Genomic DNA, 72,089 nt, shown 5'->3' on the forward strand with positions numbered 1-72,089 from the left:
CCTCTTTCCCACGTCTCCGGTATCCCAAGAATCACTGTCGGAGCCTCGATTTAGCTCGGCAAGCTGCCTATTCCTCAATTCCAGTGACGACAACCACCGTGACTATCCCTGTCTTCCCTGTCGGTGCTCTCGCCTCACAGCCAGAACCTTCTCCTGCTTGCCAGACTGCCTGTAAACCCTTACCCGAGTACTCTGCTGACACCAAAGTTCTCGCCAAAAGTCTTTTCCTCTCTCTCACAGTTACTATTTTACTTGAGATAAAAACAGTGAAAATGGGGTTAATCCCCTTATATATGCGAAGCTTCACCAAGGTACCCCTCACAACTGAAGAGCAATCGGTGATGGGCCCGATCGGGTCGGGCTTATACTCGAGGTCCGAATAGAGGCTTACCGCTGACGGCACAATGCCGAGCACCAACCTTTAGATGGACTGGACCGGGTCAAACTCAGACCTGAGGCCAGGACAAAGGCTTACCGCCGCCAATGCAATGTCTAGCATCGACCTTCAAACGGGCCGGACCGGACCTGGCCCAAGCCCGAGGCCCAAACGCAGGCTAAATGACAGTTGTGTTTCGTATCGTCGAGCGTGACTAACGCCGTGTGCAATCAATGCTACACGTGTCAGTACCACTGCCACCCGTGACCACTCTCGTGCATGTCAGCGCCGCTTGTGTGAGCACTATGTTTGCCAATGACTATCCCTGCATATGTTGTTATTGTCCATGGCTAGCGCCGCGCATGTCTGAACTTGATCATCACTGTGAGTATTCTACCACTATCCCTAGTGGAATTACATCAAAGCCGTAACCTCTGTTATCCCCAGTGGAGTTGCATCCAGACCATGATTGGTCATCCTCAATGGAGTCAGGAGCAAGCCACTGTCCCTCATCCCCAGTAGGAGTTACACCCGTACTGCAGCCCATTGATCCCCAGCGGAGTTAAAGTCGTGCTTACCCCTATAGTCCCCTATGCGTTAGTAGCGTACCAAGCTATCCTATCCCCAAGAGTCAGGTTACCTTCCATAAACCTATTCCCCATGGAGTTCCATCCTTCACCTTAGGGAGTCATACTTGTCCCCTAATTCCCAGTGAAGTCTGTTTCTCCATCTAAACCCTAGTTGGCCTTAATCATTTTATCCCTAAGGAGTCAGATAGCTATCCACAAACCTATCCCCCATGGAGCTTCATCTACATGGCGACCCACACCAAGGGTTGTGCTGCATGACCTTAAACTGCACAACCTTGGTCTAGATGCACGATCCTAAACTCATGGTCCAAACTATATGACCTTAAACTATAGCGGAAGTCTAATTACACGACCATTAACTGCATGGTCTGTGCTGCATGATCTTAAACTGGATAGCCTTGGCCTACAAGCACGACCTTAAACTCCATGGTCCAAACTACATGACCTTAAACTTTAGCGGAGGTCTAGTTGCATGACCTTAAACTGTATGGTCCTAGCTGCATGACTTTAAATTGCATAGCCATGGTCCATGCTATATGACCATAAACCATAGTGCACGTCCTGACCATATGATGTTAAAAGGCTTAGTACCATGGTCCAAACTACATGACCTTAAGCTGTAGCGAAGGTCTAGTTGCACGACCTTAAACTGCATGGTCCTAGTTGCATGACTTTAAACTGTATAACCATGGTCCAAGCTATATGACCTTAAACCATAGTGCATGTCCTGGTCACATAACGTTAAATTGGTTTGAACAGGTGTAGGAGGTATGACCTTAAAATATGCCCCCACACACATACGCGCACACACCCTTTACATGCATATTCACATACGTCTTCCCTAACCGACTTGTTCGTGTGCACGTACCACCTTCATTACCTCCCTAGTGAGTGTTCATTTCATCACCCTCCATCATTCCTCATGAGTCTCACCCATGCTCACAAAATGATGAGGCATCCCATCATCCATACTCGTCGTAAGCTAGTGGGTCACCACTTTTCACCTTCCACACATACATCATCCATCTACCATATGTAGCCTCATGTCATCTTCCCAAATCGACTCAAAACCACCACCATACTCACTCTATGGCCTCCACAGACCGTCATCCATCACTACCACGGTCTAGCTGTATGACCTTAAACTGTAGTGCACGTCCTTGTCGGATGACGTTAAACTGATTTGCACAGGTCTTGAAGGCATGACCTTAATCGCACCTTCACAAAAAAATAAAAATAACGGGAATGGTGTATACTTGGACAAAGGAACTCCATGAGTAAAAATGACGGACAGGTATGGTCACGAAATCATGAGTAAAATAGTTTCATAAAATAAAGACCAAGGCATGGTAAAAACCCAGAAAGAGCACCATGAGAAAAAATGGAAGAAAAAGGGTGGACATGGTCGAAAGGTCATGGGTAAAAGAGCCCCAAAAGGAAGTTGGTGAAAACTATCTCTACAGCGCCGCTTCCCACGTCCAAGTGAAAATCCTCGAAGGACGCTTGGACCAATAAACAGGTTGATGTAACACTCGCCTAAACAGGCGGTGTCAGCCCACATTCTAAAAAGAAAAATCCCTGATGTCACAATACCAAGATCCAAAAATACGAGCATCAAGCAAGATTCTGATAGCCTGAGTCCATTTACAAAAAGGACTCGAAAGACAGAAGACTCGCTAAGAAGGCAAGACAAGTCTCATGAGAAAGAGCATCATTCCCACGAGGTCACAAACACACTCCAAAATGCTAAAGACACCCCAAGAAAGCCAAGTCGCTCAGAACATGGATAAACTAAGGTACCCTTCCCAACTGAGTACAATCTGGTGCACTTCGCAGACGGTCGCCAACCAAAGGCCCTTCAGCAGACCACCAACAACAAAACAAACAAACCCAGACCAAAATGGGAAAATGTCCTTCAGCATGGCACTCGACAGTCAGACGAGCCTGATTCTGACCAATGAGGTCTGTACAAAATCCTCAGCTATCATAATCACAATTAGTCCCTTGAGGCTGACGACTTCGACATGATCCCTCAAAAAAGTCTCTTCTCCCCTTAAAGTCTCTACGGATGGACTTATATATTACATCCAAACGTCTGAGCAGCCTAGCTAAAGCATTGCATGGATTTCCTTGACGTTCACATGGTCCTGTGCCCAGGAGGAAAAAAGTAATAAAGTAGAAGGAAATTTTTTGAATGTTGTCCTTCTCGCTTCTCTCGAAGCACAACAATCGGCAGGGCAATCTATTTGAAGAAATTTTCAGAACAAGTCAAAATGTTCTTAAGCACTTCAAAAGGACACCTACTAAGTTTCGTCACAATCCGACATGTCTAAGAATTGCAAACAAATAAACAATTTCGAAAAAATCAATCTCTAACACCCTAAAATGGATCCCGTAACTAGAACTATATTTTCGGTGTATCAAATTATTGTGGGACCACCGCCATTGGATCCGACACGGTCAAAAACCCCAATGGGTCAAGTTTTGACTTAATCGGGCACTCCTGGACAAAGTTATGGGTAAAATACCAAAAAAGAGTAGGCCGCACACTATTCCCATGTGGCCTCTCTGCACTAAATCGCCATTGAAGGTGCCTATTTTACAGTTTTGGGTAGTGACTTTTGAAGGCCATATCTCACTCATACCAAATCGGATCATGCTCAAATTTTGTGAGCATGTTCATCTCATCGAGACGAGCATTTCGATATGTGTCACGTCTCGTGACGACACCCGAGCAAGGAGAAAAGTTACAGACAAGTTGCTGATCCGTGAAAAAAGTTACAGGAAAATCAACAGCGACACGCCTCGCTTGAGCGCCGAACCATGGTGCTCGCGCATCGGATTAAGATGAGACCAATTATATCGCGTGCATAAGGTCCAGGTCTACCATTGGTCCAAACCCCGTGCATGATGAATGGTTGAATTTCGCACACGAATCTGATAAATTTGCTATAAATTTTGGTAGATTTCGGCCAAAACTCCAAAGTTGCAAAATCTTTGTCCGAGCACGAAATCGAGCTGTGTTTGTTGCCACACGATTGTGACGACATGCTCAGTGTGATCCAACGAAGAAATCACAGAAAAAATTCAAGAAAGGAGCACTATCGATCCAAAATTTTAAAGATTCATCCAAATTTCAAGTCACATGATCGTGGCATAAAAATATGATCCATTGCGCGAAGTTAGTATCAAATCGATTGCCATGCCGAGCCCTACAAGAAAATAATCATCTTTCATACACACAGGTACATCATCCATGGAAGATCACACACGTTCTAGGGCAGCAGTAGGGACTGTTTTGAAATTTCACGTATTGTTAGGCAGGAGCAAAACAGTCATTTTATGCCCATTTTTAGAATTTCTTTTAAATTAATTAAATTGTACTTATCGTCAATTGAGATAGTTTTTACACATCCACCCATGTTTGGGCCCAATTCTATAAATACATGTTAAACCTAATTGTAAAGGGTTCTTCCCTGATCCCCCTCAGACTTTCAATTGATTAATAAAGTTTGTGCCTTTACTTTGAGTTCGTGAGTGCGTCTTGGAGAGAGAGAGAGAGGAGAGAGAAGAAAAGGGATGGTACCTTTCAATAAGGTAATTCTCTCTCTCCTTCTCTCTTCTCTATCTTTTCTCTCTCCTCCTCTCATCTCTATCTCTTTCTCTCTCCTCTTCTCGTCTCTATCTCTTTATCTCTACTCCTCTACTCTCTTCCTTCCTCTCCCTTTTCTTTATTCTTCTTTTCTCGGCTTTTCACTCTTCTTCTCTGTGAACCCGCACGGCTGTGGTAGAGTCATGCATGCCATCTTCTTCCTTCTCTTTCTCTAACCCACATAGTGATGGCGGCACTGTGTGTGTCTCATTCTCTTCTTTCTTTTTCTTCTCTTTCTTCTTCTTCTCGATCTTTCTCTCTGTTTTTCTCTAACTGAATGTGCATGGCGATGGCAGTGCCATGCACAAACCTCTCTCTATTTTATTTCTCTATCTCACGCACACGACGATGGCATTGCCGTGTGCGTTTTTTTCTCTCTCTTCTTCTTCTTCCTCTTCTTCTTTCTTTATTCTCTCTATGCTCTATCTTTCTCTCTGTCTCTATGTCTGAGCATGCACGTCGATGGCAATGTCATGTACGAATCTCTACTTTCTTCTCTCTGTCTGAACATGCATAGCAATGGAAACATCGTGCATGAATCCCTTTCTTTTCCCTTCTTCTCTCTGCTCTTTCACTCTGTCTCTCTCTATCTGAGCATGTACAGCGATGGCAACACCATGCATGAATCTCTCTTTATGTTTTCTTCTCTCTTTAACACCATGATAGTGGCAACACCGTGCGTACCCCTTTCCTCTCCTCTTTCCTTAATCTTCTTCTCTCTTTCCTAATTTCTTTCTCTCTTTCCTTCGTTCTCCTCCGACTCTTTCTTAATTTCTCTCCTCATTTTCCTTTGCCCTCTCTTCTTTCCTTTCTTCTCTCTCTACTTTCCTTTCCTCTTCCTCTTTCCTAAAATCATCTTTCCTCCTCCCTGTCTTTCTTGCCTTCACTTTGATTTCTTTTCTCTCTCCCCTCCAGTCACGCACGGCAATGCTCATCGCCGGATATGACGTTTTCAACCTTCTTTTATCTTCTGAAAATATGCGCAGTGAGCCGAGCCTCCGTCCAAATTTTCCCTTTTCCCATGTGGTGCACGGCTATGCTCATCACCACGCATGGCATTCATTTCTCATTCATGTCTCCCTCTCTATCATGGATAGCGGAAGCCCATCGCCATCCATATTCTGTCCCTCTCCTCTTTCCTTTGTTATGGACGGCAGAAATCTATCGCCATCCATATTCTTTTTCGCTCATCTTCTATCTATCATGGACGGTAGAAGTCCATCACTGTCCATGTACTTTCTCTCTCCTCTTTCTCTTTCATGGATGGCAGAAGTCCATCGCCGTCCATGCTTTTCTCTACTTTTCTCTCTTCTTTCTCTCTCTCTTCTTTCTCTCTCTTCTTTTTCTCTCTTTTTTATCTCTCTTTTCTTCTCTCTCTTCTTTTCTCTCTCTCCTTTCTCTTTCTTTTCTTCTCTTAATTCTTTTCGCTCTCTTCTCTTCTCTTCTCTCATATTTCTTTCTTCTTCTATCTCTTTCTCTCTCTACTTTTCTTATCCCTTATCTCCCGCTTTCTTCTTCTTCTTCCTCTCTCATTTACCAAGGGACAAGTCTAGCACTGTCACAGTAGTCTCGTCGTCAAGAAGTATTGCCACCGTGCCTGTTTGAGTTATCGTAGTCGTTGTGCCATGCTGGTTGGCGTTGGTGTTCTGTCGTCGAGTACTACTGTCGTTGTGCCGGTTCGTGTTATCGTGCTCGCCTTACTACCACATCAAGTCAATCATCATGTCAATCTAGCACTGTGCTAGGCTTGTCACCAGGTCAAATGTCTCTTTCTTGTCTTTTTCTTCTCTCTTCTTCCTTCTCCCACCCGTCATCTCATCATTTCTTCTCTTTTCTCCTTTGAATATGCACGCCTTGTGTACATTCACCCAAAGACAAGGTGGGGTCCCAATTGTCTTGTAAAATTAACCATGTGTGTGTGATTACAGAAACATGATAATACAGGCCAAGGGAGTCGATTTCGAACTAGTTGTAGGACTGGGGGCTTTCTTCGTGATCTGAGAGGGAGCTTACACGAGCCAACCCGAGTAAGTCCCGAAGCCACCTTAAATTCCTCTCTGATCGGTTGGTATACATACCTTTGTTCCTGAGTAAGGATCCCAAGAGAGCGATCTCAAAGTCTCGGGTTCTTTCGAAACCCTTGACGTGTGTCGCCAGATCATTTAGATCCGGAGGGCGAGATCGAGACACCTAACCAGCATCATCTAGAATCTCATAGACAGTGGGAGATTGAACTAGCGGTTTGATTCCTCATGTGATCCAGTGTTGTACCACGGTCCGAGCTGCAAGACCCTAAACTGCATAGCCATGGTCCAAACTATATGACCTTAAACTGTAGCGGAGGTTTAGTTGCACGATAAAAAACTGCATTGTCCTAGTTGCATGACTTTAAACTGCATAACCAGGGTCCAAGCTATATGACCTTAAACCATATTGCAAGTCCTGGCCGCATGATGTTAAAAGGCTAAGTACCATGGTCCAAACTATATGACCTTAAACTATAACGGAGGTCAAGTGACACAACTTTAAACTGTGTGGCCTAGTTGTATGACTTTAAACTACATAACCACAATCCAAGGTATATGACCTTAAACTATAGTGTACGTCCTGGCCACATGATGTTAAACTGCTTTACACAGGTCCCAGGGGCATGACCTTAAACGTGCCCTCACACACACACACACACACACACCTTTTACGTGCATTTTCACGCACGTCTTTCCTAACCGACCCATCCGTGTGTGCACTTCACCTTCATTACCTCCTCAGTGAGTCTGTTCATTTCATCACCCTCCATCATTCCCCAGTGAGTCTCGCCCATGCTCACAAAACAGCGAACCATCCTGCCGTCCATACTCATTGTCAGCTCGTGGGTCACCACTTTTCACCCACCATACATACATCATCCATCTTTCATAGGTAACCTCATGTCATCTCCCCAAAGTGAGTCAAAACCACCACCATACTCACTCTATGGCCTCCAAAGACTGTCATTCATCACCACCATGGTCCATCTGTATGACTTTAAACCATAGTGCACGTCTTGGCCGCATGACGATAAAAGGCTTCGTACAGGTCCCGATGGCATGACCTTAAACACGCCTTCATAAAAAAAAAAGAAAATAACGAGCATGGTGTACACCTATAGAACGCCATGAGTAAAAATGACGGACGGGCATGGTCACGAAACCATGAGTAAAAGAGTTCCGTAAAAGTAAAAACCTAGGCATGGTGAAAACCCCGAAAATGGCACTGTGAGTAAAAATGGAAAAATAAGGGTGGACATGACAGAAAGGTCATGGGTAAAAGAGCCCCAAATAAAAAGAAGTTGGTAAAAACCGTCTCTACGGCACCGCTTCCCAAATCTTAGAGAAAATCCGCAAAGGACTCTTGGATTAATAAACAGGTTGACGTAGCACTCACCTCTATATGCGGCTTCAGCCCACATTCAAAGAGAAAAATCCCTGATGTCACAATATCAGGACCCAAAAAATACGAACATCAAGCAAGATTCCTACAGCATGAGTCCATTTACAAAAAGGACTTGAAAGACAAAAGACTCGCCAAGAAGGCAAGACAAGTCTCATGAGGAAGAGCACTATTTCCACGATGTCACTAAACACACTCCAAAATGCTAAATCGCCCCAAGAAGGTCAAGTCAACCAGAACTTGGACCTACTATGTAACGACACTGCTAGTAGGGGGCAGGGGTTATACCCACTGTGGTCACCTTGATAAACTGAGGTACCCTACCCACTGAGTACAATCCTGGTGCACCATGCAAACGTGTGCCAACCAAGGCCCTTCAACAGACCATCCAGAACAAATAACAAATAAACCTAGCCAAAATGGGAAAAATGCCCTTCAGCATGACACTCGACCGCTAGACAGGCCTGATTCTGACCAACGAGGTCCGTACAAAATTCTCAGCTGACAGAATCACAATTAGTCCCTTGAGGGTGAGGAATTCGATATGATCCCTCAAAAAAGTTTATTTTCCCCCTAAAGTCTCCACGGATGGACATGTACATTGCATCCAAATGTCTGAGCATCCTAGTTGCAGCATTGAGTGTATCTCCTCAGCGTTCACATGATCCTGTGGCTAGGAAGAAAAAAGTAATAAAGCCAAAGGTAATTTTCTTAATGTTGTCCTATTCGCTTCTCTTGAAGCACAACATTCGGCAGGGCAAGCTATTTGAAGACATTTTTCACCACCTTGGGTCCCCAATGCGGAATTAAAAGAAAAGCCGGTCAATAAAGCCTTGACATACAGTGGAATTCTCGATAGTCTCATAATTTCCCCAGAACGAGTCAGAATGTTCTTAAGCTCTTCAAAAGGCCACCTGTCATGTTTCGCCACAATCCGACGTGTCTAAGGCAATGCAGACAAAGAAAATTTTGGAAAAATCAACCTCTAGCACCCTAAAATGAACCCTGTAACTAAAACTATATTTTCAGTTCGTCAAATTGCGGTAGGACCACCGTTATTGGATCTGGCACGGTCGAAAACCCCTATGGATCAAGTTTCGACTTAATCAGGCACTCTAGGATAAAGTTATGGGTAAAATACCAAAAAGGGGTACGCCGCACACTAGTTTCGTGTGGCCTCTCTGCACCAAATCACCATTGAAGGTGCCCATTTTTACAAGTTTGGGCAGTGACTTTCGAAGGACATATCTCACTCGTACCAAGTCGGATTATGCTCAAATTTGTGAGCATGTTCATCTCATCAAGATGAGGATTTCGATATGTGACACGTCCCTTGACGACACCCGAGCAAGGAGAAACGTTAGAGACAAATTGCTGATCCGTGAAGAAAGTTGCAGGAAAATCAACTGCGACATGCCTCGCTCGAGCAGCTTAATCATGACGCTCGCGCATCAGATTGACATGAGACTAATTCTACCGCGTGAGTAAGGTCCAGGGCTACCATTGGTCTTAACCCCATACATGATGAACGATCGAATTTTGAATATGAAGCCAATAAAGTGACTATAAATTTCGACGTCAAAATTTCCAATTCCAGCCAAAACTCCAAAGTTGTGAAATCTTCGTCTGGGCACGAAAACGAGCTACGTTTATTGCAATGCGATCATGACGATATGCTCAGTGCAATACAGTAAAGAACTCATAGAAAAACATCAAGAAACAAGCACTCTATCGATTCAAAGTTTTTAACATTCATCCAAATTTCAAGTCGCATGATCGTGGCTTATAAACACGATCCATGGCTCGATGTTGGTATCGAATCAATTGCCATGCCAAGCACTACAAGAAAGCATTTATCTTCGGTCAAACGGACACTAGAGCAACCTTGGATTATCTACGGAAGATCACTTATGTTCTAAGGTGCAGCAGGAGCTGTTTTGAAATTCCATAAATTGTTAGGCAGGGGCAAAACAGTCATTTTATACCAATTTCTAGAATTTATTTTAATTTAATTAAATTGTAATTATCATCAATTGATATAGTTTTTGGGTAGCCACCCATGTTTGGGCCCAATTTTGTAAATACATGCTAAACCCAATTGTAAAGGGTCTTCTTCCCTGGTTTTTCCCTAATCCCCTCATTCTTCCAATTGATCAGTAAAGTTCGTGCTTTTGCTTTGAGTTCGTGGGTGCATCTTGAAGAGAGAGAGAGATGAGAGAGAAAAAAAGCCCGATATCATTTGGTAAGGTAATTCTCTCTCTCCTCCTCTCGTCTCTGTCTCTCTCCTTCTCTTGTCTCTATCTCTCTCTCCTCTCGTCTCTATCTCTTGCTCCCTCCTCTCCTCTCTTGCTTCCTCTCTTTTCTTTCTTCTTCTTTTCTCGATTTTTTTTTCTCTCTTCTTCTCTGTGAACACGCACGGCCATGGCATAGCCGTGCATGCCATCTTCTTCCTTCTCTTTCTCTAACCCGCATTGCGATGGCAGCGCTGTGTGTGTACCATTCTCTCTCTTTCTTCTTCTTCTCTATCTTTATCTCTGTCTCTCTCTGTCTAAACATGAACGACGATGAAAAAGCCGAGCACGAATCCCTTTCTTCTCCCTTCTTCTCTCTAAACTATCTTTCTCTCAGTCTCTCTCTGTTTGAACATGCACGACGATGGAAACATCGTGCACGAATCTCTCTTTCTGTTTTCTTCTCTCTCTGACACCCACAGTGGTGGCAACGCCATGCATACCTCTTTCCTCTCCTCTTTCCTTATTCTTCTTCTCTCTTTCCTAATCTCTTTCCTTCTTTCTCCTCCGGCTCCTTCCCAATTTCTCTCCTTACTTTCCTTTGCCATCTCTTCTTTCATTTCTTCTCTCTCTACTTTCCCTTCCTCTTCCTCTTTCTTAAAATCCTCTTTCCCCCTCCCTATCTTTCTTGCCTTCACCTGTAGTTTTTTCTCTCTCCTCACTAGTCATGCACGGCTATGCTCATCGTCGGGTATGACGTTCTCAACCTTCCTTTATCTTATGAAAATATGCGTAGTGAGTCAAGCCTTATCCCGAGTGGCAGGCAGGGCCTATGTCAAAATTTCCCATGCCGTGCACAACGATGCTCGTTGTCGCACCTGACATTCATGTCTCATTCCTCTCTCTCTGTCATGGATGGCGGTAGTCCATCGTCATCCATGTTCTTTCTCTCTCATCTTCTCTCCGTCATGGACGACGGAAGCCGATCGCCGTCCATATTCTTTCTCTCTCCTCTTTCCTCTATCATGGACTGTAGAAGTCCATCGCTGTCCATGTTCTTTCTCTCTCCTCTTTTCTCTATCATAAATGGTGGAAGTCCATCGCAGTCCATGTTCTTTCTCTCTCTTCTTTCTCTGTCATGGATGGCAGAAGCCTATGCCATCCATGTTCTTTCTCTCTCCTATTTCCTCTGTCATGGACAATGGAAGTCCATCTCTGTCAATGTTCCTTCTTTTTCATCTTCTCTCTATCATGGATGATGGAAGTCCATCACTGTCCATGTTCTTTATCTCTCCCTTCTCTCGCTTCCTTTCTCTCTCTTCTTCTCTCGTTCCTTTTCTCTTTTCTCTTCTCTCTCTTCTTTTCTATCTTCTCTTCTCTTTCCTTTTCCTCTTCGTCATCTTCTCTCACCTTTCTTCTCCTTTCCTCTTCTCTTTTATTTCTCTCTCTACTTTTCTCATCCCTTATCTTCCTCTTTCTTCTTCTTCTTCCTCTCTCATTTGACTGAGGGACAAGTCTAGTACTGTCACAATAGTCTCGTCGTCGAGCAGTACTGCCGTCGTGCCTATCTGAGTTACCGTGCACATCTTGCTGCCATGTTGAACTTGCCGTTGTGCCAGGATAGTTCGTGCTAGTGTTCTGTCGTTGAGTAGTATTGTAGTCGTGCCGGTCTCATTACCGTGCCCGTCTTGCTACCATGTCAAGTCAATCATCATGCCAATCTAACCATTGTGCTAGGTTAGTCACTCGATCAAATGTCTCTTTCGTTTCTTCTTCTTCTCTCTTCTTCCTTATCTCAACCTTCATCTCATCCTTTCTTTTCTTTTCTCCTTTGAATGTGCATGCCTTGTGTACATTCACCCAAAGACAATGTGGGGTCCTTCGACCCACTTGTCTTGAAAAATTAACCATGTTTGTGTGATTGCAGAAACAGAAGAATACAAGCCAAGGGAGGTGATTCCAAACCAGTTGTAGGACTGGGGGCTTTTTTCATGATCTAAGAGGGCGCTCATGCCAGCCAGCCTGAGTAAATCCCAAACCCACCTTAAATTCCTCTCTCATCGGTTGGTATACCTGCCTTTGATCTCGAGCAAGGCTCCCGAGGGAGCGATCTCAAAGTCTCGGGTTCCCTCAAAACTCGAGACACATGCTGCCAAATCATCCAGATCCAGAGGGTGAGATCGAGGCACCTAACCAGCCGTCAACTAGTGGGTCACCACCATCCACTTTCCATCTATACACCATACGTCATTCATTGGCAGCCTCGTGCCATCTCCTCAAAGTGAGTCAAACCACCACCATATTCACTCCATGGCCTCCACAGACTGTCATTCATCGCCACCACGGTATAATTGTATGACCTTAAATTATAGTACACGTCCTGGTCGCATGATGTTAAAAGGCTTCGCACAAGTCCCAAAGGCATGACCCTAATCATGCCTTCACATACAAAAGAAAGAATAACGGGCATGGTGTATACCTGAATAAGGGAACGCCATAAGTAAAAATGACGGACGGGCATGGTCACGAATCCATGAGTAAGAGAGTTTCGTAAAAATAAAAAGGGCACCATGAGTATAAACGGAAGAATAAGGGCAGACATGGTCGTAAGTTCATGGGTAAAAGAGCCCCAAATAAAAAGGAGGTTGGTGAAAACCCCCTCTATGGCACCACTTCCCAAGTCCAAGTGAAAACCCGCAAAGGATGCATGGACTGAGAGATCAAATTGATGCAGTGCTCACCTCTGTACTTCAGCCAGCTCCAAAAGAAAAATCCCCGATTCCAAAATCCCCTGACATTGGGTCCTTCGTCTCTTTCTCCCACTTCGATGCTGGGTGAACATGTAGCCTAGTCAACGTCCCTTCTTCAGTGCTGGGTGAACACGTAGCTCAGTTCACATCGATTCTTCAGTGCACGTAGCCTAGTCAACCTCCCTTCTTCAGTGCTGGGTGAACACGTAACCCAGTCCACATCCCTTCTTCAATGCTGGGTGAACACGTAGCCCAGTCATCATCGTTCTTCGATGCTGGGTGAACATGTAGCCCGGTCATTGTCACAAGGCCGTCACAAGTACTATCTGATAGGGTGAGGACTTAAAATACTAATCCCTCCAAATCACAAAACAATCCACACGGGGGTGAGGACTTCGACAAGATCCCTCAAACAAATGAAACAGTCCATGTGAGGGTGAGGACTTCGACAGGATCCCTCAAACAAACAAAATAGGCCACTCGAGGGTGAGGACTTTGACATCATCCCTCAAACAAACAAAACAGTCAACGCAAGGGTGAGGACTTCAACAGGATCCCTCAAAACTTTCTATCTCTTTTCCTTTCTATTTCTCTATCTCTTTTTCTACTTTTATTTCTATTCCTCTATCTCTTTCTCTATCTCCCTATTTCTTTTTTTCCCTTCCTCTCTCTATTCTTCTATCTCTTCCTTTATCTCTCTATTTCTCTTTTTCAATCACCCCTCTCTCTTTCTGTTTTTTTCTTCTCTTCTCTTAACATGCACGATAGTGGCAGCACCGTGCGTGCACACCTCTCTTCTTATTTTCTTCGCTTTCCTGACTTGCACGGCAGTGGCAGCACCGTGTGTGTTCCTCTTCCTCTCTCTTTCTTTCTCTCTTCTTCTCTCTCCCAACATGCACGATAGTGGCAGCGTTATGCATGCCTCTCTTTCACTCTCCTTTCTATCTCTCTTTTCTTCTCCTTCGTCTCTTTCCCCCCTCTTCAGTGCTAGGTGAATACGTAGCCCAGTCATTCTTTCTTCTCCTCCTCTCTCTCTTGACATGCATGGTAGTGGCAGCATCTTGCATGCCTCTCTTTCTCTCTCTTCATCTATCTCTCTTTTCTTCTCCTTCGTCTGGGTGAACAGTAGCCCAGTCGACATCCCTTCTTCGGTGCTGAGTGAACACGTAGCCCAGTTATCATCACAAGGTTGTCATAGGTACCGTCCGATAGGGTGAGGACATAAAATATTAACCCCTCCACATCATAAACATTCAACACGAGGGTGAGAACTTCAACAGGATCCCTTAAAAGTCTCTTCTCCCCCAAAGTCTCCACGAATGGACCTGCGAAAAATGCATCCAAATTTCTGACCATCCTACTTACAACATTACTTGAATATCTCCTCGGCGCTCACGTGGTCTTGTGGCTAGGAATAAAAAAGTAATAAAACTGAATGAAATTTTTATAATGTTGTCCTTTTCGCTTCTATCGAATACAACATTCAGCGGGGCAAGTTGTTTGAACACATTTTTCAGCGCCTTGAGTCCTTGATGCGGAATAAAAGAGAAGTCGGTCAATAAAGCCCTGATTTACAGTGAAATTCCTGATAATCTCATAATTGCCTCAAAACAAGTAAAAATGTTCTTAATCACTTCAAAATATCGCCTACCAAGTTTCGTTGCAATCCGACATGTCTAAGGCAATGCAGACAAAGAGACAATTTTAAAAAAATTAGCCTCTAGTACCCTGAAATGAACCCTGTAACTGGAACCCTATTTTTGAAGCATCAAATGGCGGTGGGACTATTACCATTGCATCCGGCATGGTAAAAAACGCATAAGCATCAAGTTTCAGCTTAAATAGATGTTCCAGGACAAAGTTATGGGCAAATGACTGAAAAAGACAGGTCGCATGCTATTCTTGTGCGCCCTCCCTGCACCAATCTCCATTAAAGGAGATTGATTTTCACAGTCACGAATAATAACTTTCGAGACTCATATCTCCCTCGTTATGAGTCAGGTCGCGTTCAAATTTTACGAGCGTGTTCGTCTCGTCAAGATGAGCGTTTTGATATGTGGCATGTCTTGTGACGATGTCCAAGCAGGGAGAAAAGCTAGAGAGAAAATGACGATTTGTGATCAAGGTTGCAGGAAAATCAGCAGTAGCACAGCCCACTCGAGCGGCCATTCATGGCCCTCACATACCCGATGAGAAACTAGTTTCATTGCATGCGTAAGGTCCAGGGTATGTCTGGTCCGAACCCCACGTGTGATGAATGGTTAGATTTGATGTACGAAGGTGTTAAATTTGTTGAAGAATTTTGGCCGCCAGATTCTAAGTTCCAGCCAAAAACTCAAGATGGTAAAATCTTCGTTCGGACACGAAATCAAACTGCGTTTGTTGCAACGCGATCGTAACGGCATGCTCAGTGTAATTCAGTAAAGAATTCAAGGAAATACATCAAGAAATGAGCGCACTACCGATCGAAAGTTTTCAAGATTCGTACAAATTTTAAGTCGCATGATTGTGGCCTAAAAACAATATCAGTGGCCTAAAACCAATATTAGTGGCTCGAAGTTAGTATCAAATTGATCGTCATGCCGAACCTAACGAGAAAGTAATCATCTTTTGGCCAAACGAGCGCTGGAGCAACCCAGAATCGGCCTAGGAAAATTGCGCACGTTACATGAGTGCAATAGGGACTGTTTTGGAATTTTATGTATTGTTGGACAGAGGCAAAACCGTAATTTTGCACGCATTTTTAGAATTTATTTTAATTCAAATGAAGTGTAATTATCATTAATTAGGTTAGATTTTGGGCATCCACCCATGTTTTGGGCCTAAGTTTATATATACCGCGTTATACCCCATTGTAATGGATCTTCGATTGAATTAATAAACTTCAGAGTTAAGCTTTGAGATTGAGGCCACGTTCAGGAGAGAGAGGAGAGAGAAGAAAAAGCTCGATACCCCTAAGTGAAGCTAATTCTCTCTCTCCTCCTCTCTTCTCTCTCCACTTCTTTTTTATCTCTCTCTTCTTTTTTCTTTCTCCTCTTCTTTCTTTCTCTCTCTCTTCTTCTCTCTGACTCTCTTATGTACCTCAAATATGCATGGTTGTAAGCATCGTCATGCACGTCTCTCTTTCTCTTTCTCTCTCTTCTGGTTTTGCCTCTCTTTTCTCTCTCAACATGCACGGTAGAAGGCACCACCATGCATGTCTCTCTTTCCCTTCTTTCCTCTTTTCTCTTTACTCTCTTTCCTCCCTCATCCCCTCTCTTTCCTAATCCTTTCTCTCTCTTTCTTAATCTTGTCTTTCTTTCTCTCTCCCTACTTTCCCTTCTTCCTCTTTCATGATCTCTTTTTACACTTTCCTCTCTTCCCTATATTTCTCTCTCTTCTCTGTCTTTTCTTTTCTCTCTCTATTCTTTCCTTTCTCTCTCCTCTTCAGTCATGCATGGCGGTGCCCATCACCGAGCATGACATCCTCATTCTTTTCTTATCACTTGGAACATGCTCAGTGAGCCGGGTCTTAACTCGAGTGGTGCGCTGGGCCTTTATCTGAGTTCCTCCTCCCTCATGTCGTGCACAACGATGTTCATCTTCGCGCGCAACATTTCTTCCTATATTCTCTGACAAGGACATCGAACTGAGCCATTTCCTAAGTGGCGGGCCTGGTCGTATATGTGTCCCTTTTGACACGCACGGCAATACCTATTACTACGTGTGTCTTTTCTTTTCTCTCTCTTATCTGTTTCCCTCTTGTCATGGATGGTGAAACGCATCGCTGTCCATGTTCTCTCTTATTCTCTCTCTCTTATCATGGACGATAAAACCCATCAACGTCCATGTTCTATCTTACTCTCTTTCCTATCATGGATGGTAGAACCTGTCGTCATCCATGTTCTCTCTTATTCTCTCTCCTATCATGGATAGCGAAACCCATCGGCGTCCATGTTCTCTCTTAATCTCTCTCTCCTGTCACGGATGGTGGAACTTATCGCCGTCCATTTTCTCTTACTCTCTCTCTCTCTCCTATCATGGATGGCGGAACCCATCGTTATCCATGTTCTCTCTATCTCTCTCTCTCCTATCATGAATAGCAGAACCCATCGTTGTCCATATTTTCTCTTAATCTCTCTCTCCTGTCATGGACGGTGGAACCCATCGTCGTCCATGTTCTCTCTTACTCTCTCTCTCCTGACATGGACGGTAAAACTCATCACCATCCATGTTCTCTCTTCCTCTCTCTCCTGTCATGGACAGCGAAACCCATCGTCGTCCATGTTCTCTCTTACTCTCTCTCTCCTGTCATGAACGGCAGAGCCTTTCGCTGTCCATGTTCCTTCTCCGCTTCTCTCTTACTTTCTCTTCTGTCATGAATGGCGAAGCCTATCACCGTCCTGTTCCTTCTCCCCTTCGTTGTTACTCTCTCCTCTGTCATGAACGGCGGGATCCGATCGCCGTCCATGCTTCTTTCCCCATTTTTCTCTCTTTTATCATGGACGGTGAAACTTCATCGTCATAGATGTTTCTTTTCTCTTATTCTCCGTCTCTCTTCTTTCTTCTCTCTTCTCTCCCTTCTTTCCTCTATCTTCTTTCCTCTCTTCTCTCTTATCTCTTCTTTCTTCTCTCTTCTATCTCTTCTTTCCTTTCTCTTCTTTCCTCTCTTCTCTCTTCTCTCTCTCTTCTCTCTTCTTTCTTCTCTCCTCTCCTTTCCTCTCCTCTCTCTCTTCTTTCTTCTCTTTTCTCTCTCTTATTTCTCCTCACTTTTCTCTCTCTTCTTCCTCTTATCTATTTCTCTGTTCTTCCTCTCGTCTGATTCTCTCTTTTCTTATTTTTCTCTGTCTCTCTCTCCTCCATTCATCTCTCTTCTTCTCTCCCTCTTTCTTCTATTCTCTTCTTCTTCTTCTCTTTTCTCCTCTCTTCATCTCTCTTCTTCTCTCCTTTCTATTATTCTCTTCTTCTCTTCTTCTTCTCTCTCTTTTGTCTTCTCTCTTATCTCCATTCTCATTTCTCTTCCCTTCTCTTCTCTCTTCTCTCCTCTCTCTCTTCTCTTCTCTTCTCCTCCCTTCTTCTACCTCTCTTCTCATCTCTCTCTTCTCTCTCTGATTTTCTTCCTTCTTCTCTCTCACTATTCTTCTCTTACTCCTTCCTCTCTTCTCTTTCCTCTCTCTCTTTCTTCTCACTCTTCTTTCTTCTTCATCTCTCGTTTGACCTAGGGAGAAGCTAAGTCTAGCAACGTCATGGTAGTCTCGTCGTTAAGCAGTATTGCGGTCATGCCAGTCTGAGTTATCGTGCCCATCTTGCTGCCACGTCAGACTCACCATCGTACTAGGCTGGTCGGTATTGGTTCTACCATCGAGCAGTATTACTGTCATGCTAGTCTGAGTTACCGTGCTCGTCTTACTACCACGTAAAATTAATCACTGTGCTGGTCTAGCTAATGTATCAGTCTAACCACCTGGTCAAATCTTTTTATTTCTTTCTTCTCCTTTCATCACCCCAATTTTAATCTCATTGTTATTCCCTTTCTTCTCTTGAATGTGCACGTCTGTGTGCATTCTCCTAAAGACAAGGTGGGGTCCCTTGACCCACTTGTCTTGTAAATTAACCATGTGTGTGTGATTGTTGAAACAGGAGAGTACAGGTCAAGGGAGTCAATTTCGAACTAGTTGTAGGACTGGGGGGCGTTCTGTCGTGATCTAAGAGGGTGCCCACGTGAGTCAGCATAAGTGAATCATGGACCCAGGTGAGGTGTGTCCTGCCTCACATCAAATTCCTCTCTCACCAGTTGGCGTACCTACCCTTGTTTCTTAACAAGATTCCTGAGAGAGTGGTCTCAAGTCCCGGGTTCTCCTTGAAACTCAAGACACGTGCCACCAGGTCATCCCGATCTGGGGACAAGATCGAGGCATCTAACCTGTTGTAATTGTTTATCTTGCTTGTTTAAGCAAGACTGCTTATTGAAAATTTTGAGTTGTATTCTCATTTCGGTTTTGCTATAAGAACACCTTAGATTCTATACCACATCAGTTTTTCTATCACAAAGCAAATATGCATGGGACCTTCTTGATAGTGCTCAGATGTGTGGTGCTAAACCTATTTCAACACCAATTGCAATGAAGAATAACATTCATAGGAATTCTAATATATTTCCTGATCCATCACTTTATTAGGGCATTAATGGTGCACCACAATACATTACAATAACACAGCTAGACCTTTCCTATAGTGTGAATACAATGTGTTAATTTATGCATGACCTATTATTGCATATTTTCAAGCAGTTAAGCGGATTCTTTGTTATGTCAATGGTACACAATCATGTGATATAAGAATCTTATCTGCTAGTTCCCTTAAGTTATATGCTTTCTCTGATGCAAATTGGGTTGGGTGTCCAACCACTCGTCGTTACACCATTGGTATCTGCACCTATCTTGGTTCCAACTGCATATCTTGGAGTGCTAAGAACAATCGATTGTAGCTCATTCCATTGTTGAAGTGGAATACCGATCTATGACATCCACTGCTGTAGAATTGACATGGCGTTCTTTTATTCATAGGGTGCATATTCCTTAGCTACCAATACTTTTTTGTGATAATATCATTTTTTTTTTGGGTAATTCAATGAGGAAAACATGCCTCTACCCATTTTTTCCAATGGATTAGGAAGTTACATTTTGAAGGTGTTAATTGGGAGTGTCAGTGGTAGGAATGGATACCACAATGTGGTAATTGGGTGTGGGGATGCTACAACCACGACTCCAGCCTCTTTCTTAAAAAGTGGTAAATTAGTGGGGATTTGGGCACAACCCTTTGATGAGAATGGTGAGAATGGAGTGTCATTCTCAAAGGGGTAAAGTCGGTGGGGCTTTGGGGTCTACCCTTTGGTGAGAATGGAGTCAAAGTCCTCATCATGATACTCAACAGTACTACAGCCCAGGCCCCAGGTCATTCGAGTCAAGGGATTTGTAGATTGGATCCCACATAATTTTTGTGATAATATTAGTACTCTACATGACAATTAATCATGGTCTTAATGCACGGACAAAGCATATTGAGTTAGCCTATCATTTTGTGCATGAAAAGATTGCTCTTGGATCACTTATCACTCGTTTTTGTTTCCTCTCACAATCAAGTAACCGATATCTTCACGAAGCCTTTGCCACGAGATTTTTTTGAGATCTTTGCTTAAAAACTAGGGCTTTAGATGCCTCCCTAGCCGAGTTTGAGGAGGAATAATAGAAAATTGTAGCAAGATAAGAAAGTGTATATTATTATTTCCTTTTGAGAGGAGAATGTAACAAGATATCAAAGTTTATATTACACCATTGTATTACCTTTTTTATATACAATGAAAGCATCACCACAATAGAAGTGTGGGGTACAATTATTTTTCAGATGTTTCTTTCTCTATCTAAAATTCTTCATATTTATCTTATAAACAAGGAGCTCACAGTTATTTATATATTAGATGTGAAATCTGATAGTTGGGGTGTGTTGCAAAGTTCAAGAAAATTTCCTTTGAAGTTTGAGCATAGTTAATGGAATAAATGCAACCATCCAACTTCACATCCAATGGTTAAGATTAATTGTGACCACCTTGTATCAAAAGTAAATGGTCTCATTGTATACTTCCGCTATAATATAAGATGCTACTAGGATCATGTGCGTTGCAAGTTAAACAATTGAAATTTTATCAAATAATAGAAAAAACGTACAAATTCACAAATAAAAAAAACTTGAATTGAACTGTTCCCTCCATTAAATTTTCTATGAAATTTAGAGTTCCATCTAAGAGTTGCATTGTTCTCTTTTACTACTGTTTCTGTCTCTCAAAAAATCCAAAAAAAAAAAAACACATCTCTCTCTTTCTAAAATCACCCACTGAACTCAACCCAAGCCACCTCTCTCTCTCTCTCTCTCAAAGACACCTACATACAAATTCCTTGCAGGAAAAAGTATACCTGTTTTAGAGCGTTGAGTACGATTGAGTTTTCAACAACTAACCATAAACAAAACAAAGGAAAATAATTAACAACAAAAAACCATTAAAAAAAAAAAAAGAAACCATAATGCACAAAACTATTAATTGTAGTGAATCAAGGAAAAAAAATTAAAAAAAGCAAAAAGAAACGAGAGAAAGAAATAAATTTGGAAGCAATGAAAATTTTATCATGTTAAAATATTCCTCTATTAAAAATAAAATAGTTGCTTTACTTTTTATGCATTAAACAATGAAAACGAAACCTCTCTCTCTCTCCAACACATAAAAACGTCACTCCCACTTGCTGCTTAGCCTTGCTTTGTCTTTCTCTCTCCCTCCCCCTCTCTGTAGTCCACGCAACATCTCTCTCTCTATGCAATAGTACTCTCATTCTCTCTCTTAAGCCCACAATATCTCTCTCTCTGCGCTGTATTTTGTTTCACAACTTTAAACAGATGTTTTATAGCCTTAACTTAAGAAAAGAAAAAAAAAACAATCCAGGAGTAAAAGATAATCAAGGGTAATGAACTTTTGTAATTTATTTATGTATATACTAATTAGAAATCACATCAAATATGCTCTATTAGAAATAAAATACTTGCTTTGTTTTTTATGCACTAAACAATGAAAACGAAACCCCATCCCTCTCCAATCCATAAAAATGTCTCTCCCACTTTCTGTACAACCCTACTCTCTTTCTCTCTCCCTACGCCTATCTCTAACCCACATAATTTATTTCTATATATACTAATTAAAGTCACTTCTCTACATATAAGCCATATGTAAAATCATTTAAATGCATTGACACTGTTGGTAACAGAATTACTTTTGTACTTAGAACTATGATGGAGCATTGCCTCACTTCTAAGGCTACAATACAAATTAAAAACCAACTTTCCCCAAAAATATGTAAGAAAGTCCTAAAAGAGGAATGGGAAGTAGGTTGTAACAGTCTAAAGAATTACAAAAACAAAAATTCAAAAAATCATTTCAAATGGAAAAAATTTAAAAAGAATAAACAATTCTTTTGGTGTGACAAAGACTCAGCAATTATTAAACAAATGAAAGCTGATTTATTAGACATTCCTACAGTTTATTTTCCAAAAGATGGAGAAAAACTTATACTTTGAAACTGATGCCAGTGATGAACATTGTGGAGTAGTTTTAAAAGCATGTGTAGATAACACATAATTAATCTGTGGTTACAATTCTAGAAAATTTAAACCAAGTGAGATTAACTATATTATCTACGAAAGGAGCTTCTTGCCATAAAAAATAGCTTAAAACGATTTCATATTTTTCTTGCTCCTGAAAAATTTCTTATTAGAACCGATAGTCACTCAGTAAAAGATCTTCTTAAAAATAAAAAAAGGAGAAAAAAATCTCAGGAGAATCAGATGGTACAATTTTATATGTCAATATACCTTTGAAATTGAACATATTAAAGGTATTAACAATGTAATTGGTAATTTTCTTAGCAAGGAAAGTCCCTAGACAAGGAACTATGGGAGATAAAAGTAAAGGTAAACAACCCTTACTACCTCTATAAAAAAAAAAAAAAGTTTATGAAGGGATCCCTAAACCAAGGAACATTCAGTTTAGAGAGCCTAGACAAGCCTCTCAGTCGCGTTAACATAATGTTCAAATCTCAGATACTCAACTGTTATCTTTTAAAGATTTTTTGAGATTACAAGAGCAATTATGCTTATCCCAAACTAAACAAGTTGCAGATTTTTACAAAAACCCAGATATCACTTCTGAGTTCTTTCATGAATTAAATGCTCTATGGAAATCCCATATTTCACAAAACAAGACACAATTTACAAAAAACATGGGAAAATTTTCGGAATTGTTAGCAAAACAATCAGTTAAAACAAGGGATTTGCAAAACCTGTCTTTTCAGATTATTAAACAAATGGACTGCGAAACAGAATTTTCTTATGAAAAGATAAACAATTTTCTAAAAATTTGAGAACACCTGGATAGCCAATCCAGATATCCTATTTTTGAAAGAATTAAAAGAATTTGTCTTAATGAAAAACTAAAACTAGAACTAGAACTCCCATATGACATTTTTCATGAGCATATTGAAAATAGGCTAAACAAGCCTGAGAGAAATATTACCAAAATACTAACCAAGTATGATGGTAATCATATTTATGAATCCAAAAATTGTATTTTTCCTTAATCATGACGATTGAGAAATTAAACCAATCGAATGGGGACTTGTGGATAAAATCATTTTTTACCATCAAGATCCGATAAAATTTAAAAAATTTCCAATGATGATCAAAACTATGATTTATGAAACTACCAAAACCTGGAAGTTTCATAATTATATTACTTTAAAAATTTACAGTTCAATAGGCTGGAATAGCCGAGAGGTTTTTTCAACCCTATGATATTTGGTTTTTGAGAAATGCCGCAGATTTTGATTTCTCTTTTTTCTTGACAAACTGGGATGAAGCCGATAAAATACTTTTTGATAAAAAAAACTATTGTTTAAAAAACCTTGAGATCATAAAAAATAAAGCTCAACATACCAAAATTTTACTTGAAAATGATAAAAGGTTGTTCAGTGTTGCAGATAGTAGAAGGTTGTTCATAACAAATTTTGAAGTATCATACAAAAGAACTAAACAACAATTGGTTGAAGTTCAAGAGTTCCTGGACAATTGTATAAAACACCAACTGGACGTCCCACAATATCTAATTACTTTTGATGAACTAGAAGGATCAAATAGTCCAGTGCCAAGCTTCTGCTTCGACAGTGTAGCCGAAGTCAATATACGAAATATGATGGAAGGCTAACACACGTAAGTAAGTTGGGACCAGAGATAAGACTATAACAGTACATTCTGGATAAAGAAGACAATATGCAAAGATTTTCTTTAATAAAAGATATGCATATGCATATAGTCAACCTTGCAATGATGCTAAACTACAAATACAAAAAGCTAAAAAGAAAAAAAGGACAACCTTGCAATGAATGCTAAAAAAGCAAAAATGGTCTACCTTGCAATGAATGCAAAAAGCCACGAGTTTTTACGTAAAACTATTAAAAATAATGAATCTTCTTTCATACACCCTCTTAAAGACCACTATACAAGTGAGACTTATCGAATGATCATAAGATGGACGATCGACTGCAAACACTATTTAACACACGAATCCATAAGAACAGTACCGAATAGTAAAAACACTATTCTTTTGTGATGATTCACCTGACCAATTACTGTAGCCAACAGTAAACATCTGAATAAGCATCGAAATATTTGCAAAGGCCAACACCTTGGTGGAGTTGAAACTTTTATTTGAAGTCCGGATGAAGCTCTTCGCTTATAAATAGAGGATACCCCTCTCAGTAAAAGACTGGAGTCTCATTCTAGCTCTCTCTCTCTCTCTCTCTCTCTCTCTCTCTCTCTCTCTCTCTGCATTATTGCTTTATGAGAACCACTTCTCAGTAGCTTCTCTCTCTCTCTTTTTGTAGTATTGCTTTATGAGAACCACTTCTCAGAAGTTCGTAAACCCATGTATTTAGTCTTTCTCTTTATGTAAGACCGATTGTAAGAATCCATCTTATTAGTAATTCAAGTACCAGTATTTGGTATTCTACAACGGATTCATATCAGAGCCAGGGGGAAGGTAATGATGTTTTACCTGTATATTTTAATTAAATTATTCATGTTATACTTTTATTTCTGTAATGTTTAAGTATGCTTTACGATTGCGTCTAACGACAAACTCTCGCATAAAAAATGATGCACTAAAATTTTTCTTTATGATAAATTTGCTCATTTAGTTTTATTTCCAAAAATTTTTATTTTTCTATTAGAGACTATCTGCTTTAGTCTTTGCTCTCCTGAAATCCCATACACTTGACTGATTAGTAGCTTTGGGGTTTGTCGTTTTGCCCTGAGTGGCGTGTTGGCATTGGACCCATTGAAAGTGAAATAATCATTGGTCAAGAGACTTTAGGACCCACAGTTGAGTCTTAGATGGCAGATATTCCCTACATAGGAGATGAAAAATTAGGAAAAAAATGTTATTTCAAATATATTTACCATATAGATAAAAAATTAGAAAATAATTTACCTAGTATTAGTCATGGCATAAATGCATCAATAGACTTAACAAATAGCTAGTTTAGCAAAACCCATGCTATAAAAAATGTAGATCAAAACATGAACTTACAAAAATTAGAAAATATAGATAGAAATATTTCAGAATTAAGAAAAATTACTGAGTTAGATCTAGATCCTGAAACAAAGGATTTATTAATCGAAGTAAAAAATCAAAAAAAATATACAGATAAAACAAGAACCTATTTCTTTTCCAAAACTCCCTTATGGCACAAAATACTAACACTGAAAAATTTGAAAGATTTTGAAAAATATAACTCTATCAAGGAAATTCTGGAATACTGGAAAACCTGGTATATTAAAGAATCATATATTTTAGAAAGAGAAAAATTACAAAAAAATGATGCAAGAACAATTTTTTGAGCAATGAACAAGTCTTGACAAATTTTAATTATGAACTTATCATTTCTTTAGAAGAAATTGATAAAGAAACTGTTGAAATTGCTTCAGGAAATTTTACAGAAACTGTTGACCCAAAACAAACAACTTCTGATTCAAATAGTGAATCTGATATACAAAATATCGATTCAAAAGGAAAAAAGAAGGTCCAAGATCCAGATCCATTGGAATTAGAAACAAAAATCATACACTAGCCATGAATTTTTAAGAAAATTGGATGAAGATCAATTCGCAACATTTGGTGATTCATCATCAATGGATCCTATAAAAGAAGAAATTTTAATAAAAAATATGAACAAAAATTCAGTTGGATGTTGGGGTACTTATCTAGATCTGACAAATATCCCATATAATGAATATGAGCGAGCAATTGATGATTGGGCTCAATCTATGGCTGTAATAATAATACATAAAAAGGTGAATGGAATAATGAAAAAATTTTAAATTATATTTGCACAACCCTGCAAGGTGATGCTTTAAGATTTATCAAGAAATAGCAACAAAATACATTAGGCCAACTAAAACAGGCTGAAATTATAAAAAATCCACTTTTTGAAAATGTACTATCCGATTTTACAAAACTCCTAAAACAAGAATTTATCGGATATCAAAGCATTGCTAGTCAACAAGTTGATGCAACTTATTCACTAACAACGATAAAACTTAGCAAAATTTGTGCATTTGAAACTTTTGCGAAATTATTTCAAAGATACTTTCATGAAGAGAAAGAATCCGATTCAGAATTTTGGAAGGGTCAGTTTTTTCATAAACTACCTCTACCTTGAGATGAATTATGTAATTCTACATATAAACCATATGTAGAATCATTTAAATGCACTGACACTCTGGGTAACATGATTGCTTTTGTACTTAGAACTATGATGGAACATTGCCTCACTTCTAAGGCTACAAAACAAATTAAAAACCAACTTTCCTCGAAAATATATAAGAAAGTCCTAAAAGAAGAATGGGAAGTAGGTTGTAACAGTCCAAAGAATTACAAAAAGAAAAAATTCAAAAATCATTTCAAATGGAAAAAATAGAAAAATAAGAATAAACCATTCGAAAAGAACAAATATGTTGTTAAGAAAAACAACAAAAGATTGACACCAAAAAAAGGTTGCAAATGTTATATTTGTAATGAAGAAACCAAAACACCAAAAAAATGGTTAAGTTTTTGGAAGAAAATAATTTTGAAATTTGTTTTGGAGAAGATCTCTCTGAAATAGAATCCATTCTCTATGAAATAGAAGAGGAAGAGGGGGAATCTTCTGAAGAAGAATATTTCATGCTTAACACATCATCTAATAAAGAAATTTTCGAAAATGTTCAAGAAGATCTTGAAACTATTAAATTAGGAGATGTCTTAAGGGAAGAAGTATCAATCGATGAAGATAAGCTAAAAATAATAAAAAATGAAGAGATATACACAATCTCTAAGTTCAAATTTTGGTTTGCCAGACATTTTGAGCAATTTAGTGGTAATACTATCGCTAAAGCATCAGAAGATGGAACTTGTGAAATTTCTATTTTTGACAAAACCAAAATTAAGAAACTAAAACAAAAATTTCCAAATATAAGATATATTCATATTGGGGTAATACAAGTTGAAATAAAATCATTATTTCGACAAGGTATAGATACACCAATGTTGGTCATAATGTTAGACAAACGTTTTAATGACCTAGTTAAAGCATTTAATAGGTGGAGTTCAATCTAACCTTGTTAATGGAGTAGTTTGGTTTAAGGTAAAACCAAATTATTTTATTTCCGTCAATGACCCTAATATTCAGGATACGGTCAAACTTAGAATTCAAACCAAACACATCGGGATGAAATCGATAGTTTTGACCATTCTATTGAATGGACAGCTATCCATGAGTTGACTAGTTTAAACCAAACATCAACCAAGGATTATGATAGAAAATTTGTTGAAGTGTTTGAACCACGAACCTTTGATAATGAAATTCAACCCAGACTTCTAAACTGGAAAGATCTGGAAATACTTAAAGATTGGCTTGTTCAAAATTTTACTGGACATAAAAAAAATTATGAACCAATAAATTTTCAAGCAAGTGGTAAAAATATTTATATCACTGATTCTAGATCTAAACCAAGAAAATTAGTAGATATTGGCCAATTATCTAGACTTGATGAAAGGTTAAAATTAATAGAAATTGAAGAACCTGAAATTCCTAAAACACAAGAAAATATTTTTGCATTTAAAGGTTTTGAAATACCAATTCTCCCAGCCTTACAAGAAGAACAAAAAGCTTTCGTAATTTCAAATATGAGTATTGGAAACGAAAACATAATCTTCTTTAATAATCAAAATAAAAGAAGATACACTTATGTCTTAGCATAATTTAATTTCAAAGGTTATAAACCTTATCAACTTGATGCATTAATTGATATTGGAGCTACTACTTGTGCTTGTCGACCTAATGCAATACCATTAGACGAATGGATTGCCATGACAAACCCTATTCTTGCTAAAGGAATAAATGGTGAAGACACCCAAATTGATTTAAAAGCCAGAAATGTTCCAATATGGCTTGGAAATCATAAGTTTATTATTCCTAAAATCTAATGTTTTTATATATGCATGGAGATATAATTCTAGGAAATAATATTTTGCATGAATATTTGCCTATGGAAGTTAGCCCTAAAACCATCACTCTAACAAATAATTCATCAAAAATTATGATCGACATACTTGTAGAACATAAGTATCGTTGTGTAAAAGATTTACGCCACTACAGCGTGGTGAAAGTATGACTGCATTTTTTAATTTAAATACTTCACATTTGATTTATAAGATTCTACAAAAGAATTTTAGTGAAGACCCCTTAAAATTATGGTCACGAAAATCTCGTTACTGTAATTTAAAGCTCAGTGATCCTAATAGGATTATTAGAGTAAAATCAATGGTCTATAGTAAATAAGATATAGATGAGTTTTCAAAGCAAATGAAAGATCTCTTAGAAAAATGATTAATTGAACCTACAACTAGTCCACATTCTAGTCATGTATTCATGATTAGAAACCATAATAAAATAAAAAGAAGAAAAGCTAGAATGGTCATTAACTACAAATGGCTAAACCAAAATTTAGAATTTGATGGTTACTTTATTTCTAGAAAAGATGTGTTAGTTAAACAAAATAAACATGCAAAATATTTCAGTAAGTTTGATTGTAAATTAGGTTTATGGTAAATCAAACTAACCGAAGAATCCAAACCATTAACAACATTTATTATCCCTCATGGACACTATCAATGGACTGTTATGCCCTTTGGACTATGCAATGAACCATAGATTTTCCGAAGATGGATTGACAACATTTTTCCTGACCTTAAAGATTTATGTGTTGTTTACATTGATGATATTTTGGTCTTCTCTAAAACAAAAGAAGACCACAGCAAACATTTAAAAATAATATGTGATAAATTCTAAGAAAATGGAATTATCCTTAGTCCAAAAAAAATGAAAATGGAAAAAACTTATTTTGATTTTTTAGGAATTGGTTTAGATCAAACTGGAAAAAACTTCAAGAACATATTATTTCCAAGATCAAAAATTTTCCTGAAGATTTAAACTACAAAAAACATCTTCAAAGTTTTCTTGGTTTACTTAATTATAGAAGAAACTTTATAAAAGATTTATCCAAAAAATAAAAACTTTTAGTGGAAAAATTTAAAAAGAATAAACGATTCTTTTGGTATGAAAAAGACTCAGCAATTATTAAACAAATAAAAACTGATTTATTAAGCATTCCTATAATTTATTTTCTAAGAGATGGATAAAAACCTACACTCGAAACTGATGCAAGTGAACATTGGGGGGAGTGGTTTTAAAGACGTGTGGATAATACAAAATTAATCCGTGGTTAAAATTTGAAAGTTTAAGATGTACTTCCATAGGATATTTTTTTACGATTCATTTCTAATTTTGTGGGCGCCTTTTAACAACAAATGGACGTCTGTGATTGAACGGGCTCTTGTACACGCTTATTCACGTCAAACTTTCCTTCGCATTACGGGCCTCTCTTGAAAGAAAATAAAAAAAAGAAAACATTAAATGAGACGCTTGTTGTGGGGCCGTGCTTCTTGAATTCATGTCACTAAAAGACATTCAATGAATATGATGGCCTTTAAAAATAACATTAAATGACAGAAAAAATACTGACGCACAAGTAAAGGAATAGAAGCCAAATGAAACTAAAGTAGTTTACAATAACTTTAGTTTCATGTTGAATTTACGTCAAATTACAGCTCATCTATTAAATTTACAATAACTTCAAATTATTATTCGTTGAATGTATAATAAATAAAGTAGTATTAACCTGTAATTAAACAATTTTGTCTTCTCATAAGCAATGGGATTCTTTAATTAGTTTGGCTTTTTCTTGAGTGCTACATCTTCTCAATGATAGAAATATAATAGTCCCAATTTTAACTAAAATTTCTATATTTTTATATCAATTTATTTAATTTAATAATTAATAGTTTTGGAACTAAATTTTAAAAGGAAGATAAACTCGACCATCATAATCCCGAATACAAAAAAAATGAAAATATTGAAAATACAAAAATTTGAATTTTACTTATAATTATTTTTGGACAATTCATTAAATTTTTTTTAAAACAGTTATTTATAAGATTTCAATTCTACTTTCTTCCGAACGCATGATCACAATAATACACATTACCAATCTCTGAAATTTTAGCTCCAACATAATATAACTTTTAAAGACACCACATTTGAAATTTTAGCTCCAACATAATATAACTTTTAAAGACACCACATTTGAATAGAAACTTAACCAAATTAGGGCTGCCAACAGGCCATCGGGCCCTGCCGTGGCCCAAGTCCCACCCAAGGGCCAACCCAAGCCTAGCCTAGTCTGCCTTGGCATTGATTGGGCTAAAGGGGCTTTGGTCCAAGTTTGGCTCTAGCCTTGTCAAGATTAAAGCGGTTGAAATACACTTCAATATAAAAAAAAAAAAAAAAAAAAAAAAAACCCACTGGAACCGGCTTGGCCTTGTTTAGCCATACCCTTAGGGCATGGTAAACTAGCCTTGGATCAACCCGTCCGGGCCATAGTTTTGTAGAGAGGAAAAGAGAAAAGGGCAAATTTATGGCCATAATATCACGTGAAGCCGAGAGAGAGAGGAAAAAGTAAGAGGAAGAAACGCGTTAATCAAAAGAAAAAGAATAGATAACAAAAAAATCAAAACGAAACCTAAGATCTTTAACAAAACTCCAAAATGTGAACTTAGGAAAAACCTGCTCTTCTGATCTTCTCGGACAAGTAACAGAGGACCCCTAGATTTGGACCTGCGCCCATTGGAATTTGGGGGCTCTTTGGTCATTGCACAAGAAATCTTCATGGGCCATTTAGTCCTCACACTTCCTTCTCTTATATGCTAGAACTTATTATCTCTCAGCTTCTCAAATGCCATTAATGGCTTCCTCTCTCCTCTTCTCTCTCTTTCTTGCCTTTTCTTTCTCTCTTACCCATTCAGCTATTGATCAATCTGGATTTCATGGAGAAAGGTACTCCTTTGCTTCTTTTTGCTTAAAATTATTTTTTGATTTTTCTGAATTTTTTGCATTGGAGAATTTGATACACCTTGGCAAAGAAAAAGAATTTTCATATCCAGAATTGCTTCATTTGTTGCTTAAATTTATGTTCATTTGGATTTTTCTTGTATGCTTTTTAGAGCTTTGATATAACTGTCCTGGTGAAGTATCTGAATTTTGCATGTTTATTTTCTTCTCAAACGGGACATGTTCCTGTTAAAGTTTAGGTTCTTTATATTTTTCTTTAATCTCAATTTGTTGAATGGTTTAGTGGGTTTCACTCAATCCAAAAAGTTGCTTTTTAGTGTCATTTATATATTTTAAATTATAAAATGAAATCCATCTGTTTATTGTTAAAATTTTTCTTCACTGGTTGCATGAGTAACTAGGTTCCTGATGTTGGAATTTTTTTTTTTTTTATGTCAAGAAAAATTAAGTAATATTCATAATTTTTTCTTTGCTTTTAGAGCTATGATTCAAATGTAATAGTGGAGTATCTGATTTGTTCATGCTTAATCTCATATCAAATGGACTGATCACGTTACAAGATCATTGATTTTACTGTTCTGTTTCATCCATCATTAACCTTTGTGTTGAGTTTCATCTCAATCCAATTTCGTTCTTAAATTTTTTTTTTATTATTTTTCAATTTATTCCGAGAAGCCCATCTCTTTCGTTATGAAATTTTTTGAGTAATTGGCTGATAAATTGAGAAGTTAATTATTTACTGGAATAAAGGGGATGCCGGTGGTCTTACAATGAATTATGAAACACTTGAAATGTTTATGCAGTTATAATATGAAACTGAGGACCACGAAAGATGCATCACATGAATCCATTTTACAGTTGGGCCGTTCATCTAATGGTTTTGACCCCACCCGTGTGAGTCATCTCACATGGCGTCCCAGGTCAGTTGGTGCAATCATTATTTTCTTTTAATTTTTTTGTCCATTATGAGCTTTTTCAGTGTCTGCTGTCATACCTTTTTTTTTTTTACTTATTCCATTATGAGCTTGTTCAGTATTTGCAATTATGTATGTATGTATATGTATCTGTGTATATGTCTATCTTTATTTTCTCTTCTATTTCCTGTTTGAATGATGTTTTAGGAGTCTGAGTAGTTGGAAATGGGAAATGGAAAATGCGTGTTTGGATCTCAGAAATTGTATCCTGATTCCTGGGAATTGTGTTGAAAACATACTGACCATCTTTTTATGATCATATAGTTTTTGCTTAAGAGCCATATTTGGGTAAGAGCTATCATTTGTTCCCAAGACATTCGTTATAAATCTAGAGGGGCTAAAATTAGTTGCATGTTCATGCCAGTTTTAGTCCCTATGACGCTTTATGGAGTCTGCAGTTCTACCCTACCTTTTGACGGAACAATTACCTTTCTTAAAATAGGGCCTTCCTGTACAAGGGTTTTCTAACTGATGAGGAGTGTGACCATCTCATTGTTCTGGTAAACTGTTATTTCCCATCAATATTTCAAGTTTCAGATGATGGATTTCGTGATTGCTTCTTTCTTCTAACATTTTAGCCGTTTTGTGCACAGGCACGTGATAAGCTTGAAAAGTCTATGGTGGCAGATAATGAGTCAGGGAAGAGTGTCATGAGTGAAATCCGCACAAGTTCTGGGATGTTCTTGAGCAAGGGCCAGGTATGTGATGCTTGCTTTTCTACCATATGAATATTTTGCATGTCTATTTCATATACTAAGGTATCAATCTTTCATGGGTCACGAATTAGCTAAACTTGTGTTACTTGTCATCATGAGCACCTAATTTATGTTGCTGTCATACATAAGAAAAGAGCAGTGGGGTGTGTTTTTTGTTTTTATATTTGAAGACTAACTCGTGCTTTGTAGGCACGTTTATTTGTGATGACAACCTAAGTTATGAAAAACCATGAAGTAGAATACTTGTAAGAAAAGCACAAAGTATTATTTCCTTCAGCATGCTGTAGTTTTTTTATGGTTACATCAGAGTGCACTGGGTATCTGTTTTCTTATAGTTTACTGAAGCTCATCTCTAGATGTGAATACAACATAATTATCAGAAGCATTTTGCTGAATTTCCTATATTGTAGTGTTTCCTTTTTTGTTGTTGTTCAATTGTATGTGTGATTGGTTCCACTATAGTGTAGTTTGAGTAGGCTTCCACAGCTCAGTGGTATGTTGTTTAACCTGTGACATTACCCTTTGGGGTATCAAGGTGCCGCATAGGCATCAAAGGGAGGTGCCTTTTAATACACTGGTCTCCTTCTTGTGAGGTACAAAATTCTGGGCACAGTCTTTTATGAATAAAAGGACTGTTGATTACCATACCCTGAATAACCATACATAGGTTGTTGCATAGGTGTAATTCTTACAACCTTCCTCCTCCCCCCACTTCAAACTGCTCTCTAAAGAGGGCAGGTGAGTAACTGACAATGCTGGCAATACACTTTATGTAACTAAGGATGTTGTTGAAGCATCAATATGTAGCAAACTTTATTTCACGGATGGATTGACTGTAAATATCAGTATGCTTCATGGCTCATTGAGAACTCAAGTTACAAGGTGTTAATGGTGTTGTCCTAGTGGTGAATTGTGGAAGTACGCAATTGAACACTATGATATAAGAGAACTATTTTTTTCTTGCTTGGATATGATAGCATGGTAGCTAGTTTCTACCTAGGTGTGAACATGTGCTCTTTCATTTTATTTTTCAACAATTGGAGATATGCATCAAGAAATGTGCTAATTCATTTTGTGGCTCTGGGTTTCAGCATTTAGCCCTTTCAGATTCTAAAAATGATGCTAATACTTGGATAGTAGAAACCTTATTTATTGTAATTTTGAAAAGTCAAGGATGATTTTGATGTGTCGCCTGCATAATCATCATCATTAGAGCCTTATCCCAACTACTTGAGGTTGGCAACATGAATCTTGTCTTGCCATTATGCTCTATCAAGGGCCATGCCTTCAGTGAGACCATAAGTCCCCATATTTTTCTCACTACTCCCATGCATGTCCTTTTTGGCCTTTCCCTTGCCCTTTTAGAGCCTTCCACTTGAACCAAATTGCACCTCCTAACCGGGTGCTATATTAGGTTTGTATTATACAAGCCCACTTAAGTCTACTTTCCTTCATCTTGTTGCGTATTGGAGCCACTCCTAAGTTCCCTCGTATGTGTTTCTTCTATATTCTATCCTTTCTTGTCTTGCCACTCATCCATCTCAACATTCTCTTCTCAACTACACATCCCGTCCCATAAAGCAATGCTGGTCTCATAGCTGTCCTATAGAACTTCCCCTTCAACTTCATTGGTAGGCGGCAGTCACATAAAACTCTGGTTGTTAATCTCCATTTCACTCACCCAACTCTAATTGGTAGGCGGCAGTCACATAAAATCTCTTTTTATAGATTTTTGACCCAATATATCGAAAGTACTATCTTTTAGGTATTTCTTGGCCATCAATCTTAGCTACTTTCCATGAATCCTGAAGCTATGTGTTGCCTTAAGATTTCTTAATTCATCCTAAACCATATATAGCTCACAATAATGAACTATAGGCTAAAGATAGGACTGAGGATGTAAAATGCAAGTAGAAAAGCAATTAAAGAGGCACGCTGCTAGAATTTCAATTCAATGACTACAACCCTCTGCCTTGCACATAGTTAGCTGAAACGATTCCAAATCCAAATCGATTTGGAATAGGAATTGTGGAATCGCCGCCAGCAGGAAGATTCATGCTTTCAGAATTGATGTCCTTTCAACAGTAATGTGGGGGATTCCTATTTTTAGGAATCTACATAGATCGAGAATCCTACATAGATGCAATCGAGATTCTTAGCTCCTTGGAATCAAGTTTCCGACCTAGTTGGAACTTACGAATATGGAATCAAAATTCCTTTATTTATGGAATCGAGATTCTTACTTCTTTGGAATTAGGATTTCAATGCATTTGGAATCTTTATACATACCAGTTTGAAAACAAGATTACAATCTGTTTGGATTTGATTTTCACCCCGATTGGAATCGAGATTCATGGCAATTTGGTTGAAAAGCAGTTTGGATCTAGTTTTGATCCATCTGGCAATCGAGATCTGTAACCCCCTTATAATCAATCATCAAACAGACACATGGATAGATAGCCACAGAATTAGGAGTTACATATTGCATGAATTAAAAAATAACACACATGGATAGAGAGTGAAAGAGATTTCGACATTAAACGGCAGTTGAACATTACATATTGTGTGCAATAAAATAATAGATGATACAATGCCTCAATACACAACTTTCTTTCCACACTAATGGGAACATTGCCCCATAGAAAGAAGGGGAGGGGGTGGGGTGTGGCTTCAATTTCTTCCTTTTTACGCCCCTTTGGGCTGCAGGGAGGAGATTCAGTGTGACATAAGAACTTTTATGTGTGACATAAGAACTTGATGGAGACACTCTTGGGGTGGCTATAGGTGAAGGCTGGAGACATTTTAGGGGCAGGTCTAGGGGAAGGTTGGCTTGTTCCACTCTCGGAGGTGGTTTCAATTGCCAGATCATTGATGTCTCTTGGAGTACTGAGCGCCTCTCTCGAAGTACCTAGGGGAGTGAAAGATTCAGAAGGTGGTAAGACATTGGGTATACTTTTGTTATCATCAACATCGAGGCACATGTCCAATGCTGCCAAAGCCTCTATGTCGTCCTCGAGGTGATCATCTTCAAGATGAGAATCGCAATCCTTGTATTTGGCTTCATAATCTGCTTGTAATATGCTCAATAACCTGTTATTACTAATGACTCTAAACGTTCCGCATTAAACCGATTTTGTTTCACGCTATGTATTTAGTTGTATGTGCTCCAATATCTCTCCGCACAAGAAGAATTGACACTTTGTGACAACACCTTTACTGCAAGTGCCCTTATTCAGGAGTACCATCACCATACATGTCTCACCACAATACAATTTCCATAGTACCCCGATCGGCGATAGATGTTGGAAGTGAGAAAACCCCTCTAGTGAGAAAACCCCTCTATTGCCTTCAAAATCACCAATTTGCTACCGCACCCTACCCCTTTTTGCATCATTTGGAATAATACCTCAATAGTGCAAGGTAATTGGCAGAAACTTCTGGATCCTAAAGGGGCTTCATCCTCCTTCCCCCCTAAGAGTTTGGCGTAGCTAACCACTCTCGAGAATAGTGACTAGGATTGAGAAGGAGCACCAAACAATGCAATAGAATATTTGACTTGTCCTAATGAGCCACAATTAAAATCTTCACTCTTTGGAATAACACAGGATCGTTATATAGGGCAACTGCAATTTCGCTAAGCATAATATCCATATGCTCGTGTGCATCTCCAACGTCGGCCTTGTCGCTATTGACAAACTTTATCGTCTTCCATATTGGTCTCGTAAAACACAATATCAACTTATTTGTCTTTTAGAACTTGTCATCCATAATATCATAGACCAAGCGACATATAGTATCTACAACACCCCTTTTATGACCCTCCCACTCATTCCCCAACACCAGGAACGTCAAGGCAACTTCACTTCCATGAACCTCCTTGACATAATGTAGTGATACCGAAACCTAAGTTTTCTTAGCCTTAAGAAATTCAAGGTTAATACGTGCGAAAAATGTAAAGGCACCTAGTATGGTTATGGATGTACTTCACCACCGGTTTCGCATACTTGCAATGCTTCTTAATGAAAGCGAAAGATGGATTTTCTTATTTTATCAATTATATCTTTCATGAGAAGACTCAGTGTATGAGCCAAGCAACCTGACCAAAAAATATGGGATGACGTCGTACTTGCACCGTTACAGTTGGCGGCATTTCGGTGACAACTTGGACTACCTTATACGGTCCAACAGACTCTATAGCTTTGAAAAGGCCTTTGCAATAAATTGGCTCGACTTCTCAACTGAGGAGTAGTTGAGACTGTATAGCAACCTTGCCACTTGATACAACAATTACATTAATCAGTGACTTGTTCTTAATATTACTTCAACCATCGGACACAACTGAAACTCTGTACGTTCCCCACTCATTTCGAAATGCACTCAAAGCCTGATCGATCCTATTGCTCTCCTTGTCAACCAAGGTTGTCCTAAGCTTTTCAAATTTGGGTGCCACAGCCTTTTGGACTGTTATTAATAGTGTAAACCATTTCATGAAATCGGGGCCTTCTTGCGACATTTAATGGAATGCCTTGGGTATAAAAATATAGTGCATCTAGAATGTCCCTCCCTTGAACATTAAACTATTCGATTCTCGCTTGGGATTTGTCCTTCGCTTTTCCATCAGTTCTCTCCGACTATGTTAAGGGAACAACACGGTATCCATTGAACACTCTTACGTCATTTCGAATGTGTACTTTACTCCGAAACAATCTTTGTGCTTCATCTTCCTCACGTTTAAACATCTCTTTCATCTTTGGATATATTGGGGCTACATGAGATTCCCTTAGATCCCTCCCCAGGAGATATCCCTAAGAGGTGAGCTTGCACATAGACATATGACCCTGCAAAAGGTGCCTCTCTACAATTGAAATTACACGTCCACTTCTTTGTTCCCTTGGATCCCTTTTGAAAACTACCAACAACGGATACATATTGCCATAGTGGAGTACTTCTAGCCTCCTCTACTGGATCATCTAAAATCTTGGTTGCGTTATCATAAAAAAAAACATCAACATGTACACCATTGTCCTCCGTGCCAATCATAGCGTAAGAATGTAAAAATAACCCTGGACAAGAGTTTAAGAAAAAAAATATGAGTGTCGAGAAATACACCTTTTTCCATCTCTCTCTCTCACTTCATTTGACTCTCTCTCATCCCGACCTCTCTCTCTTCCTCTCTTTGTCTATTGCTTACTCCCTCTTTGCATTAGGTTTCTCTATAATTCTTCTCGCACGCGCTCTCTTTCTCATCCCGCCCTCTCTCACCCTCACCCAACCCACCCTCACTCCCCCTCTCGATTAGGGCTCTCTCTCTCTCCCCCTCTCTTCCGCCCTCTCTCGATTGTCCCACCTGCCTATCCTCTCTCTCGCCCTCACCCCCTCTCTCCATTATGGCTCTCTCTCTCCCTCTCTTCCTCTCACCCTCTCTCACATGTTCCACCCTCCCACCCTTTCTTCAGCTCTCTGTCCCCACCCACCCCTCTCCATTAAGGTTCCACATCTCTATCTCTCTCTCACTCTCTCTCTATAATAAGGGTCAATATCTCATAAGGTTCAATCTCTCACTCTTTCTCTTTCTCACATGCTCTCGTCCCACCCACTCACACTTCCTCTCCATTATGTGATTCCCTCACTCTCTTCCTCGGCCCACCCGCATATTATCTCTCCTACCAAACCCCACCGTCTCTATCTCTCTATTCAGGTTCATTCAATCTCACTCCCTCTCTTCGTCCCACACTCTCCTCATCCCCCTCTCTCTCTCTCGTGTCCCATCCATCCACACTCCCTCTCTTTTTCTTCCCACCCAAATGCTTGCATCCCACACCTTCTCTCTCTCACATCCCAAACCCCGCCCTCTCTTTCCACTAAATCAATCTCTCTTTCTCTCTCTCACTGTCATCCCATCCACCCATATTCCCTCCCTCTCTCTCGCCCCAAACCCACCCTCACTTTATGCATTAAGGTTCAATCAATCTCTCTCTCTCTATATATCGTCCCATCTACCCATACCATCTCTCTCTCTCGTCCCAACCACCCTCTATCTCTCCATTAAGGTTCAATCAATTTTTCTCTCTTTTTATCTATCTCCCATCCACCCACACTCCCTCTTTCTCATCCCACTCAAATGTGCACGTCCCAAAATCTCTCTCTGTTACACACTCTTGTCCCTCCATGCTCCCTCTTACTCACCCACCTCTCTCTTGCTTTCATCCTACCCACCCACTTCCACTCTCCATCAAGTCTCTCTAACTTTAATGGCTCTCTTTCTCGTTCCACCTCCCACTCTCACTCTCTCACCATTAAGTCTTCATTGCTTTCGTCCCTCTCCCTCTCTGCATACAATTAATAAACGCTCCTCAAATATATGATAGGGGTGGGGGAGGATAAAGCATGAAAGAAAGTACATGGGCAAAAAATATACAAAAGATCCGCAAAATGTCGAGATTATATGTGTAAAGAGATGCAAAAAAAAAAAAGATTCTGACAAGACAAGTGAAGTCTTATGTAAGAAACATGACCACTATGGCAGTTCAAGAGAGGTGAGAGAGGGAGAGAGAGAGCCCATTTGAGAGTAAGAGTGAGAGGGAGCCTCCCATCTGAGAGTGAATGAAAGAGGGGAGGGGTTGGGGGGGATAGACGGAGAGAGAGAAAAAGAGGGGGTGGTGGTGGTTCCAAATAGATTCAGAAAGTAGTCTAGTGGGATAGAGCTTCCATCACCATCATAGGAGCCCTCCACCATGGGAAGGCTAAAGTGAGAGAAATTGTCCTTGAGAGAGTGAGGGAAAAAGTTAAAGTCCAACCAACAGCACAAAACAAAACAAGCACAAAAAAAATCCCTAAATTAAACATCAGGCTCCCTGTTCCCAACCATGGTGCAACACCCCCCCCAAAAAAGCTCTAGCCACGAGAAAATCTGAGCAGCCTCATGGAAAAGCAACAATGGACATGGGGTCCATGCAAAAATCATAGAACCAAGGCCCGTGGTCCCTACTAGGCCATGTCATCCTCCATACATCTGTGGTAGGGTGAGGTTGCACTGGTCTCCCCATGTTCACTAGGGGACTGTTGGGGATGAACCGGGGCGGCACTAGTTTGTCCGAGATGGCAGCAGGAAGAGAAATCATAGTAAGTTGGTCAAGCAACCCAATGTATAAACATGAGTTGCTCTAGCTGAGAGGTTAGGCTAACTATCTTATCTTTCAATAGATGCTCCTCGTTATATTTTATATTACTTGAAATATCATTTTTTAGATTCAAATGCAAATCGCTATACTTGGACACTAGGGACTGGTTTAGTTTGTTGCTCTCATGCAGCCTCTCCTCAAGTGATGGATCCAGACCTACTTTCTTACATCTTACTATATATATATATATATATATATATATATATATACACACACACACACAGTGACTGCGAATAGGATAATTTATATGACACACTCGGGATGAATAGGATAAGACTCTTCTTAATTACACAGTTGGCATTTACGGCACACCACAGAGTTACTGTTCGTGGATGATCTTTAGCGGGGGCATGTGCTACATGAAGGAAGCTGAACTGTGCTACATGAAGGAAGCTGAACAGTATATATATATGTGTGTGTGTGTGTATATATATATATATATATATATATATATATATATATTGTAAGATGTAAGAAAGTAGGTCTGGATCCATCACTTGAGGAGAGGCTGCATGAGAGCAACAAACTAAACGAGTCCCTAGTGTCCAAGTATAGCGATTTGCATTTGAATCTAAAAAATGATATTTCAAGTAATATAAAATATAACGAGGAGCATCTATTGAACGAGAAGATATTTAGCCTAACCTCTCAGCTAGAGCAACTCATGTCTATACATTGGGTTGCTTGACCAACTTACTATGATTTCTCTTCCTGCTGCCATCTCGGACAAACTAGTGCCACCCCGGTTCATCCCCAGCAGTCCCCTAGTGGACATGGGGAGACCAGTGCAACCTCACCCTACCACAGATGTATGGAGGATGACATGGCCTAGTAGGGACCACGGGCCTTGGTTCTATGATTTTTGCATGGACCCCATGTCCATTGTTGCTTTTCCATGAGGCTTCTCAGATTTTCTCGTGGCTACAGCTTTTTTGGGGGGGTTGTTGCACCATGGTTGGGAACAGGGAGCCTGATGTTTAATTTAGGGATTTTTTTTGTGCTGTTGGTTGGACTTTAACTTTTTCCCTCACTCTCTCAAGGACAATTTCCCTCACTATAGCCTTTCCATGGTGGAGGGCTCCTATGATGGTGATGGAAGCTCTATCCCACTAGACTACTTTCTGAATCTATTTGGAACCACCACCACCCCCTCTTTAGTTTGTATTGCTAGTATTGCAAGTATCTCAGGCCGGACTGCGACAGACCAATGTAAAGATATATATTTTGATGTGCGTCCATCAATACTTATAAAAGGCCAATAGCCAATGGACAATAGGGGCTTCCAGACACGAATATATACAAATTTGAAAATGAGTCCTGTGCTATATGCATGGCAAGAGAATAGATTAGGAGCAGAGCCTGAGATACTTGCAATACTAGCAATACCTAAAACATTGTTCATTGTGGGATGATATATAGTGGAAACAAACGAGTATACAATGAGGCATAAATGAAGAAGTGAGGAAAAGAGGTCATATTTCGATATTTTCCATAGTTCCATTGAAGTATAAAACAATAGAAGACAAAATAAGACAACAAAAACAAAGAAAAACAAAAAAAGTGGTGGATAGAGGGAGAGAGAGAAAAGAGGGGGTGGTGGTGGTTCCAAATAGATTCATAAAGTAGTCTAGTGGGATAGAGCTTCCATCACCATCATAGGAGCCCTTCACCATGGGAAAGCTAAAGTGAGAGAAATTGTCCTTGAGAGAGTGAGGGAAAAAGTTAAAGTCCAACCAAGACTACCCAACCAAACAAGCACAAAAAAGATCCGTAAATTAACCATCGGGCTACCTGTTCCCAACCATGGTGCAACACCACCCCCAAAAAGCTATAGCCACGAGAAAATCTGAGGAGCCTCATGGAAAAGCAACAATGGACATGGGGTCCATGCAAAAATCATAGAACCAGGGCCCGTGGTCCCTACTTGGCCATGTCATCCTCCATACATCTGTGGTAGGGTGAGGTTGCACTGGTCTCCCCATGTCCACTAGGGGACTACCGAGGATGAACCGGGGTGGCACTAGTTTGTCCGAGATAGCAGCAAGAAGAGAAATCATAGTAAGTTGGTGAAGCAACCCAATGTATAGACATGAGTTGCTCCAGCTGAGAGGTTAGGCTAAATACCTTCTCTTTCAATAGATGCTCCTCGTTATATTTTGTATTATTTGTTGCTCTCATGCAGCCTCTCCTCAAGTAATGGATTCAAACCTACTTTCTTAAATCTTAATATATATATATATATATATATATATATATATATATATATATATATATATATATATATATATATATATATATATATATATATATATATATAGGCCTCCTTGGCAGCCAACTGTTCAGCTTCCTTCTTCATGTAGCACATGCCCTCGCTAAAAGATCATCCACGGTTACTGTGGTGTGCCATATATGCCAACTGTGTAATTAAGAAGAGTCTTATCCTATTCATCCCGAGTGAAAGAAACATTCTCTAATTCTAGTGGGCGAGTCGTGCTGGGGGTGGGAGGAATGACGGGCCGGACTGCGACAAACCAATGTAAAGATATATATTTTTATGTGCGTCCATCAATACCTATAAAAGCCCAATAGCCAATGGACAATAGGAGCTTCCAGACACGAATATATACAAATTTGAAAATGAGTCCTGTGCTATATGCATGGCAAGAGAATAGATCAGGAGCAGATCTTGAGATACTTGCAATACTAGCAATACCTAGCATATTGTTCATGGTGGGATGATATATAGTGGAAACAAACGAGTATGCAATGAGGCATAAATGAAGAAGTGAGGAAAAGAGGTCATATTTCGATATTTTCCATAGTTCCATTGAAGTATAAAACAATAGAAAATAAAATAAGATAACAAAAACAAAGAACAAAAAAAAAAAAAAAAAAAACCATATCCACCATGTAGGCAAGTACCTACAATATTAATGCCAAAGTGCAAGGAGCCCACTACATCATCATCCAAGACTTATCCCAATGCTTTGGGGTCGTCTACATGAATCATAATCCTGCATTCTTTTTTTATCAAGGGTCTTACCTTCAGTAAGACCAAAAGTCATCATATCTTTCTCACTACTTCTATCCATGTCCTTTCGAGCCTTCCCCTAGCCTTTTAGAGCCTTCCACTTGAACCAAATTGCACCTTCTAACCAGTGTTGTATTCCGCTGCACTCGGCTTAGCCCTCCTAAGTCTACTTCCCTTATCTTATCACTTATTGAAGCCACACTTAAGTTTTCTCGTTTCTTGTCTTGCTACTCGTCCATCTTAACTTCCTCATCTCAACTACACTCATCTTATGGTTATATTGTTTCTTGACCACCTAACATTCCTTCCCATAAAGCATGGTTGGGCTTACCGTTATAGAACTTCCCCTTCAGTCTCAATGGTATGCGGCAATCACATAAAACTCGAGATGCACATCTCCACTTAGCCCATCCAGCTTTAATTCTATGTGCGACATCTTCCTCAATCTTTCAATTCTCCTTGATTATTGACCCTAGATCTTGGAAACAATCTCTTTTAGGTATTTCTTGACCATCAATCTTAACTGTATCCTCATTTCTATTCTTATTATTATTAAACTTGCATTTCATATATTTTGTCATAGTTCGGCTAATTTTAAAACTTTTAAATTCTATAGCATCCCTCCAACATTCTAACTTTGTGCATCTTTGGTCTCTTCGATCAAAATTGTCATTTGCGAACAACATACACCATGGGACCTCATCTTATAAAGTGCTTGGTCAACATGTCTATAACCAAAACAAAGAGATATGTGTTCAATATTGACCCCTGATGAAGGCCCCTTGTCTCTGAGAACTCACTTCTCTCCACTAGTTGTCCACACGCTAGTTATTACTCCCTCGTATATATCTCTCTATGTCAATATAGTCTCTGGTGACTCCTTTCTTTTCCAACAACTACCAAATTAAATCTCGTGGTACCCTATTGTATGCTTTCTCTAAATCAATAAAGACCATGTGGAGGTCTTTTCCCTTTGCCCTAAACTTCTGAATCATTTGCCTAAGTAGAAAATGGCTTTGATAGTTGAGCTCCTTGACATAAAATCAAATTGATTTTCTGATACACTCGTGTCACGCCTTAGTTATTGCTCAACCGCTCTCTCCTACTATTTCATAATGTGGCTCATAAGATTAATCTCTCTATAACTCATATAATTTTGTATGTCCTTTTTGTTCTGATAAATAGGTATCACAATACTTTTTCTCTATTTGTTTGGTTTTCTTTTTTGTTCTCAACACCTTGTTGAACAACTTGGTAAGCTAGCATATGCCAATCTCCCCTACACTTGCAAACCTCTATTGAGATACCATTTGGTCTTAAAGCCTTTCCTATCTTTATCTTTCTCAAAGCTTCTTTCACATCAGATATCCTAATCCTACGAATGTAACTATAACCTCCGCTCTCATTTATGCCAAAGATTCCTCCTAATGTTGTGTTTACATAGTGTTCGTTATTTAATAATTTTTGAAAATAAATTCTCCCCCTTACGTCGATCTCGTCATCTTTCTCCAGGATCCACTCTTAATGCATCTAATGTGATCTAGATCCCTACACTTCCTCTTACTCTTTTTTGTTAGTCTGAAGATATCTTTTTCACTTGCTATTGTCCCCAATTCATTGTATAGACTATCATATGCTTTAAGTTTAGCCTTACTATTTTCTTAGTGTTTTCTTAGCATTTTTGTATTCTTCTAAGTTTTGATCATTTCTGTTACATGGCCATGCTTTATAAGATGATTATTTTTTGCTAATAGTCTTCTGAACCTCCTCACTCCACCACTAAGTTTCTTCATTAAAATTTCTTTTTCTTCTAGTTTCTCCCAAAACCTCTTTTTCCACTTTCTTAATACAGTCAACCATCTCATTCCACATAACATTAACTTTGTGCTCAGAATTCTATTTTCCTTCTTTTACTAAATTATTTCTAAATAAGTTTGTGTTCTCTCTTTTTTTTTAAAAAAAAATTCCACCACCTAGTTCTTAGATACCTATTAGTTCAACTCTCTCTTCTATCGCTTTAGGTAGACATCCATAACCACGAGCCTATGTTGCATGGTTAAACTCACTCCTGGGATAACCTTGCGGTCTTTACATAATGGTCGATCTACCTTCTTGACTAGAAAGAAGTCTATCTGGCTTTTATACAATCTACTTTTATAAGTTATTGAATATTCATCTCACTTTTTAAAGTAGGTGTTTGCTATTGCTAGGTCATAGGCCATAGAAAAGTTCAAGATAGCCTCACCCATCTCATTTCTTTCCCCAAAACCCCTATCATATCCTCTATTATCTTTTCCTCCATGGCTATTTAAGTCCCCTTCTGAAAAGATCTTCTCTCCACTTGGTATTTTTTGGATTGCTACATCCATGTCCTCGCAAAATTGTCTTTTAATTCTATCCTCTAGTCCTACTTGTGAGACATAGTATTATTTATATAAATTATCTCCTCTCCTAACACGAGTTTGATTAATAGGATCTTGTCACCTACTCTCTCTTTTTTTTTTTAGGTGAGTTAGTGGGGAGAAGACCCATATCCTTAGTAGGAATTGAGCCTAGGACATAGCTTTGCAAATCACTTACTCTCTTGACATTAACTACTTTATCTTTTAAATCTTTCTCTACTATTATACTTGCGCAATTTCTATTATTAACATTTCCTATATACTAAAGTTTATATCTATCAATTTCTTTAGCTATTCCCCCTTTCCACTTAGTTTCCTGTAGATAAGCTATGTTAACTCTTTTGCATCTCATTGTATTCACTAACTCCACGCTCTTATCGATTAGCGTACCTACATTCCATATGGCTAGACGGATCCTACTCTCTTAGACTAGCTTCTTTATTTGCTCTCGTCCATAATGATGCGGGAACCCTTGCCTATTTATCACTGTAGCCAGGCGTTGTTGCGGCGCAACGCTTCGGGGGAACGCCCTAACTAACCCTTGCTCATTTTTTATTGCACTCGGGTATTGATGCAACACGTTGGTTCAGGGGAACACCCGAGCTAACCCTTGTTTATTTCTCACTGCACCAGGTGGTGCAACGCGTCGCTTTAGGGGAATGCCCTAGCATGAGCATATATCTTTTGAACCTTATCGTTCCACCACCAAGTTTATTTAACTCGCTCTAGATTCTCTTTAATCTTCTTTTGCCACTTTCTTTGTACAATCAACCATCTAATTTTACATAACATTAACTTTGTTATCAGAATTTCATTTTCCTTCTTTCATCAATTTATTCCTAAATAAGTCTATTTTAACCCTTTTTTAAGTTCCACCACTCAACTCTTGAACACCCATTAATGTTGCTCCTCTTCCATCTCTTAATGCAAAAATCCATAACCAGGAGCTTGTCTTGCATGGTCAAAGTCTTCCCTAGGATAACCTTATAGTTTTTACATTATGGTTGTCCCATCTTCTTAACTAGAAAAAAGTGTATTTGGCTTTTATATGATCCACTTTAGAAGTTACTAAATGTTCATCTCGCTTTTTAAAAATAAAAAACTATTTTTTTTTATTCCCTAATAACTTCCATAACTCTAGAATTAGTTGTGAAAACTTTTTGAAATCAATTTTAAATTCTACACCCTCTTGTTTTCTCTAGGTTATGGACTAATTTTAAATTGGATTGGGATCAGCTAATAATCAGAGATTTAGTTTAAGGATAGATATCAATTCATTATGAATTTGAAATCTCATCAACTAGATATTAAATAAATTTCTAAAATTGTGTGTTGATTTTGTGATGTAGGAGAACTTGATGTAGGAGAGTTTGAAGAAACCTAGAAAAATCAGCAAGAAGCACACAATTTGGAGAAACCCTAGGGTTGGGTTTACTCCCACCTAGGGGTCAATCCTTAGGGTTCTGTTACAAGACAAAATCTTTCTTTCCTTAAAGAGGAATACATCAATCATTCTCTAGCCCATCCATGCCCTTATTTATATTGAAAAATAATTGTTTTGGACAATATTTGTCCATACAATTAACTTTTGACCAAAAGGTCCTAACTTAAGTATAACTTGAAACTAAACTTCCTAATTTTAATTAAAATATCTAAAAAGTCTCTAAAATTCGTAGAAACTAAAAAACCCTAAAACTAAAATAAAAACATACAACCTTTAAAATTGAATAAAAATTAACACTAAGTATAATTTCTCCCTCCATCATTAAAAAATGGAGGGGAGGAAAAAATTATACTTATTTTTAATTTTTATTCTTTTTTAAAGGATGTATATTTTGATTTTAGTTTTAGGGTTTAGTTCTAGGGTTTTTTAGTTTCTAGGAATTCTAGGGACTTTTTAGATATTTTAATTAAATTTAGGCAGTTTAGTTTCAAGTTATATTTAAGTTAGGACTTTTAAGTTAGGACTTTTTGGTCAATAGTTAATTGTATGGAGAAATATTGTCCAAAACAATTATTTTTCAATACAAATAAGGGCATGGGTGGGTTGAAGAATGATTGTTTTGGACAATATTTGTCCATGCAATTAACTTTGACCAAAATGTCCTAACTTACGTAGAACTTGAAACTAAACTCCCTAATTTTAATTAAAATATCTAAGAAGTCCCTAAAATTCTTAGAAACTAAAAAACCCTAGAATTAAACCCTAAAACTAAAATCAAAATATGCATCGTTTAAAATTGAATAAAAATTAAAAATAAGTATAATGTTTCCCTCCATCATTTTGCAAGTTTTTTACCCAATTTTGTCGATGAAAGCTTGCCGAATTTGTAGATAATTGACCCTTAGTTTAATTTAAAGTGTTCTCTAAATGTATTTTAGAGTATTATAATCGAAGATTAGTGAGTGGTGATCTTACGTTACATCTATTCATTGACAAGTGTATCATAGCCTTCTAGTGGACTAATTTAATTCAATTATTTGATTAAGGGTTTATTTTTTTATATTTTATAGTGAAAACGAGCATTATTTTGACTTCTAAGTATTTTAGTTATATTGGGGGTATTTATGTGTTTTGGGTGTTGTAGATAATTTAGGGGCAGTTTGATCATTTAACTATTTTCTTTTACCTAGGGGTATTTTAAGTTATCTTTCTTAAGATAGAAGGATGTCCAGCCCACAGATTGCTTATTTTAGAGAATTTTGTGAAGATAGAAAGCCTTAGAAAGGGCTCCTTGAAATCTTGATTGAAGGAGACAGAGAAGGCTTGAGTAGCACCTCCCAAATTCCCTCCCCTCCATTGTACTCATCAATTCCTCCTCTTTTTTTCTTTTTAATTCTTTTCTTTTTTTTCTTGGTTTCCTTCTACTTTTCTTCTTTCCCTTTTTCTTCTTCCTTTATTCTCCCTTTTACTGACCTTTTCTTTCCTTATTTCGTTCCTTTCTTCTTTCCTTTCCCTTCTTTCCTCTTTCTTTCCCTAATTTCACATATAGGAATCATAAACTTAATTTCTTCATACCCCACTAACTTCCAAAACCCCGGAATTACTTGTGAAAACCTTTCGAAATCAATTTAAATTATTCGACACCCACTTCTTCTCTTTGGGCTGTGAACTAGTTTTAAGCTTGATTAGGATTAGCTCTTATTTAGCTTATTTTGTTTAATGATAGATTTCATTCCATTAAGGATTCAAAATCTCATCCACTAGATATTCAAAACATTGATTTTGCAAGTTTGTTTACTCAATTTTGTGAATGAAAACCTGATGAATTTGTATATAATATACCTTTGGTGTTCTCTAAATTGATTTTAGAGTACTGTGATCGAATCAATGTTAAAAAAATTGCAGGCAGGCGCCTAGGCTTTTTGGGGGCCTGGCCGCCTGCCAAACAGGGACGGGTAGGGACTATTAATTAAGATAAAAGCTATAATATAATTATTATTTATTAATTAATACCCGTAAGATTTGGTTTTGGATATCAAATATTCACAAAATATCAATTTCATCCAAGTTTATAACTAACCATAAAATATAAGTCCAAATCAGAAAACTCCATCTACAAATATGTCAAACTATCAAAAAAGTAAAACAAAACTAATAGGATATCTAAACATCACATATTGTAAAAAAATAGAACCAATTATTCATAAAAGGATTCGATAGTGGACCAATTTCATCGTCCAAATGAGTTAATAATCAATTAATCCCAAAAAAAGTCAATCTTTCAACTACAAGCATGTAAATATATCATAAAAGGCAAAAACGTTAAAAAAAGGAAAAATAAAATGATTCAAAGCATAATATGTTATAAAAAAAAAACGCAAAACCCTTATTCGAATATCATAATGGCATAATGCTCTAAAACTATGAAAATGGAAACGATGTCAGGCCAAACCTTGTTCATTAGATCGCCAAAAGTCCTTACTATTGACTACTAGAAGCTCCGAAAACTACCACAAAGCATTGCCTTTGAATACGAAAGAAATCGAAAAAATAGAAAATTTATCAATCTTTAGATAAATCACAAGATAGAGGTTTTTGGGGAGTTTTGTCTATCTAGATGTCACGGATTTGGTTTTGTGGGTTACTATTTTGACCGTAGCCAAGGGCATACCCTCAGCATCCTGTGTAGAGGTAGCACCTAGGCGGCCTCCATAACTGTAACGCCTAGGCGGGCGCCTAGACGCAAGCTGCCTAGGTTATGCTTAGGCGTTTTAGGCGACCGGCTGCCTAGGTGGCTGGGTAGCTGAATTTTGAACACTGGATCGAATATTAGCAAGTTCTTAGCTTACATGTGTGTGTGTGTGTGTGTGAGAGAGAGAGAGAGAGAGAGAGAGAGAGAGCAAAAACCAAACTTGCTCTCTAAAAAGTAAAAACTTACTTTTTATACCCTAAAACTCACCTAAGTGTAATTATTGAAAATGCCCATATATATGCTGGAAAAGACAGAAAAACCACCCCCAAAAATGGCTGAAATTGATGGAAAAATAAGAAGGGTACCGAAGTTCTCAGTAGGGCTAGGACTAGTAGGTTCCAATCTAGATGTGTTAAACCAGCCAGTCATGCACTGAACCAATCCTTGTCATGTTTGTTGGACCACAGGTATGGGACCTGCTGCTCAACTAGTGGGCCCACCGATTATCAGTCTGGACTTCATTTCATTGATTTCTTTCTGACAATCCGATCCCCCCTTTCCACGGCATCTCCTCTCGTATGGACGTTGAAGTAAAGGAGCACCAATTTTCCAAAATATCATAGGCTGCTTGTAACTCAAATCAGGATATCACTAATTATAGTTGGGAGGAATTTTATTTTAATGAAATGAGAAATGAGGCAAGAGAAATAAGATTGGGTGCAATTTATATACTAGTATGATCTCCAAAGAGGCACGATTGTAGGGATACAAAGCTTGAAATCACTTATTAGTCCCAAATGATCTCGCTACAGGTAGAAGGTCAAGCCCAATAATTGACCTCAAAGTTCCGTTTAGCTGCTGTATTTTATATTCCAAGCAATTAAAGTCTTCCTGAGAATAATTGTCAGCCTCTTGATATTTAGGCAGCCAGCTTAGTTGGCAATGTCACTTGTCATACATCCTAGTGAGGACCCTTTTTTAAGACTTGGGATTTGGGATGAGTGACACACTTTCTTGCCAAGTCCTATGTGTTTGAGTTATGGCCTTTTAAGGCGTTTACCCCACCATCCTGTGATAGTTCTTGCTCATAGAACGACATGACTCGTCAAAACTTTGTGAACTGGTATGAAATATACAATATGTATGGAGTGCTTTTAAACCAAGAGGTTTGAAGGTCTCTTCTAGTCAGGGTAGGTGCGAGTACTCTCATGATTGTCAGCCAGTGCATGAGTATCATTTATGTATGGATCTGGGAATGTCTGTTGCTCGAGAAACTAGTGTGAGAATAAACCTTGTGTGAGAAGACTAGGCTTTAAGAGGACATGAGACAAAATCCCTGACCTCGACCTTCTCATACAATGTGGATATACAGATGCGACATGGTCCACTTGAAAGAGCTATGCACATGTGTTAAGAGGATGAACCCCTGCATCTGCAAGAGTGCACATCCTTAGAGGTGCACTTGCAATCCACTACAAATTCAAAGTCCGGCCGTCCATTGGGTTAACTTTGATAAGCCAAACATGTGCCCCTGCCACAAAGTTGGTGGGACATGGGCCTTGTTGGGTTAATTTGGGAAAATGATGTAGGATTCCAGATCTTGCCAAGTGGAATGCCTTAGAGTTTGATTTCATTTTATAAAGAATCATAATATACCTCAATATATTTTTTCTAGGCACCAAACTGATTTTATTTGATGGAGTATGATTAAATATGACTTTTTAGAGATTTTTGAGAATTTTTCTAAGAGAAAAATTGAGGTTTTTCAAACTGCTTGATCAAAATAGGGTTCAGGACCGTGTGGCTGCCACATCACCACGCACTGCTTATGTGTGGATGACGTTGGCAGTGTTGGGTGGTGTGTGCTTTAGTCCTTGTTTGGTTTTAGACATATCAAGTTGTGTGATATTGTTATATGCATTTGCATGTGTGAAGGTCTTGCACATGCGAGTGACCTGCAGGACTTGCCCTTTTTCACAATTTATGGAGCTTGATCCAATGAGAAGCAAAGTTTTCTAACCATCTTTTATGTGGGAAAATTTGATTGGTTACATGTCTGAACACTTGTGTTATGATAACACATCATTGTCTTATGACAACATGTGTGTGTTATGATGACCCAACAAGTTTGAAGCCTTGCTGAATAAGAGTGAGAAACGTAAGTTTTCGAATTTGAATTTTATAAAGTTAGAGAGAGAAGAAATGAGGAGGTGGGACGCCCACCTAATTTATCTCACTTTGATTAACTTTGGTTTTCAAAGTTCAAATTGAAATGCATATTAAATGAGGGAAATTTGGGGATGGAACTAGGTTTGGAGGAGATAAATGTGTGGCAAACCTCATCAACACACATGATAGCCGTTATATGAGATGAAGGGCTAGGACTCTCACCCTTGGATGCTCGTAATTAATAGTTCATAATCAATCACATGGAGCTTCCACACACCTTCCTATTAGTACAAGGTTTCAAACCCTGATTTTCTCATAACCTAAGTGAGAGAATAGAAACTTAGAACAGAGGCATGTCCCCCTCCTTGGAAACATTAGTGTCCCCTAAGAAAGAAAAGAGAGAGATTGAGAAGAGGTAAGCGCCCTTTAGACATGGAGCACCTTGGAGCCCAACTTGAAGAGCCTTTCAACATCATATTTTCTTCACCATTACATCAACCTTCTAGCTGTAATTTGATCAACAACAGCAAGGTATACCAATACTATCCCATATGCTCTCCTAAGTTGTTGTTGTTCAATCCTTGCACACTTGTATGGTTTGCCTACATGCATAGTTTACTATGCTCTTATCTTGGCATAGTTTTAAACCTTGGTTTTCCTTGAGTATACTTGACTGAAATTTTCTGAGATTTACCTTAGTACAACAGTAAGGGAAAACGCTTCCTAGCATCTGTACAACCTTGACTTTGCTAGCCCTCACTGTTCCAAAATTGCTCCACCCATATATGCTTGACATTTCCCATGCCATAGCTCCATGTTTCTTTCACCATATCCATGTTCTCTCTCTCATTCTCACATGTGATATTCAATAGCCATCCTTAATTGAGGATACTCGTTACCCCTTGTATGGATTTAAGCTTCTTGTTGCATGCTTCCCTTGATTTTGATTCATGATTTTGCGCTATCAGTGATTCAGTAGTGGGTATAACAAGGGGTGCACATATATCTTTAGTGGTAAACTGGGTGAATTGAGCATCATAATCGGCTTCCCACATTAATATTAAATGAGACCCGCTAAGTCCGATCTCCATAATCAACTTAATCTCGGAACTATATTAAAGTGTGTGTGCTTGGTCAATGGTCCCTAACATAGAGAATGGTGTGATGAATTACTATCTTAGAAATTGAGGAGCCAAGACAAACTGATTTACAATATTCACTTTAAAAAGATTAGCGAATATGTTATCATTAAGTAAACCACTTGAAATAACTCGCACCTTCGACGTCCTAACAGGTGCTGTACTTGGTCGGCGCCACACATGGCCAGCCCACCTAAGTCTACTCTCTCTCATCCAGTGATTCAAAAAGCGGACCGCTTAGCGCCTAGGCGGTCCAGAAGGCCTGGGCGCATCGCCCAAGCCTAGGCAACCAATTTGGGCGGTAGTCCCTGGGAGGCCGCCTAGGTGGTACGGAACTCGCCGCCCAGCCCAGGGCCGCACCTTGCCTAGGTGTTACGGAACCCGCCTAGGCGGTCGGCCGCCCAAGGCTTGCGCCCTGCCTAAGCGGTACGGAACCCGCCTAGGCTGGCGCCTCGCCCAGAGGTGGAAATTTTATTTTTTTTCAAAGTTGACAAAAATTGATCAAAACATCCCCCTATTGATATTAGATTTAATTTTTGATGGTTTATAAATCTATTGGGGGGTATTTTATAAGATTTTGATTCCTTAGAAGCATCTTTGACTGGGCATCCTTTTTGGATTCGACTGGGCCGCCCAGGTTTTGGACGCTTGCCTAGGCGCCTGCCTAGGCGCTGGGCGGTTTGGACCCCCCAAGCCGCCTTAGACCCACCAGGGCGCCCGCCTAGGCGCTGGGCGGCCTGGACCCCCCAAGCCACCTTGGACCCGTCTAGCCTTTCTTAAACACTGCTTTCATCTTATCGCCTATTGGTGCCACACCTAAATGGCAAGGGGTAGGCCCAAAAGGATGTGGTTAGAAGTAATCCGAACTTGAAATCCCTTTTTTTTATCCATAACTATATATCTCGATGTTGAGATGCTCAATTAGATGTTTTTCCAACATCAAAACAACCTTTTTCGATGGATTCTAGAAGTGCACCTTAATTCTGCATTTGAAGATGTCAAACTTATATAAACTTTTTGTATATATATAAATATATATAGGGTTCAGTTTGTATAGAGTTGAGGCTCTAAACAATCAAAGTAAAGTGCACCTTGTCGAGAAGTGTGGTTTCAATACTGGAAATCTTTGTGATAGCTTTAAAATATGTTTTCATCTTTAATTATAAAATTTAAAGCTTCAAAAATAGTGTAGATTGAGCAGATCTTGAAAACTTGAAAATCTTGAAAATTGATAGTCCAAAAATGCATCGTAAGATGCACTATTTCCAAAACTTGAAATCCATTTTTTTCTCATGTCCATGCATCTTGATGTTGAGATGATCAATCTGAGGATATTTGGGCATCAAAACCACCTTTCTAGTGAAATTTTTGAGGTGGGCTCTGATTTGATTGTTTAGAGTGTCGGCCCTATATAAAATTTTTCTATATATATATATATATATATATATATATATATATATATATATATATATATATATGGGAGTGGATTGTGTACGCCCACTCGCTGACCGCTACAGTAAACGCCAATGGCCCAGATTGAATCTGAGCCGATTTGATGATCACAATCTCATTTTGTGTTTGAATTTTAATTTTTTTTTACAAATCCAAGTCACTTGAAATTTTAGGCGTGTGTTCTTCTCATCAAGGAGCACTTAATAAAAATATAAAAAAATAATTCGCAAAAACAAATTGACCAAAATACCCCCAAAACTTTTTGGGGGTATTTTGGTCTATTTATTTCATGTAATATATTTTTTTGATATTTTTTCGTAGATTCACCTATTTTTGAAGAATACATGTCTAAAATTTCAAGTGATTTGGATTTGTAAAAAAAAAAAATTAAAATTCAAACACTACTGGACTTCCATGATCGTCAGATCGGCCCAGATTCAATTTGGGTCGTGGGCGTTCACTGTAGCAGTACACGCATGGGCGTACAAAATCTTTCTCGTATATATATATAAGCCCGCATTGTTGCGAAACTGTAAAGATTCGGAAATATTTTTTTGTTTCTTTGTAAGAATGTACTATATTATTTTGATATTTTTCACTAAAAAGGTGAAAACAAACAAAATCTAAAACCAATACTCAAAATATCTTTTATTTGTGGGATCTTTAGAAAGGGTCTTATTCCCTTCATTTGGAATGCTTCCGAGCTCCACTATCTGCCTCTCAAATGAGTATTAATGGTACAGTGACTGCAGAAATTGCAGAAGTTCCATGTGATATCTGATGACCTAATTTTATTAGTGTACTAACTTAAATTTTTAGAACTTCGAATTCTTAGGTACTATTAAATTTTGTTATTTTCAATTCACCAATTGCTACACTATCAAAGATTCTCTGCTTTATCTAGGAGCTATCATAAAAATATGGGGCTCATTCAAGTTCAGTTGTTCATTGCATTGATAACAAATTTACTTTTTGCTGGGATTGATTTTATTCCCTTCTAATTACTTGCTTTTTACCATTTTATTATGGAGCTCATTCAAGTTTCATTGATTGCTAGTGTTCTTAAAATAACAGAAACTAGAGAACTGGATAGCACTGTTCTAATTTATTGTCTTTGTCTTGTAAGGATGAAATTGTTGCCAGGATCGAGGATAGAATTGCAGCCTGGACCTTTCTTCCAAAGGGTAACTATGTAGTTTCTTTTCTGAAGCCATCATTTTGCAGTTTTGATCATGAAGATTAACCTAAGTTTGTGTTGCTGATAGATTCTGAAGATATGGTTCATCATACTATTGCTTTCAGTAACATTTTATAGTTTTTTTTGTTTCGTTATGTATTTATTATATTTTTAAGAATATCACCATCATAGTAATGGTAATTAGCACCATTGATATACGGAATGTAATAACTCCCCTTTGAAATGCAATATATTTCTTTGAATTGTCTTTATTTGGTCTCTCTTTTCCAGAAAATGGTGAGTCCATACAAATACTGCATTATGAACATGGCCAGAAATACGAGCCACATTATGATTACTTCCATGACAAAGCGAATCAAGAGCTTGGGGGACACCGCATAGCGACTGTTCTCATGTATTTGTCACAGGTCACAAAGGGTGGTGAGACTGTATTCCCCAATTCAGAGGTGAAGAACTCTTACCCTCCATTTTTCTCATTTGCTGTTGTTTTAGTGAGAAATTGCATTGTAGATAATTTGTCAACGAGGCAATTTTAGTGGATTTTTTTTTTTAATTTTTAGTTTTAAAGAAACACTTGGGAAAAATAAAAAACGGAAATTTGGCAGAACTTTAAAGAATAGAACGAAAGCATGAAAGATTAAAAAACAATTTCCCTTGCATTTATTAAACAAAAAAATTCACTAAAGGGTGGTCTTAAATTCATTTCTTTAAGTGTATGAACACAACTCTCTGTTTCCTTGAGTCAAAAAATATTTTTGATTATGGATAACCCTGAGGTGACCATAGGATATTTATAGTCATTAGGGACGTACACCATTTGGAGCCATAAAGTGTTCTCATGGGCCCCTATCTCTTACCATCCAACAATTGATCGATCGGATGGTGCTGACTCTCATGACCAAATATTCTATACCCTCATGAGGTTCACATTATACTTGTCCTTTTGAAAAGATTTGCAATATTTGGTGCCATACTTTTGGGTACTGAGTTGCTCGGTTCTCCCACATGATCATAAATTCTTTACGCTTGTGAGGTTCACAGTATACAGTCCCCTTTGTAGAAATTAGCAATGTTTGGTGCCATGCTTGTTTGTACTGAGCTGCCATTTCTCCTCATAGGCCAAAGAGATCCAACTCGGGGATGATACATTGTCAGATTGTGCGAAAAGAGGCTATGCATTGAAACCCAACAAAGGGGATGCCTTGTTATTCTTCAGTCTTCATCCTGATGCTACAACTGATCAAAACAGTCTTCATGGGAGCTGCCCTGTTATTGAAGGAGAGAAATGGTCTGCAACTAAATGGATTCATGTAAGGTCTTTCGATACTCCTTCCAAGCGTTCATCATCTAACGTTGAATGCACAGATGAAGATGATCTATGCGCCCAATGGGCAGCCTTAGGGGAGTGCCAAAAGAATCCGGCTTATATGGTAGGAACCCCAGATTACTATGGCTCATGTAGGAAAAGTTGTAAGGTGTGCTGATACATTGGGATGCTAGTATCATATGAATGTAAAAGTATGCAATAAAAGTAATAGTAGTTCCTGTTCCTTCTGAAAAGCATTGATTTATTTATAGGGTTTGTATTGCGTTCACATGTGGCTGTGCACAAGCACCTTTTGATAGTTAAGTTTGAACTAATCTCATCCAAGGACCAAAAATGAAACTTGTTTTTGTTTTTAATTTTTATTTAAAAATCATATTAATTTGAATCTTGGGTTTTAGCTTTATTTAAAAATCATATTAATATTTGGTTGTTGGATATGGCCTTGTGAAATCTAGCCAATAACGTGGGCGGGATACTTTTCCTTATTTTTAAGAGTAATGATCCTATGAGACCTTCCCACACCTATTTGTGTAGGACCCGAAAGGATCACTATTAAATTTGGGACAAATTTCTAAAAAAGTCAAGTCCCATATTCATGTAATAACTTTTTTAGATGTCTGTATCAAATTTAATGGTGATCCTTTGGGGTTCTACACATATGGTTGTGGGAGGGTCTAGGATTATTACTCTATTTTTAATATGTTGAATTATTTTTATTACTAAGCATTTTTTAGGATTATTACTCTATTTTTAATATGTTGAATTATTTTTATTACTAAGCATTTTTTTTGAGACATTGAAATTGAGAAGGTGATACAATGGACGCCTAGGTGAATGTCCCAGTCCCACAAATATAGTTTAGGGAAAGATATAGATACCCCTGGAATTTGTACTTTCTATGCAAGGCCGCCCCCTTTCAATCCCCTTCCTAAATATTTTTGATGCAATACTATTGCATTCATCCCACAAAGTAAAATAGTTTGTTAGACTAAAATAAACCCCCAATTGTAATCCACATTTCCAAATTGTGATGCCCAACATGTGTTGGTTTGGCCCAAAAATGTTAGCCTGGCACATTTTTGGCAAAAAGTGCCTGATACAAAATTTGCAGGATTAGCTTTTAATATTCAAATTCTTGTAGTACAGCCCAAGATGCGTTGGATTGGCATACGTGGGTATCTATGACTTTCCCTAATTTTTCTAACAAAAATTGATAGAAAACATCCCAAACTATCTCTGGTGATGCCTCTGTTCCTTGCAGCTCCAGGTTTTAAAAAGACACCCCATCAATATTAAGTTTAAACATGCCAACCGGGGGTGGGAACCATGAGAGTTGCATCGGGGAGTGCATTGGCTGTGAGAGCCATGGAATCTTAAGGTTCTGTAGGATGGGTTTATTCTGATGGATGAAATGACTAAGATTGGCTACAACTAGTTCTTTGACGTGGATAATTATCTGAGTTGCAGCTTGCATCTAGAGGATCTGCCTTTGAAAATATGTTGGTTTCTTTCGGTCCAAAGGAACCAGATGGTTGATGTGAAGAGGCTGATCCACACAGTGAACATTCCTAGGGTGGAGTGTTCAGGGGCCATCAGGTTTCAACACAACTAAGAAATAGATCTCCATAATGCTTGTGGAAAAACACATTGGAAAGGTAAATAGGTAGCATCTTCCCCTGCCTCATGGCAGAGTGAGCATCTAGAAGCAATAGTACTTTAGTTTGGAGGAGAGTCATGGTGGGAAGGCGATGATGAAGAGCCAACCAGTAGAACCATTTGGCTCTAGGGTGAGAATGTAAAGCCTATAAGGATCTGAAAATAGGCAATGAAGTCCCCTTGATTCTGATAAATTCCCAAGCACCTTTAAGTGAGAAATGACCATGGGAAGTATGGATCCATACTTAGAAATCCTCTGCCAGCTGCATATGCCATGTATGAGCTTTTACCTCCTAGACAATGGGTAAGAAGATCAAAAAGCACTGGTAAAAAGACCAGATGTGGGTTTAGGGCATTTCTAGGTTTGAGGGAGACCATATAAATAATTGAACACTTTGGTTTTGGCAAGCGTGCCTGAAACCCTCTCGGTATGAGCACCAAAGGAGTCCCGAATTGAGAGCTCTACATTCCAGTGATCATCTCCAGTGACCCATCTTTCTAGTGACCATCTCCAGTGACCCATCTGGCATTACTCGAAGTTAATACCTTCTGTAATGCCTTTCCAGCAATACAAGCAAATTTTGTTGTGGTGGTCCAGACCAATAGAGCTGCGAAAGTGTTTTATGTTTGAAAATTTTGGCAACCAAAGATGAGGGACTCCTGATAATTCTCCAGGTGGGCATCATCATACCAACCATAGTTTCCCAATTGACAAGGTGGAGACCTTTTTGCTCTGCTACATTGCCCATAGTAAGTACGTTGCATCCTTTCTGTCATGTTGCAAGTTTTCATAGGGAGCAGGAAAGAAAATACTGAATAAATGAAAAATGCGCGTAGTACAGATTTAAGCAGCTGTAGAGGATCCGTAAAAGAAGGACATAAGGCCCTAGGAGCCCTCTTCCCCAATAAGTTTTCCAAAAAGACTATGACAATGTGAATGCTTGAGAGAACCTTGAAACAGTGCAAGGCCTAGATATTTCACAGGCAAGGCGTCCTCTCCAAATCCAAGAATGTTCAAATGCTAGACTTGAGTCCATTATACCCCCCCCAAGTATAGCACCGTACGTTTGGCCGCATTACCTGTTGACCCGTGGCATTATAAGCTACTTCCATAATATTTTTAACTGTGGTTGCATAATGGGCAGAGGCCTCACAAAAGATTAAGTTATCATCAACATAAAGTAAATTATTAACCCCCAAATTGCATCTTGAGGGAAAAGCATTTGAAAGAGAATGTTTTGAGAATTTCACATCCACAATCCTGCTCAGGTAGTCCATAACCAAAAGAAAGAAATAAGGGATAGTGGGTCACCTAGTCGCAGATGCTGCTTTCCTTAAAGAAACCTTTGGAAAAGCTATTTTGTAAGACCGAGAAGCAGGGAGTGGAGATACAATGCTGAACCCAAGAGATGAAAAGCTGCGGAAACCCAGGGCACCAAGAGACTCGCTCATAACCGCTACTAAGATCTAACTAACAACACATTTTTGCTCTTTGTGAGGACCAATGGTATAGAGATGTTAGTTCATTTTCTATAAGAATATTATCAATGATAAATACGGCCCTTTAAGAAAGTGGTTTGGTGGGGATGGATTAGATCATTCAAGACCACGCACAATCCATTGGCATTGATTTTATTACAGCAAGTGCTTTTCCCTGTCTAAGAGGGTCTATTCTTCTCTCTTTTGTTTGTCCCTCTCTTAGTATTTCCTCTCTAAGAGGTTTCTTTTCTTTCGAGTGGGGCTAATACCATTAGTTTCCCTCCCACATGGGACAAGACGCCCAACACTTTCAAACACTTTCAAGCAATTGACGCAAACTATTTGTTTCAATCATGGAGGCACTTAAGCCAACAAATGCATACTCAACATGCATATATCGTCAAACACATTAGCAATTTATTGCGATGAGTCCTGATTTATGGCTTATCATTTCTTTACAATGCTCAAGCAATGACGCCATATGAACCACTGAATTTCACTACATCAAAGCATTCTAGTTACCCTTTCATTGAACCATATAAAGGTTAAACAACAAACAAAACCCATGCAAGCGAGCACCGGCCTACGAGAGAGACGGCAAGAGAGTGAGCACTAGTCTAGCCAGCCATAGCCTGCGAGCACCAGCCCTGCAAACACCAGGCCTTGCCCTGCACACCCTAACGATCAACTAACCCCTCAATCCCTGTGAACAGACCATGTGAGCTTCTAATCCCTACAAGCAACCTCCAGATCTAGCTTCTTTCTTTTGTATCTCTTTTAAACTCTATTTCTCGGTCGATGGTTCTGTCGACACAATTTAAACACCGCCATGTTCTGGGCATCGTCACGTTTGTTGCCCCAAACCAGCTTACGTGCTTACTATGGAATGGATCGTGCTTAGGAGTGGTAGTAAGTAGTTGGGGTTCGGGTTGAGGGATTGGATAGGTCAAGTCCTGTTAATGTAAGTGGTTTATGAGAATTCGTAGGTGGTTGGTGGTTCAGGGTCTTTGAGGTTCAAAGTTTGGTTGTGCTTTGGGAGTGTTGGTCGGTCTTTCTAGGAAGTAGAGATTTATCTCTATTACTAATGAAATTTACTGTTCAAACTCCCAAAAAAAAAAAAAAACAAGAAAAAAGACAACAAAACCCCATTGGTCACTGCTGGTGTCGAACACACTTTTGGGGTATGAGTGCCATAGAACATAAGCCATGTAAACATTAAGTCAAATGGGTTGCATGAAATATATAAACCTTAGGATTTGAATCATGCGAAGCGTATATCCATTTAGACATCAGCCAAATAAGGCATAAGCCAGTTTTGCTGTTGCTTGGCATGTGAAGATATGGGTCGTATACGCATGAGCTATGTGGGCATGAGCAACACTTTGGCATGTGCCTAGTGCTGGCAATGGGGCCTGGCAGCTAGCCCGGCCCTAGCATGGGAAGCTATGGGTTGTATACGCATGAGCTATGTGGGCATAAGCAACAGTTTGCCATGTGCCTAGTGCTGGCAATGGGCCTTGCAGCCTAGCCCTGCCCTAAAAAGAGGGTAGGGCTTGGGATGCAAATTGGGGCTTAAGGATCGTACCAGGGCTAGTGCCGGCCCAATCTGGCCCTCTTTCTCTTTTCTTTTTTCCTTTTTATTTTTTTATTATGTTTTTGGACCGGCCCAATCCTATTAGGGGCAAATCTATGGTGACAAGGCCCGAGCTAAGGACAAGGCTGTCCCGGCTCATTGCTACCCTTACATGTGCCATATGAGACACATTTTACCCTCCAAGAGGCAAGCATCAAATAACATGTACTCCATGGAATATTTGCACAAGGCTAAAAGTCCAACACCATGGAAGTCTTTCAAGATTCATGTGATACAAAACCACCCGGAAACAATTCAATGCAAACAATAAATATATATAATATACACAAAAAGGAGATATTGAAAATGCACATGAAGTTTGATTTCATAAGTGCTTTTAGTGAAGGATGGGGTTTCTATGGGTCAGCCCACTCATATGTACACATGGGGGCTGGAAAGAGAAATACCAAAAAAATACCAAAAAAAGAGAAAGCTTATGATTTGAAGAGAGCTGGAAAGAGAAAGAGAGAGAGAGAGTGGGGAAGGGCCTAGGGCTTGGAGAGAGAGAGAGGGGATAGGGCAAGTGAGACAGGGTAGGAAGAGAGAGAGAGAGAGGGGGGATGAGAAGAGAGCAAGAGAGGGGATAGGGCTGCCAATGGTTTGGGCCGGGCCTCAGTCTTTCGGGCCGGGCTGGGATTCTTGGCTGTTTTCAGGCCTAATTCAGGCCAGATATAAGCTTTGGGGTGGGCCCGATCCACAAGAAAGACACTATTTGCTCAGCTGGTCTGGAAAGCCTGAAAACTTGCTATCCCGAAATAGTTTGGCCCATTTAGAAGCCTCTTCTTTTTTAAAAAAATCTTCACTCGTAATACTTTTCTTTTCTGTAATAATCCAAAAAATAAATAGATGTGAAAATATTTTTAAAAAAACTTAAATCTCTCTCTAAAAACCCAATCTTTCTTTATCCCTCTAAAAACCCATTCTCTCTCTCTCTCTCTAGAACCCAATATCTCTTTCTCTCTAGAAATCCAATCTCTCTTTGTCTCTCTAAAAACCCATTTTCTCTTTCTAGAAACTCAATCTTTCTTTCTCTTTCTAAAAACCTATTATCTCTTTCTTTCTCTAAAAACTCATTCTCTCTTTAAAAATCCAATCTCTCTCTCTAAAAAACCATTCTCTCTATCTGAAAACTCAATCTCTCTTGCTTTCTCTAAAAACCCATTCTCTCTCTCTTTAGAAACCCAATCTCTCTCTCTCTCTCTAAAATCATTCTCTCATTGGTCAGCCTTGGTTTTTTTTTTTTTGTGAAAAAAAGTCTTTCTTAAAACCTTGAGTCCTTTCTTTTTGTTTTTGAAAAAGAGAGAAACGTGTGTCGTGCCCTTACGATGAGTGCGCGTGTGCGCACGAGGGTAACCCTGCTGCCTGCTAAGATAAGAGTTAGATGGTGTGGCGATGCGGCTCGAACCAACAAAAGAAATGTCCTAGGTAAGGCTTATCATGCGAGGATCAGGTCGGATGCACCCAAGCAAGGGTTGCCGTCTTAGATTCTTGCCACTTGAAGTGCCCACGACATAACCCCCGGCATTTCAGCTCGGTTTCGACCTCCACTCGGTTGTGTGCACATAGATGGCAAGGGTTGTATGTACCCTCGAGCTTGTCTCTTGGCTTAGTTGGATGGACTAGAATGATAGGTTTGGTTGAGGATATTGGGCTAACTAGTTGGATTTAAGGTTAGTGAAGACTAGGTGGGTTAAGGTTGGTGAGCCACTTAATAAATTCTTACGTCCTTTTGGCATCACCTCCCCTACGAGGTAATACCGGTGACAAGGAAAAATGCACTAGGCACGAGGCCTAAGTACCCTGGTGACAAGTCAAGGGAGATAACTGGGTCTTATCCTGATGCATAACCCAAGAGCAAATCTCCTTTAAAGAGTGGAGCAAAGTGATACGGTGCTTGGGAGAAGAAGGGATGAAAGATAGAGAGAGAGATGGGAGATATGAGAGAGTAGGAAGAAGGGAGAAGAGGGGGAGAGATGGAAGAGAATAGGGGAGAAGAGAGAAGAGGGGAAAAGAAGAGATGGAGAGACCGATAGCTAAGCCGATGATGCCAGAGAGAGAGAGAGAGACCGGTAGCCACGTTGCTGGTGAGAGAGGGAAAGAGAGTGAGAGAGAGAGGGGAGGAGAGGTTGTTGGAGAGAGAGAGAGTGACACCTTGAGGGAGAGATCGGCACCTTGAGGGACTAGCACCTAAGGGAGAGATCGGTACCTTGAGGGACCCACACCTAAGTGGCATGTAGGTTGGTGTGGTGTAGGAATAGGTGTGATGTTGATGCAGGGAGAAAATAAAATTGGAATAAAAAAATAAAAAAGAAAAAGTAAAAGGAAAAAAAATAAAAAGGGTTTGAGAGAATTTACACTCTCTCAAGGTTTGTACAGGAATCCACCCCAAAACGATATTTTCACAATATCAAATTTACTCAATTTTCATTTTTTGATTGAAATGAAAGGCCATCTCCCTTTTAAATAGGAAAAGGATAAACAGATAAAAAAAACCCATAAGAATATAATCTCCCTTTCTCACACGTACCACCTATATCTCTTCTCTTTATTTTCTCTCTTACTTTCCTCAATCCCTATCCAATATTTCCCATATTTAAATCTCTTATCTTTCTCATGACTGAATCCCTTAAATATATATATTCTTATTCAAACTTCATCTTCTTTTCAATTTCTTCTTCTCCCAATGTGAGGCCTCATAAATTTTTAATCAAATTTAACTAAATCTCATGATACTTAATATAAGACAAGCTTAAAAAATACAACTCACATCAAGATTTACCTTTCTTAAAAATTCACGCCACCAATTCCCATTCTTAAGAAAGATAAATTCAAAAAAATAATAAAATTGTAATTTATGAATTTTTCCTAATTTTTATTTGCATCATTTTCTCGAGGTTGGGAGAAGGTCGACCTTGAGCTTAAAGCCAATCACCATATATTAATTGGTGATGTAGTCCTACTATGGGCCTCGACACATTTTCTTCAATTTCTTCATTAAACCAATTCATCAAAGGCTTCGTACTTATCTCGAAGTAAAACACATGGATCTCAGGCACAATCGTGATTTTTTTCCTTTTTTTTTCAATTTCCTTGTAAAACTTGGGAAGATTGAGCTAAATACATGTTTTTTGTCTATAAATTTATTCATTATAATTGGGATCAACACCTTGGGTTTGTCATGAGACTACTAGTGCAAGATCGATACAGTTGTAGCACCTTCTTAATAATGAAAGTTGCTCTCCAACCGTTGTAATGGTCGATTCATTTCACGAACTTCGATTAGAACATCGATCAAACTGTCACGAACATCAGCCATGAGTTTGGTCAAATTTTTTATAGTTTATCCCCAACGATCATCCATAGCAAGAGCAAGATTAGCTTGATTAGCTTTTGGTAGCATTGTAAAGAAAAAAAAGATCTCTAGATCCTATTGACTTTATTACCAACTGATGTAGGGATAAAAAAATACTAAAAAAAAAAATAGAAAAGAAAAAAATAAAAAGGGTTTGAGAGAATATATCATTTCTCAAAGTCTGCAAGAGAATCCACTCCAAAATAATCTTTTCACAAGATTAAATATATTCAATTCTTATTCTTTAATTACAATAAAGGGCCATCTCCGCTTTAAATAAGAAAGAAATAAACAAATAAAAAATTTCGTACAAATATAATCTCCCTCTCCCACACGTAATACCTATATCTCTTCTATCTAGTTTCTGCCTTACTTTCCTCAATTCATATCCAATCTTTCCCATATCAAAATCTATTATCTTTCCCATAATTAATCCTTTAAATCTCTCAATTATTATTCAAACATCATCTTTTTTTTCAATTTCTTCTTCTCCTAATGTGAGGCCCCATAAATCTATAATCAAATCTAACTAAATCTCATGCTACTTAATATAAAATAAGCTTAAAAAAATAATCACATTAAGATTTACCTTTCTTAAAAACTCACACCAGCAATTCCCATTCTTAAAAATGATAAATTAAAAAATAATAAAATTGTAATTATGAATTTTTTTTCTTAATTTTTATTTGCATCAGATTTATAAGTAGGTGTGGTGCATAGATAGTAAGGAGTATGTGTGTAGGGTGTATAGGAATAAGGTGTATGGGAGTTAGGATTATGGGTGTACGATGGAGGTGTAAGGTGTATGGGTGTATCGGAGTGAGGTGTATAGGAGTAGGGAGAATAGGTGACGATGGGGTTTAGTCCACTTAGAGAGGGTAGAGAAGGATAATTCTCTTGAGTGCAAAGTTTTCTCTCTTCTCACTCAAGGTTAATAGGTTCTCAACAAAGCTCAAAGAAAACTCTCTCTTTCTTATGTTAAGCCTCATAATTTTCAATTCATTTCAAAAGCTTTTGTCTTTGGTTTACAACTTACAATGAATTAGTTTATATAGAGTTACCCCTTAGAGTGTACACTCAATACCCATGAGAATTCTTAACTAGAATAAAACTGTAATTCCGAAATTAAAAAAATGACATAATATAACCTTAAAAAAATATGAAAAATGAGATCCAAGTCTCTAAAAAGTGGCCTCTTCCCATCCACATGGCTTGGGGCCTTCTCTCGTAATTTCTGACGATGTTTTGGGAGCTTTATCGTCATGAAAACCTAGATCGTCTCGGGAGATCATTTTGAGATATAATTTACATGGTGTTGTGAAGTTTTGATCATGTTCTTGAAAACATTCACTTTTCTGTCTAACATGCAAATTTGAACTTTTTTTGTTGCTCGAAATGTCGCTTCTTTGGTCTTTTTTTTTTTTGGTTAGCAAATCGAAGGGGAAGTCGTTATGATTGTTTTACATTAAAGATGACGCGATTTGGCATCCAATTGACCATTTTGTGATTTTTGAAAGTCGCCAGAAAAGTGGTTTTCCAACAACCAAAAATTTGTATCTTCTTACGAGCCTTAGTTGGGTGTCTTCCCGATCGTCATCTTAGGCATCTTTTACATCAAATCAAAGTCATTTGAGTAACGATCGAGCTGCCTCCATTTTTAGATCCACCTGTACTTCGGAGCATCGAGTTATGTTTGTTGGAGTGAGAGAACGTCTTGAATACAAAAATTTGTATAATACACTTTTCATGCATCCTTCTCTCAAAGATTTCTCTCAACTCAATTATTGGCTTCGTACATGGTATATGTCAAAAGTTTCCTTTTGTCGAGGAGAAACACATACTAAAATTTGAATTCGATCTACCTTATAGTCGATGAGATATGAGCATTACAAGACTGCCCCATTTTTGGGAAGATATAACATTTTTTTACGATTTTTTGTAACTAGTTTTGTTGTTTTCACATAATAGTAAGCAGCCTACCCATTTTAGAAAAGGGATTGTCTACAAAAAGACCATTTATCTTTTGTACAAGGAGATCACAATCATTATTGTCTCTTAAATTTAAAAATTGGTGGTTGTAAGAGTATCATTGAATAAATACAAAGTTCCAAAAAAAATTTCTCAAATATCGTGACTCACCCTAAGCCATCCAATTGACATTCAAAGACTGGGAATGATTATGACCTCCATGTATAAAATATAAATGGCCTCTTTGTAGACGATCTCTTTAGAAAAATAGGACCTGGAAATATCCGTTTTGTAGAGGATAACAATCAATGTTTGACAAAAATAAGGGAAAAAATAGTGCAAAAAAAAAGAAGAACAGAAACACAAAGATTTATATGGTTCGGCAAGTTACCTACGTCCACGGGGTGGTAAAATTCTTTTCCACTAATCAGAAAAACATCATGCAAGCATGGAGAATACAAGGGATTACAAACTCTCTCTCTTAAGCCTTAAAATAAGGTATTTCTCTCTCAAGAACACCCACCCAATGACTAATGAAAACTAACCATTTCTCTCTATTTGCATAATTTTTCATGTGTAATTATTTCTCTTTCTACAAAACCCAAATTTTATAAAGAGAGACCCACGTGACCCTCATCTCTCTTATTCCTCTTATGAATACGATGATGTTAATCCCTCATAAGATTAATGTTATATTTTTCTCTTGTGTATCCCATAAAGCAAAGGAGGTTACAACTGATAAGAAAGTTCACATTTTCTCCCACAGAAATAAGGAACTCTTAGAATTTAGGAAAACTGACTTCATTGCCAACATTCACCCACTTGAAGACATGTTTACATTCCGAGTAGTCCACCGGTTACTAACAATCATGTAACCACAAGCCCTAAGGAAGTTTTGCTCCAAGTAAGTGGTTTCATCGGTACAAATTTTTTGTAATAAAAATTTTCTATCTTCTATCATATCACAAATAAAGTGATATTGAACACCGATATGTTTAGTCATGTGATAGAATGCCAGATTCCTTGCTAGAAACAAGGCACTCTGGTTATTACAATGAAGTGGTATACCTTCTTACACAACTCGAAACTCACCAAGTCACATGTTTAACCAAATTGCTTCTTTAGATGCATGAGTAAGTGACATATACTCAGCCTCCTAGAAGATGGTGCCACCACATACTACAACATTGATAACCAACAAACTGCCGCACCTCCCAAAAAAAAAACATATATGGTAGTAGACCTTTTATCTGTCTCCTGCAACATATGAATCAACAAAACCAGTGACCTTCAAATTCAATTCATTATAACAAATACCAGCATTGCAAATTCCTTTCAAATAGCGAAGGATCGATTTCACAATGGTCTAGTGATCATGGCTAGGATTTACCGTATGTCTGCTCAAACTCTGATTGCTTGTGTTATGTCAGGTTTGGTGCTAACTATAGCAAACATGAGGTTCTCTACTGCTGATGAATACGGTACTCGAGACATTTTTGTCTTCTCTGCTTTGATGCTTGGACATTATTTCAAAGACAACTTCATATGCATAAGAAATCGGGTACTAATCAGTTTGGCATTCTGCATATTGAAACTCCGTAGAACCCTCTTCACATAACTCTTTTGAGTTAGTTTTCTTTAGTCCTTAGATGGTGTTCTTGAGAGAGAAAGACCTTATCTTAGGGCGTGTGAGAGAGAGTTTGTAATCTCTTATATTCTCCATAATTGCATGATGTTTTTTTTATTAGTAGAAAAAAACTTTGCTGCCCCATGGACGTAGACAACTTGCTGAACTGCGTAAATCTTTGTGTATCTGTTCTTTTATTTTTTCTTATTTTTGCCAAACCTTGATTTTTATCCTTCATAATTGATATCAAAGACTTAGGGTTGTTTAAGATCCTTACTGGGCACGAGGTTTATGACAGATATCAAATATTTGAAGATGTCTGGAGGAAGTTCAACTATATATGAAATTCCAAAATTTTATGGTTCGGATTTCTCAGCCTGAAAATTAAAGATGCTTGTGGTGTTGGTAAAATATAATGAATTTATAAAGCTATCCATTGGATGTTGGCATGGTGAGCAAGTGATTTTGATATAGGTGGAGATCGCTAGATATGGTGATATCCAAATTCACCAACATGAAGAAATCCCATTTTATGTGAGATTGGGGTTAATATTGATAAGTTTCCAAAAGAAAATACAATCCAAAAAGATTAAGACTCTGGGATATATCTCTTGGTTCTGGAGATATATGTAATATCTATAAGAAGTTTCTTACTTAGTGTGGACTCCTAACCATATATACATGGGATGAAGAATGAAATAATATGTATGCCATATTTGGGTTACCATATGGGACATGTGACTTCCTCTAGAGCCCCTTCTCTCTCTTCCTATGCCCAAGCTCTCTTTACCTAAACTCGGTCTCTGTCTACCCTACCAATGCTCCCTCTATCTCTCCACCCAACGCCCTTCTTTCTCTTTTTACACTAGCCGGTCCCATCCTCTCTCTTCCTCTAAAACCTTAACCTCTCAAAACCCAAGCCCATACTCTCTCTTTCTTATCCCTTTTTAGGGGTGGCAATGGACTCGGACCCAACCCAAGACCCGCTGGGTATAGCCAACACGGGTTCAGGTATGGGTCTAATATAGACTCAGTAGGACAGGTCCAGGTTCAAAACCGGGACCCGAATACTATTTGGGTCTAAGACCCAGTCCGATTGGACCCGATTCGTTATATTGTTTGAGATAAAATACTTCAAGCCCTATTCATTTGGGTGAACTAAAGACCATATACAATAAGAACTCGTAGTTATCTTTAGGTATTAAACAACAAATCAGACGACTTGAAATCAAATGATGGGTGATTGTGACCTTGTTATCAATATATGGGTAAGAAATGGTTAAAAAAAAAAAAAAAAAAAAAAGAAAAAAAAAAGAGCTTATAGTGAGGGTGGCATTGGACCCAACCAGACCCGAGACCCAACATGATAGACCCGTGACCCAACGGGTATGGGTATGAGTCCAATTTTGGACCTGACAAGTAGGGTCTAGGTCTAAAACCTAGACCAAAATACTATTCGGTTCTGGGTCCAATCGGACCCAACCCATACCCAACCGTTGACACCCCTACACCTTTTCTCTCTCTATAACCCCCTTTTCTCCCTCTCTCTCTCTGCTGTTTGTACTCTCTCTAACCGTTCCCGTTTTTTCTTATTGTGACCCCTTTATCTCTCTCTCTTAATATTTTTCTTTTCTTGAGGCGGTAGTCCCAATTTGAAGCCACATTTTGTCCTATCCCTTCAAGCCATTGAAGGTTCAGGTTATTGATTTTACTTTTCATTGTTATTGTTCGTCATCATTCTTTGTTTATCTCTTCAAGCCATTGAAGGTTCAAATATGTTTTTCATTAATTTTATTTTTCATTGTTGTTATTCTTTGTTGTTGTTTGTTCAATTCTTCATTGTTGTTTTTTTATCTTCATCGTTCTTCATTCTTCTCAATGTTCATAAAAGTGGAGAAGAAAGAGTGTTGCATTCACAGAGTAGCAAGGACCGTAAATTGGGGGGACAATCATGGGATGAAATTCTAGCACAATGTGGGTGACTTGTCGACCTCGTCAAAACCAATGCCAAAACCATTGTCGATAGGGGTCTCTCTCTCAAGCCCCTTCTTTCTTTCGTCAAACACTTGTGTGACATTTGTTCTATGCCTTTTTGTTATAACATTATTCTAGAGTCGTTATTTTGTGAATGAGCAAGATCACTGAAAATTAACAACAAATAGCTTAATCAAAAGGGGAAATGGAGAAACTTCATTGATCAAATGAGAAGGGAGAAAACTTTTAATAAATTTATGATCTTAACCATCCATTATGTTTAACCATCCATAATGACATGGATAGGTTATAATTAAAAAATCTCAATCAATGGATCAAAGTATAGGCCAGCAAACCAAAAAGATAGAAGAAAATTTGGCAAATAAACCTTCTACTTCAAAACAAATTGCACCTGCTACAGAAAAAGAGAAACTTAACCAAAACCTGTCATTTTTCTTTCAAATAAAACCTTCAAATTAGGGCCAACTCTTAAAGAAAAGAATGAGTTCTATGAAGAATTAGTCACCAGGCTTGCTTCCCTTAAAATTAGTGATAAGAGTAAAGAGAAAGTGCTTGCTGCTAAAGAAATGTTCAAAAATCAGTACTGATGAAATTCTTAAACTTTGAAGATATCAGTACTGATGAAATTCTTAAACTTAAAGAAATGTTCAAAAATCTTGACCAGGTTGATAGAGTAAGCTATGGAACAAAAACAAGGCCTACTGCTACTTCAAAAATGTATTATCCCCGTCCTTCTCCTGTCCACCTTCAATATAAAGATGATATATTTTCCAATGCAGTATAGTATGATGGGAGATTTATTGTTGAATGGAATATTGATGCTCTTTCAGAATATCAATAAATGAATTTGATCAAACATATGGTAATGTATGCTGAAGCTTCTGCCAATCATTGTAATAGAGATCCCGACATCATGAAATCCATAGTCAACGGGTTTACAAGGCAATTAAAAGGATGGTGGGACTTCTATTCACGAGAAGATAAAAAAAAATACTATCCTTAATGCTAAAAAACAAACTTTTACCACTGTCTACAATCAAGGTATTAAACAAGAAATACCCTCTAAACAAGATGATTGTGTCAACACTCTAATTTACACCATCGCTCTACATTTTATAGGGGATACGTTTGTTTGGAATGTGCGAACCAGGGAACTCTTAGAAAATCTAAAATGTTTTGATCTCTCTCATTATAGATGGTATAAGGATGTTTTCCATACCCAATTGTTGACTAGAAATGATACTAGAGACGTGCATTGGAAGTCTCAATTTTCAAATGGGCTACCTGCTTTATTCAGAGAAAAAGTTAAAACAAAACTTAAGAATACTAATGGAGGGAAAGAAATCCCTTATGAAAGTTATACTTTAGGATAATTAAATAATGAAATATGTGCTACAGGCCTGGAACTCTGTATTGATCTCAAACTTAAAAGACAGTTAGAAAAACAAAAGATTACTAGAAAAAGAGAAATGCGTGATTTTTGTGAACAATTTGAATACTACCCATTCATTGAAAAAACTCACTCTAAAAAACATAAGAGTGA

The 72,089-nt window shown here is 38.4% G+C and overlaps 1 protein-coding gene across 2 annotated transcripts; it reads left to right on the plus strand.

Annotated features, from left to right (window-relative positions):
- Window positions 1-30,985: 30,985 nt before the first annotated feature.
- Window positions 30,986-57,069, plus strand: LOC18432636 (putative prolyl 4-hydroxylase 7). Of its 2 annotated transcripts, none has more exons than XM_088866481.1 (7): window positions 30,986-31,096; window positions 31,915-32,031; window positions 32,450-32,585; window positions 32,679-32,783; window positions 55,438-55,495; window positions 55,780-55,955; window positions 56,628-57,069. In XM_088866481.1, the coding sequence occupies exons 4-7, from the start codon at window positions 32,703-32,705 to the stop codon at window positions 56,991-56,993; spliced, it is 681 nt and encodes a 226-aa protein (XP_088722607.1). In that variant the 5' UTR covers window positions 30,986-31,096; window positions 31,915-32,031; window positions 32,450-32,585; window positions 32,679-32,702; the 3' UTR covers window positions 56,994-57,069. The 2 variants fall into 2 exon arrangements, with proteins under 2 accessions (XP_088722607.1, XP_006842809.2); XM_006842746.4 differs by having other exon boundaries at window positions 32,528-32,585.
- Window positions 57,070-72,089: the final 15,020 nt, after the last annotated feature.

This window comes from Amborella trichopoda, chromosome 5 (assembly GCF_054954075.1).
Source record: "Amborella trichopoda isolate Santa Cruz 75 chromosome 5, AtrichopodaSantaCruz75HAP2 v2.0, whole genome shotgun sequence".
In the NCBI taxonomy this organism is placed as follows: Eukaryota; Viridiplantae; Streptophyta; class Magnoliopsida; order Amborellales; family Amborellaceae; genus Amborella; species Amborella trichopoda.

What these genes read in the sequence shown, in the direction of transcription:
- LOC18432636 (XM_006842746.4), top strand. Translation starts at nt 30,996, where the DNA reads ATGCCATTAATGGCTTCCTCTCTCCTCTTCTCTCTCTTTCTTGCCTTT. An exon ending in TCTGGATTTCATGGAGAAAG is followed by an intron (nt 31,097 to 31,914) that starts GTACTCCTTTGC and finishes ATGTTTATGCAG; the next exon opens with TTATAATATGAAACTGAGGA. An exon ending in TGTTCTTGAGCAAGGGCCAG is followed by an intron (nt 32,784 to 55,437) that starts GTATGTGATGCT and finishes TTGTCTTGTAAG; the next exon opens with GATGAAATTGTTGCCAGGAT.